Here is a 71,389-nt window from a genome sequence, read left to right as displayed (position 1 = left end):
TTGAATGGTCCTTTTGCTTTGCCCGTCTGATTCGGGATGAAAAGCAGTGGTCAAATTCAACTTCGTGCCCCGAGCCGTAACAAAACTATTCCAGTACTTGGATGTAAAATAGGAACCTCTGTCTGATACTATAGATACCGGCACACCATGCAACCTCACAATCTCTTTAATGAACAATTGTGCCAACTGATCAGCACCGAATGTCGTTTTAATTGGTAGGAAGTGAGCGGATTTAGTCAGCCTATCAACTATCACCCATATAGAATCATGCCCTCTTCGTGTTCGTGGAAGTCCTGAGACAAAATCCATGGTGATCTTCTCCCATTTCCATTCAGGTACCGGAAGAGGTTGTAATAACCCAGATGGATGTTGATGTTCCGCTTTAACTTGTTGACATACTAGACACTTGGAAACAAATTTAGCTATCTCCTTTTTCATGTTATACCACCAATAGCTTCTCTTCAAATTATAATACATCTTAGTACTTCCGGGGTGCATCGCATACGGTGAGCTATGAGCCTGTGCTAGAATTTCTCTCTTTAACTCAACGTCATCAGGTATACAAATTCGATTCCCAAACATGAGTGTGTCATCCTCTTTCAAAAGAAATTCAAACTTCTTGCCTTCCTTCACTCTGCCTTCCTTAATTTTATTTTTCATCTCTACCAAAAATGGATCTAATTGTTGCGCTTCTCGAATTCGATCAATTAGCATTGGTTTCACATCATAAATAGCCATCAATGTTCCAGAACTAGTCGCCTCTAATTTAACTTCTAATGACCTCAACTCATTAATAAGTGTGTTGTGAACACTCCACATACCGGCTAATCTTGCTAATGATTTCCGACTCAGTGCATCTGCCACAACATTTGCCTTTCCTGGATGATAGTTGATCGTGCAATCATAATCTTTGATTAGTTCTATCCATCTCCTCTGTCTCAAGTTGAGTTCTTTCTGAGTAAACAAATATTTCAAACTCTTGTGATCTGTATAAATCTCACACTTTGCTCCATATAAATAATGTCTCCAAAGTTTGAGAGCGAATACCACAGCTGCCAATTCAAGATCATGCGTCGGGTAATTCTTCTCATGGTTCCTTAGTTGCCTAGATGCATAAGCCACTACTCTGCCACATTGCATTAATACGCAGCCTAAGCCTTGATGAGATGCATCACTATAGATCACAAATCCCTCATCAGTGGACGGAATAATGAGCACTGGGGCAGTAGTCAATCTCTTCTTCAACTCCTGGAAACTTTGCTCACACTCATCTGTCCATTCAAACTTCACACTCTTCCGCGTTAACCGAGTCAGGGGAGCCGCAATAAGGGAGAATCCTTCCACAAATCTTTGATAATAACCAGCTAATCTTAGGAAACTCCTCACCTCTGTTACACTTGTAGGACGATTCCAATTCAAGATAGCTTCAATCTTCATGGGGTCCACTGATATACCATCACCTGAAATCACATGCTCGAGGAATCCCACTCGATCTAACCAAAACTCACATTTGCTAAACTTAGCATAAAGTTTTCTTTCTCTCAAAATTTGCAACACTACTCGGAGATGTTCTTCATGCTCATTCCGATTCCTCGAGTATACCAGTATATCATCGATGAAAACCACCACAAACTGATCAAGATATGGCTGGAAGACTCTATTCATTAAATCCATAAAAGCTGCTGGAGCATTTGTTAACCCGAAAGGCATTACAAGGAATTCATAATGTCCATACCGTGTGCAAAAAGCAGTCTTGGGCACATCAGAGTCCTTGATCTTCAGCTGGTGGTATCCCGATCTAAGATCGATCTTCGAGAAGACGGTAGCACCTCGGAGCTGGTCAAACAAATCATCTATCCTAGGTAAAGGATATTTATTGCGCACCGTAACTCGATTCAACTATCGATAATCTATGCACAATCTGAGCGAGCCCTCCTTCTTCTTCACAAACAAAACGTGAGCACCCCAAGGAGATACACTAGGCCTGATAAATCCCTTTTCTAACAATTCTTGCAGCTGAATTTTCAATTCCTTGAGTTCTGACGGGGCCATATGATACGGTGCACGGGAAATCGGCGCAGTACCGGGCTCTAGCTCGATAGTAAACTCAATCTCTCTATCAGGGGGAAGACCAGGTAAATTATCAGGAAAAACCTCTGGAAACTCGCAGACTACTGAAATTTCACTAAGTTTTGGTGAGTTGACCTCGGTAGCAACCACATGTGCCAAATATCCTTCACACCCCCTTTTCAAAAGTTTCGTCGCCTCGAGAAATGATATAACATTGAATGGAGCACCCAACTGATCTCCATGAAGCTTAAATTCAGGCTCATTTGGTATTCTAAAGATAACCTCCTTCTTGTAACACTCCATCGAAGCATGGTGGGAAGCAAGCCAATCCATCCCGAGAATAACATCAAAATCCCAAATGCTTAAGGGTATTAAATCTACTAGCATCTCCTTATCCCCTAAGTGTAGCCTACAACCGCGATACACTTCCCCAACCACTACGCTCTCCCCTGTCGGTGTAGCTATGGACATACGACTATCTAATAACTCTCGTGGTCTATCAGAATGCATGGCATATGACAATGAGATATATGAATGAGTGGACCCTGGGTCTATAAGTACATGAGCAGGTTTATTAAAGAGATTTAATGTACCCGTCACAACAGTAGGAGTAGCGTCTGCATCCCACTTCGTTAAGGTGAATACTCTACCTTGCGACATTGGTCTATTTGCCTGGCCCGCTGAGCTCACCATCGACCCGCCCCCTCGGCTTTGAACACTCTTATTGCTACTCATCTGCCCACGGCCTTTCATCGCCGATGGCCTATTGCCCACACTAGCGCTGCTAGACGCTGCTACTATAGGCTGCCTACAATTCCTCTATACATGTCCCTTCATGCCACATCTAAAACATGTAACCCCCTCACTCCTTAATTGTGGGCAATTGTTTCTTAAGTGATCACGACGTCCACAATGAAAACAACTCCCGGACTGCACTTGACAAACTCCGAAATGAAATCGACCACAATTCTGACAATTTTGATGCCTCGGGAGATTAGTTCCACCATAACTTCCACCACCCTGACTCCTCATGCCCTTATCTTCATGAGACCATTGCGGAAGCTGCTGATAAGTTGATTTCCCTCTATTGAAGCCTTGAATGAACCCGCCTCGTTTTGGGGGTCGGAAGGAACCCTCTACAAGTGAGCTACTAGGCCGAGTTCTATTTTGCTCCCTCTGATGAACTTCCTCTCGTAAGTCCTCCTCAGCGATAATGGCTTTATTATACATGTCTGCAAATAATGGGATCTCCAGAACGGAAACGCGCGACCTAATATTGAGGTTCAATCCATCCAAGAACCTACTGTATTTGGAAGTTTCATCACTTACTAATGTAGGGGCAAAACGTGACAACTTGGTAAATTTTACTTCATATTCAGCTATGCTGAGGTCCCCTTGCTTCAAATTCAAAAATTCCCGCTCCTTGGCGCGCCGAAACGAGGCTGGGAAATACTTGTTATAAAATGCTTGCGTAAACTCAGCCCAAGTGATAACGTGTGAGGAGTTCGGGTCCAGCCGTCTCTGAGTAGCCTCCCACCAGTACTGAGCATCCCCTTCTAGCATAAATGTCGCAAGTGCCACACGTTGGTTGTCTGAAACCTCCATGATTGCAAAAATTCTTTCCATTCCAGCTATCCAATTCTCCGCTTCTATAGGATCAGCACTTCCCGAAAAACTAGATGGACCATATTTCCTAAACCTTTCATACGGCGTCAATTGTTGCTCCATGTGAGACGTGGATGCACTCGGCTGTGCTGCTTGCCTCTGGAAGAAGGCCGTTTGTTGCTCAATTAGCTGCGCTTGCTGTTCAACTAGACGAGTCATGGCTACTAATGTCTGGTGGATTGGTGGATCTTGATCCCTAGGAGCTGCAGCAGCTTCCTGAGGAGCTTGAGACACTTGCTCCTCTGTCATCGGCTCAGGTGTACTCAGATCAGCTAAATTCTCGGCAGTACGGTATCTACGTCGACCCCGCCTTGCACGTTTGGGTCCCATTGCGAATTTTCCTAAACAGAACATAAGTTAACCAAGCATTTAACAAACACAATGATAAGATATATCCTGTCTTTGGGCCGCAACTAATAAAAAAGAACGGGGATCAGGCACACTAAGTCTACAGAATCCTATAACCTAGGCTCTGATACCAAAAATGTCACGACTCGAAACTTATTGCAGAGTTTCCCCTCTACTACTTAATATCCATTATCATATACGCAACTCATATATGTATAATCCGTTTTCCTAACTCCCAACACATTGAACCAACCCAGCAAACTCTATATAAACATATAACCACCTAACGAATTCAGATATATGCATAAAACTCTCAAAGATTACTCAGTTGCAACCATCTTATAATACAGACTGAACGAAAAGTTTTCATATATATATATATATATATTATACTTCTATAACACATCCAACCTTTAAACTAACTCGCATGCTCTACATGAATATATAATCAATCTAACGGATTCTAATGTACATTTATGATCTCAATAGTGTGTTCAGCTACAACCATACCACTAAACCAACTAAATAAAAGTTTCAGGTCGTAACAGGATTGTAACATTTACGAACACTTACTACCTATACTATGGGTTGGCCTACTTGCCAAAATCCTTTGCGCTGATCCCCGTTATCCAAAGTCCTCCTGTGCGGCTAGTCTAGCTCCTATCTCATCTGGAAAAATGTATGCAGGGGGCGAGCTGCAATTCAGTGAGTACTATATTCCAAAGTAAAATGAACCAATATGTTAACATCACATTAGCGGGGGCCGCCCATTAACCTCTGGCGGTAAGAGTTGACCTTCATTTATATTCCGCCGGTCCAGCGGCCGATCAGGCCCTTGTTTGTATTCCGCCGGGTCCAGCGGCCGATCAGGCCCCTATTTTTATTCCGCCGGGTCCAGCAGCCGATCACGTCCCTATTTATATTTCGCCGGGTTCAGCGGCCGATCAAGTCCCTATTTATATTTCGCCGGGTTCAGCGGCCGATCAAGTCCCTATTTATATTCCGCAGGGTTCGGCGGCCGATCAGGCCCCTTTTATAATCCGCCGGGTCTAGCGGTCCCATGGCTATAGTCCAACAATCACAAGCGTACTAAGCATACACATCAACTATGTTCCGCAATCATTCAGTCACCATCACCTCTATAACCATACATATATGTATATATTTATTATCATTTTACGATGGAAGAAAGTACTCACTAACACCCCTGAAATGACCACTTAATGAGTCGAGCCTTCCGGAGGTATAGTCTCCGTCTCCCCAGCCCCTATTCAATTCAAGCACAAAGGTTAGATAATATGCTGAATAAGAGTAAAAATTTACATCAGTTTAACTACCGTGTTACTTCATCGATGTAGCTATAATGTAAGACGTTCATAATAGACAATGTTCACTCCCTATCTTTTTCGATTTCTAGCTAACTCTCATAATAAGGAATGATGCAAAATGATATGCATATGTATTCCTAAATTTATATCAACTTAGGATACGTTGCAATTTATATCAAATGGATGACCAATTTGATCAGCCCAATTCAAGAAGAGTGCAAGGAATTCTAAGTACTTCTTTGGTTCCAAAATACAAATAAACAAGAGCTTAGTCAATCAATCCATCACATGATATCATTATAATGCAAGATAAATTCTCAACTCAGATCCCTTCTCTAATCCACAATTAGCTCAAGAGCAAAATATATGCATATATATACATATGTACACACACTTGTCTACATCGATGTGTATATATATCGATTTTCAGAAGGGCATAGCTGGGTGTATTAGAAACATCCTAACTCAACTAAGAAATTTGCCCCTTGCCTTACAACCGAATTTTTTTTCAGCTTATATAAGTGACCAACTCATTCCAAAACAACATGAGATTAACTTCAAATATATCCAATTCAACCTATATTAGCTAGGAAAGCTAACTAAATTCCCGTAAACTAACCTTTTGAAACATGATCAGCTAAGATGGATGCAAGAAAAGCCACAAACTATGTACAACATAGTAAATATGAATGTTTAAATCATAGATAATCAACTTACTAATCAATACTCCAACTTAGTCTTCTTCCTCTTCTTCTTCTCCAAGAATTTTCTCCACTTAGTTCAGTTCTCTCTCTCTCTCTTCTGGTTCATTTTCGCTTTCTTTTAGCTAGGGATAGAGCAAGGGAGGGTATGACTTAAATAAGGAAGAAAAGAAGAAAAATAAAGTGGTCAAAGATGGTCAAAGGCGGTGGGAAGAAAAGGGCTATTGAAGGGAGGCCACTTGGCCCATTCTACACTCATATCTCTATCTGATTTTCACTTTTTTCGTTTTTTTTTCATATAGATAAAGATTCCAGCCACAAGTGGTGGTATATTATATACATTTCAAGATCTAGCCACAAATTATGATATATTATATACATGTATGTTCTGTAACCATGCATGTGCATATGGATATGTATATGTGTGCCTATATATGTGCATTTGGCAAAGGCCGGTCTCACATACCTCTTTTATCGCGTGCCACCGGGAATATAAGTTTCACTACAATATAAATATGACGAGTCATGTTTGTTTCGGGGTGAAAACATATGTTCTTGATTTATTTTATTTCTTTTTATGGATATTTGTTTCATATAATTTGAATTGGGCCAATAAGTCATGTTATTATTGGACTTGACCCCATTAGAAATATCGAATCATTATCATATATGTTCGTAAAGGAATGTCTTTTAGCAGGAAGCCCACAAAGCTTTTCTTATTTTCTTTATATTTCACTACGAAATATATATGTTATTTCATTTAAGGCTTATTTTAAGAGAGTCGAACCAATTAACCTTAACGGGTCACTTCATTATGCTTCAAATTTTAATGGTTCTGCTATAAATGGTTGAAGATTTTGTCGCATTTAATTGCTTTATATGCATATTTGTTTCATTTAAATCAAATCAGACCGGTATTATATGCTTTTAATGGAGTCGTCTCGATAAGGCTTATCAAGTCAAGATTGTATCGGTTCGTGAATGAACGTCTTTTAGCTAGGACGCCAACAAGAATTAAATATCTTCGTTGTATTTCACAACAATCTATGCATATTTATTTTCGTTTTAGGCTTATCGACCGGTTATGGATCAATTTTGAGCGAGCCGACCCAACAAGCCTTAGTGGCTCACTAATGGGTTGGTACGATATGCCTCGACCTTTTAATGGTTTGGCTATCGGTGATGAAAGATTTTATTGTATTCAATTGCTTTTTATTTTTGTATATTTGCCTCATTTAAATCGAATCGAACCGATACAATATCCTTTTAATGGAGTCGACCCGATAAGGCTTATCGGGTCGGTTCGTGAACGGAATTCTTTTACCGGAGAGTCCACCAAGAACTTATAATTTTATTTATATTTCACTACAATATCCATTTCTATAATTTTTCATTTAAGGCTTATTGACCCAGTAGGGATCGATTGTAAGCGAGCTGACCCAATAAGCCATAACTTGTAAATAACGGATCAGTTCGTTTCGTGTTAATTTTAAACGGTTCGGTTATCAAAGGTTGAAGATTTTTTTATATTTTATTGGCTTTTATGTATATTTATTTCATTTAAATTGAATTGGTTCGATGAGTAATGTTTTGAATCGAGTCGACCCGATAAGGCATATTGGGTCATTATCAATGCGGCTTGTGAAGGAACTTCTTTTATGAAGCCCACAAGGATTTTATTATTTTATTCATATTTCACAACAACGTACATATATATAAATATATATATATATATATATATATATATTTTCATTCAAGGCTTATTGACCCGATAAGAATCTATTTTAAGCGACCCACACGATAAGCCTTAATGGGTCAATAACGAATCGATTCGTTATGCTTTGATTTTTTCACAGTTCGGCTATCATTGATTGAAGATTTCCGTTTACATTTAATTGTTTTACACGCAGATCCGTCTCATTTAAAACGAATAGGACTGACAAGACGTGTTTTTAACGAAGCCGACCCGATAAGCCTTATCGGGTCGGTTTGTGAACATACGTCATTTAGCGGGGAGTCCGCCAAGAATTTATAATTTTGACTATATTTCACTACAAAGTGCATGCATTTATTTTCATTTAAGGAATATCGACTAGATAATGATCGATTTTAGGCGAGTCGACCCGATAAGTCTTAACGGGTCACTAAGGGGTTGGCTCTTTATGTTTCAATTTTAAAACGGTTCGCCTATCAAAGATTAAAGATTATATTATATTTATTTGCCTTTTATGTATAGTTTCTTCATTTAATTCGAATCGGATTAATAAGGCATGTTTTTCAATGGAGTTGACCCAATAAGGCTTGTCGGGAAACTACTAAGTCGGATCGTGAAGGAATGTCTTTTAGTGGGGAGCCGTCTAAAAATTTATTATTTTCTTTATATTTCAGCTCAACGTAAATAAATTTATTTTCACTTAGAACTTATCGACCAGCTAATGATTGATTTTTATACGGCTTATCAAGTTATAATCGAGTCGGTTCGTGATGCTACCTCTTTTATCGCGTGCCACCGGGAATATAAGTTTCACTACAATATAAATATGACGAGTCATGTTTGTTTCGGGGTGAAAACATATGTTCTTGATTTATTTTATTTCTTTTTATGGATATTTGTTTCATATAATTTGAATTGGACCAATAAGTCATGTTATTAATGGACTTGACCCGATTAGACTTATCGAATCATTATCATATATGTTCGTAAAGGAATGTCTTTTAGCAGGAGGCCCACAAAGATTTTCTTATTTTCTTTATATTTGACTACGAAATATATATGTTATTCATTTAAGGCTTATTTTAAGAGAGTCGACCCAATTAACCTTAACGGGTCACTTCATTATGCTTCAAATTTTAATGGTTCTGCTATAAATGGTTGAAGATTTTGTCGCATTTAATTGCTTTATAAGCATATTTGTTTCATTTAAATCAAATCAGACCGGTATTATATGTTTTTAATGGAGTCGTCCCGATAAGGCTTATCAAGTCAAGATTGTATCGGTTCGTGAATGAACGTCTTTTAGCTAGGACGCCAACAAGAATTAAATATCTTCGTTGTATTTCACAACAATCTACGCATATTTATTTTCGTTTTAGGCTTATCGACCGGTTATGGATCAATTTTGAGCGAGCCGACCTAACAAGCCTTAGTGGCTCACTAATGGGTGGGTACGTTATGCCTCGACCTTTTAATGGTTTGGCTATCGGTGATGAAAGATTTTATTGAATTCAATTGCTTCTTTTTTTTTTTTGTATATTTGCCTCATTTAAATCGAATCGAACCGATACAACATCCTTTTAATGGAGTCGACCCGATAAGGCTTATCGGGTCGGTTCGTGAAGAAAAGTCTTTTACCGGAGAGTCTACCAAGAACTTATAATTTTATTTATATTTCACTACAATATCCATTTCCATAATTTTTCATTTAAGGCTTATCGATCCAGTAGGGATCGATCGTAAGCGAGCTGACCCAATATGCCATAACTTTTAAATAACGGATCAGTTCGTTTTGTGTTAATTTGAAACGATTCGGTTATCAAAGGTTGAAGATTTTATTATATTTTATTGGCTTTTATGTATATTTATTTCATTGAAATTGAATTGGTTGGATGAATAATGTTTTTAATCGAGTCGACCCGATAAGGCTTATGGGTCATTATCAATCCGGCTTGTGAAGGAACTTCTTTTATTATGAAGCCCACATGGATTTTATTATTTTATTCATATTTCACAACAACGTACATATATATATATATATATTTTTTCATTTAAGGCTTATTGTCCCGATAAAAATCTATTTTAAGCGATCCACACGATAAGCCTTAATGGGTCAATAACAAATCGATTCGTTATGCTTTGATTTTTTAACAGTTTGGCTATCAATGATTGAAGATTTCCGTTTACATTTAATTGTTTTATATGCAGATTTGTCTCATTTAAAACGAATAGGACTGATAAGACGTGTTTTTAACGAAGCCGACCCGATAAGCCTTATCGGGTCGGTTTGTGGACAAACGTCATTTAGCGGGGAGTCCGCCAAGAATTTATAATTTTGACTATATTTCACTACAAAGTGCATGCATTTATTTTCATTTAAGGAATATGGACTAGATAATGATCGATTTTAGGCAAGTCGACCCGATAAGTCTTAACGGGTCACTAAGGGGTTGGCTCTTTATGTTTCAATTTTAAAACGGTTCGCCTATCAAAGATTAAAGATTATGTTATATTTATTTGCCTTTTATGTATAGTTTCTTCATTTAATTCGAATCGGATTAATAAGTCATGTTTTTCAATGGAGTTGACCCAATAAGGCTTGTCGGGAAACTACTAAGTCGGATCGTGAAGGAATGTCTTTTAGTGGGGAGCGCTCTTAAAATTTATTATTTTCTTTATATTTCAGCTCAACGTAAATAAATTTATTTTCACTTAGAACTTATTGATGGGCTCATGATCGATTTTTATACGGCTTATCAAGTTATAATCGAGTCGGTTCCAGATGCTACCTCTTTTATCGCGTGCCACCGGGAATATAAGTTTCACTACAATATAAATATGACGAGTCATGTTTGTTTCGGGGTGAAAACATATGTTCTAGATTTATTTTATTTCTTTTTATGGATATTTGTTTCATATAATTTGAATTGGACCAATAAGTCATGTTATTAATGGACTTGACCCGATTAGACTTATCGAATCATTATCATATATGTTCGTAAAGGAATGTCTTTTAGCAGGAGGCCCACAAAGATTTTCTTATTTTCTTTATATTTGACTACGAAATATATATGCTATTTCATTTAAGGCTTATTTTAAGGGAGTCGACCCAATTAACCTTAACGGGTCAATTCATTATGCTTGAAATTTTAAAGGTTACGCTATAAATGGTTGAGGATTTTGTCGCATTTAATTGCTTTATAAGCATATTTGTTTCATTTAAATCAAATCAGACCGGTATTATATGTTTTTAATGGAGTCGTTCCGATAAGGCTTATCAAGTCAAGATTGTATCGGTTCGTGAATGAACGTCTTTTAGCTAGGACGCCAACAAGAATTAAATATCTTTGTTGTATTTCACAACAATCGACGCATATTTATTTTCGTTTTAGGCTTATTGACCGGTTATGGATCAATTTTGAGCGAACCGACCCAACAAGCCTAAGTGGCTCACTAATGGGTGGGTACGTTATGCCTAGACCTTTTAATGGTTTGGCTATCGGTGATGGAAGATTTTATTGTATTCAATTGCTTTTTTTTTGTATATTTGCCACATTTAAATCGAATCGAACCGATACAACATCCTTTTAATGGTGTCGACTCGATAAGGCTTATCGGGTCGGTTCGTGAAGGAAAGTCTTTTACCGGAGAGTCCACCAAGAACTTATAATTTTATTTATATTTCACTACAATATCCATTTCTATAATTTTTCATTTAAGGCTTATCGACCCAGTATGGATCGATTGTAAGCGAGCTGACCCAATAAGCCATAACTTGTAAATAACGAATCAGTTCGTTTCGTGTTAATTTTAAACGGTTCGGTTATCAAAGGTTGCAGATTTTATTATATTTTATTGGCTTTTATGTATATTTATTTCATTTAAATTGAATTGGTTCAATGAGTAATGTTTTTAATCGAGTCGACCCGATAAGGCTTATTGGATCATTATCAATCCGGCTTGTGAAGGAACTTCTTTTATTATGAAGCCCACAAGGATCTTATTATTTTATTCATATTTCACAACAACGTACATATATATATATATATTTTTTTTCATTCAAGGCTTATTGACCCGATAAGAATCTATTTTAAGCGACCCACACGATAAGCCTTAATGGGTCAATAACGAATCGATTCGTTATGCTTTGATTTTTTAACAGTTCGGCTATCAATGATTGAAGATTTCCGTTTACATTTAATTTTTTTACACGCAGATCCGTCTCATTTAAAACGAATAGGACTGACAAGACGTATTTTTAACGAAGCCGACCCGATAAGCCTTATCGGGTCGGTTTGTGAACAAACGTCATTTAGCGGGGAGTCCGCCAAGAATTTATAATTTTGACTATATTTCACTACAAAGTGCATGCATTTATTTTCATTTAAGGAATATCGACTAGATAATGATCGATTTTAGGCAAGTCGACCCGATAAGTCTTAACGGGTCACTAAGGGGTTGGCTTTTTATTTTTCAATTTTAAAACGGTTCGCCTATCAAGGATTAAAGATTATGTTATATTTATTTGCCTTTTATGTATAGTTTCTTCATTTAATTCGAATCGGATTAATAAGTCATGTTTTTCAATGGAGTTGACCCAAGAAGGCTTGTCGGGAAACTACTAAGTCGGATCGTGAAGGAATGTCTTTTAGTGGGGATTGCTCTAAAAATTTATTATTTTCTTTATATTTTAGCCCAACGTAAATAAATTTATTTTCACTTAGAACTTATCGACCAACTAATGATCGATTTTTATACGGCTTATCAAGTTATAATTGAGTCGGTTCGTGATGCTACCTCTTCTATCGCGTGCCACCGGGATTATAAGTTTCACTACAATATAAATATGACGAGTCATGTTTGTTTCGGGGTGAAAACATATGTTCTGGATTTATTTTATTTCTTTTTATGGATATTTGTTTCATATAATTTGAATTGGACCAATAAGTCATGTTATTAATGGACTTAACCCCATTAGACTTATTGAATCATTATCATATATGTTCGTAAAGGAATGTCTTTTAGCAGGAGGCCCACAAAGATTTTCTTATTTTCTTTATATTTGACTACGAAATATATATGTTATTCATTTAAGGCTTATTTTAAGAGAGTCGACCCAATTAACCTTAACGGGTCACTTCATTATGCTTCAAATTTTAATGGTTCGGCTATAAATGGTTGAAGATTTTGTCGCATTTAATTGCTTTATAAGCATATTTGTTTCATTTAAATCAAATCAGACCGGTATTATATGTTTTTAATGGAGTCGTCCCGATAAGGCTTATCAAGTCAAGATTGTATCGGTTCGTGAATGAACGTCTTTTAGCTAGGACGCCAACAAGAATTAAATATCTTCGTTGTATTTCACAACAATCTACGCATATTTATTTTCATTTTAGGCTTATCGACCGGTTATGGATCAATTTTGAGCGAGCCGACCCAACAAGCCTTAGTGGCTCACTAATGGGTTGGTACGATATGCCTCGACCTTTTAATGGTTTGGCTATCGGTGATAAAAGATTTTATTGTATTCAATTGCTTTCTTTTGTATATTTGCCTCATTTAAATCGAATCCAACCGATACAACATCCTTTTAATGGAGTCGACCCGATAAGGCTTATCGGGTCGGTTCGTGAAAGAAAGTCTTTTACCGGAGAGTCCACCAAGAAATTATAATTTTATTTATATTTCACTACAATATCCATTTCTATAATTTTTCATTTAAGGCTTATCGACCCAGTAGGGATCGATTGTAAGCGAGCTGACCCAATAAGCCGTAACTTGTAAATAACGGATCAGTTCGTTTCGTGTTTATTTTAAACGGTTCGGTTATCAAAGGTTGAATATTTTATTATATTTTATTTGCTTTTATGTATATTTATTTCATTTAAATCGAATTGGTTGGATGAGTAATGTTTTTAATCGAGTCGACCCGATAAGGCTTATGGGGTCGTTATCAATACGGCTTGTGAAGGAACTTCTTTTATTATGAAGCCCACATGGATTTTATTATTTTATTCATATTTCACAACAACGTACATATATATATATATATATATATATATATTTTCATTTAAGGCTTATTGACCCGATAAGTATCTATTTTAAGCGACCCACACGATAAGCCTTAATGGGTCAATAAGAAATCGATTCGTTATGCTTTGATTTTTTAACAGTTCGGCTATCAATGATTGAAGATTACCGTTTACATTTAATTGTTTTATATGCAGATCCGTCTCATTTAAAACGAATAGGACTGACAAGACGTGTTTTTAACGAAGCCGACCCGATAAGCCTTATCGGTTCGGTTTGTGGACAAACGTCATTTAGCTGGGAGTCCGCCAAGAATTTATAATTTTGACTATATTCCACTGCAAAGTGCATGCATTTATTTTCATTTAAGGAACATCGACTAGATAATGATCGATTTTAGGCAAGTCGACCCGATAAGTCTTAACGGGTCACTAAGGGGTTGGCTTTTTATGTTTCAATTTTAAAACGGTTCGCCTATCAAAGATTAAAGATTATATTATATTTATTTGCCTTTTATGTATAGTTTCTTCATTTAATTCGAATCGGATTAATAAGTCATGTTTTTCAGTGGAGTTGACCCAAGAAGGCTTGTCGGGAAACTACTAAGTCGGATCGTGAAGGAATGTCTTTTAGTGGGGATTGCTCTAAAAATTTATTATTTTCTTTATATTTTAGCCCAACGTAAATAAATTTATTTTGACTTAGAACTTATCGACCAGCTAATGATCGATTTTTATACGGCTTATCAAGTTATAATCGAGTCGGTTCGTGATGCTACCTCTTTTATCGCGTGCCACCGGGAATATAAGTTTCACTACAATATAAATATGACGAGTCATGTTTGTTTCGGGGTGAAAACATATGTTCTTGATTTATTTTATTTCTTTTTATGGATATTTGTTTCATATAATTTGAATTGGACTAATAAGTCATGTTATTAATGGACTTGACCCCATTAGACTTATCGAATCATTATCATATATGTTCGTAAAGGAATGTCTTTTAGCAGGAGGCCCACAAAGATTTTCTTATTTTCTTTATATTTGACTACGAAATAAATATGCTATTTCATTTAAGGCTTATTTTAAGAGAGTCGACCCAATTAAACTTAACGGTTCACTTCATTATGCTTCAAATTTTAATGGTTCTGCTATAAATGGTTGAAGATTTTGTCGCATTTAATTGCTTTATATGCATATTTGTTTCATTTAAATCAAATCAGACTGGTATTATATGTTTTTAATGGAGTCGTCCCGATAAGGCTTTTCAAGTCAAGATTGTATCGGTTCGGGAATGAACGTCTTTTAGCTAGGACGCCAACAAGAATTAAATATCTTCGTTGTATTTCACAACAATCTACGCATATTTATTTTCGTTTAAGGCTTATCGACCGGTTATGGATCAATTTTGAGCGAGCCGACCCAACAAGCCTTAATGGCTCACTAATGGGTGGGTACGTTATGCCTCGACCTTTTAATGGTTTAGCTATCGGTGATGAAAGATTTTATTGTATTCAATTGCTTTTTTTTATTGTATATTTGCCTCATTTAAATCGAATCGAACCGATACAACATCCTTTTAATGGAGTCGACCCGATAAGGCTTATCGGGTCGGTTCGTGAAGGAAAGTCTTTTATCGGAGAGTCCACCAAGAACTTATAATTTTATTTACATTTCACTACAATATCCATTTCTATAATTTTTCATTTAAGGCGGATCGACCCAGTAGGGATCGATGGTAAGCGAGCTGACCCAATAAGGCATAACTTGTAAATAACGGATCAGTTCGTTTCGTGTTAATTTTAAACGGTTCGGTTATCAATGGTTGAAGATTTTATTGTATTTTATTGGCTTTTATGTATATTTATTTCATTTAAATTGAATTGGTTCGATGAGTAATGTTTTTAATCGAGTCGACCCGATAAGGCTTATCGGGTCATTATCAATCCGGCTTGTGAAGGAACTTCTTTTATTATGAAGCCCACAAGGATTTTATTATTTTATTCATATTTCACAACAACGTACATATATATATTTTCACTTAAGGCTTATTGACCCGATAAGAATCTATTTTAAGCGACCCACACGATAAGCCATAATGGGTCAATGACGAATCGATTCGTTATGCTTTGATTTTTTAATAGTTCGGCTATCAATGATTGAAGATTTCCGTTTACATTTACTTGTTTTATATGCAGATCTGTCTCATTTAAAACGAACAGGACTGATAAGACGTGTTTTTAACGAAGCCGACCCGATAAGCCTTATCGGGTCGGTTTGTGAACAAACGTCATTTAGCGGGGAGTCCGCCAAGAATTTATAATTTTGACTATATTTCACTGCAAAGTGCATGCATTTATTTTCATTTAAGGAATATCGACTAGATAATGATCGATTTTAGGCAAGTCGACCCGATAAGTCTTAACGGGTCACTAAGGGGTTGGCTCTATATGTCACAATTTTAAAACGGTTCGCCTATCAAAGATTAAAGATTATATTATATTTATTTTCCTTTTATGTATAGTTTCTTCATTTAATTCGAATCGGATTAATAAGTCATGTTTTTCAATGGAGTTGACCCAATAAGGCTTGTCGGGAAACTACTAAGTCGGATCGTGAAGGAATGTCTTTTAGTGGGGAGCCCTCTAAAAATTTATTATTTTTTTTACATTTCAGCTCAACGTAAATAAATTTATTTTCACTTAGAACTTATCGACCGGCTAATGATCGATTTTTATACGGCTTATCAAGTTATAATCGAGTCGGTTCGTGATGCTACCTCTTCTATCGCGTGCCACCGGGAATATAAGTTTCACTACAATATAAATATGACGAGTCATGTATGTTTCGGGGTGAAAACATATGTTCTTGATTTATTTGATTTCTTTTTATGGATATGTGTTTCATATAATTTGAATTGGACCAATAAGTCATGTTATTAATGGACTTGACCCCATTAGACTTGTCGTATCATTATCATATATGTTCGTAAAGGAATGTCTTTTGGCAGGAAGCCCACAAAGATTTTCTTATTTTCTTTATATTTGACTACGAAATATCTATGCTATTTCATTTAAGGCTACTTTTAAGAGAGTCGACCCAATTAACCTTAACGGGTCACTTCATTATGCTTCAAATTTTAACGGTTCTGCTATAAATGGTTGAAGATTTTGTCGCATTTAATTGCTTTACATGCATATTTGTTTCATTTAAATCAAATCAGACCGGTATTATATGTTTTTAATGGAGTCGTCCCGATAAGGCTTATCAAGTCAAGATTGTATCGGTTCGTGAATGAACGTCTTTTAGCTAGGACGCCAACAAGAATCAAATATATTCTTTGTATTTCACAACAATCTACGCATATTTATTTTCGTTTTAGGCTTATCGACCGGTTATGGATCAATTTTGAGCGAGCCGACCCAACAAGCCTTAGTGGCTCACTGATGGGTGGGTACGTTATGCCTCGACCTTTTAATGGTTTGGCTATCGGTGATGAAAGACTTTATTGTATTCAATTGCTTTTTTATTTTATTTTTTTGTATATTTGCCTCATTTAAATCGAATCGAACCGATACAACATCCTTTTAATGGAGTCGACCCGATAAGGCTTATCGGGTCGGTTCGTGAAGGAAAGTCTTTTATCGGAGAGTCCACCAAGAACTTATAATTTTATTTACATTTCACTACAACATCCATTTCTATAATTTTTCATTTAAGGCCGATCGACCCAGTAGGGATCGATGGTAAACGAGCTGACCCAATAAGCCATAACTTGTAAATAGCGGATCAGTTCGTTTCGTGTAAATTTTAAACGGTTCGGTTATCAAAGGTTGAAGATTTTATTGTATTTTATTGGCTTTTATGTATATTTATTTCATTTAAATTGAATTGGTTCGATGAGTAATGTTTTTAATCGAGTCGACCCGATAAGGCTTATCGGGTCATTATCAATCCGGCTTGTGAAGGAACTTCTTTTATTATGAAGCCCACAAGGATTTTATTATTTTATTCATATTTCACAACAACGTACAGATATATATTTTCACTTAAGGCTTATTGACCCGATAAGAATCTATTTTAAGCGACCCACACGATAAGCCATAATGGGTCAATGACGAATCGATTCGTTATGCTTTGATTTTTTAACAGTTCGGCTATCAATGATTGAAGATTTCCGTTTACATTTAATTGTTTTATATGCAGATCTGTCTCATTTAAAACGAACAGGACTGATAAGACGTGTTTTTAACGAAGCCGACCCGATAAGCCTTATCGGGTCGGTTTGTGAACAAACCTCATTTAGCGGGGAGTCCGCCAAGAATTTATAATTTTGACTATATTTCACTACAAAGTGCATGCATTTATTTTCATTTAAGGAATATCGACTAGATAATGATCGATTTTAGGCAAGTCGACCCGATAAGTCTTAACGGGTCACTAAGGGGTTGGCTCTATATGTCACAATTTTAAAACGGTTCGCCTATCAAAGATTAAAGATTATATTATATTTATTTTCCTTTTATGTATAGTTTCTTCATTTAATTCGAATCGGATTAATAAGTCATGTTTTTCAATGGAGTTGACCCAATAAGGCTTGTCGGGAAACTACTAAGTCGGATCGTGAAGGAATGTCTTTTAGTGGGGAGCCCTCTAAAAATTTATTATTTTTTTTACATTTCAGCTAAACGTAAATAAATTTATTTTCACTTAGAACTTATCGACCAGCTAATGATCGATTTTTATACGGCTTATCAAGTTATAATCGAATCGGTTCGTGATGCTACCTCTTCTATCGCGTGCCACCGGGAATATAAGTTTCACTACAATATAATTATTGTATTCAATTGCTTTTTTTTTATTGTATATTTGCCTCATTTAAATCGAATCGAACCGATACAACATCCTTTTAATGGAGTCGACCCGATAAGGCTTATCGGGTCGGTTCGTGAAGGAAAGTCTTTTATCGGAGAGTCCACCAAGAACTTATAATTTTATTTACATTTCACTACAATATCCATTTCTATAATTTTTCATTTAAGGCGGATCGACCCAGTAGGGATCGATGGTAAGCGAGCTGACCCAATAAGCCATAACTTGTAAATAACGGATCAGTTCGTTTCGTGTCAATTTTAAACGGTTCGGTTATCAAAGGTTGAAGATTTTATTGTATTTTATTGGCTTTTATGTATATTTATTTCATTTAAATTGAATTGGTTCGATGAGTAATGTTTTTAATCGAGTCGACCCGATAAGGCTTATCGGGTCATTATCAATCCGGCTTGTGAAGGAACTTCTTTTATTATGAAGCCCACAAGGATTTTATTATTTTATTCATATTTCACAACAACGTACAAATATATATTTTCACTTAAGGCTTATTGACCCGATAAGAATCTATTTTAAGCGACCCACACGATAAGCTTTAATGGGTCAATAACGAATCGATTCGTTATGCTTTGATTTTTTAACAGTTCGGCTATCAATGATTGAAGATTTCCGTTTACATTTAATTGTTTTATATGCAGATCTGTCTCATTTAAAACGAACAGGACTGATAAGACGTGTTTTTAACGAAGCCGACCCGATAAGCCTTATCGGGTCGGTTTGTGAACAAACGTCATTTAGCGGGGAGTCCGCCAAGAATTTATAATTTTGACTATATTTCATTGCAAAGTGCATGCATTTATTTTCATTTAAGGAATATCGACTAGATAATGATCGATTTTAGGCAAGTCGACCCGATAAGTCTTAACGGGTCACTAAGGGGTTGGCTCTTTATGTTACAATTTTAAAATGGTTCGCCTATCAAAGATTAAAGATTATATTATATTTATTTTCCATTTATGTATAGTTTCTTCATTTAATTCGAATCGGATTAATAAGTCATGTTTTTCAATGGAGTTGACCCAATAAGGCTTGTCGGGAAACTACTAAGTCGGATCGTGAAGGAATGTCTTTTAGTGGGGAGCCCTCTAAAAATTTATTATTTTTTTTACATTTCAGCTAAACGTAAATAAATTTATTTTCACTTAGAACTTATCGACCTGCTAATGATCGATTTTTATACGGCTTATCAAGTTATAATCGAGTCGGTTCGTGATGCTACCTCTTCTATCGCGTGCCACCGGGAATATAAGTTTCACTACAATATAATTATTGTATTCAATTGCTTTTTTATTTTATTTTTTTGTATATTTGCCTCATTTAAATCGAATCGAACTGATACAACATCCTTTTAATGGAGTCGACCCGATAAGGCTTATCGGGTCGGTTCTTGAAGGAAAGTCTTTTATCGGAGAGTCCACCAAGAACTTATAATTTTATTTACATTTCACCACAATATCCATTTCTGTAATTTTTCATCTATGGCCGATCGACCCAGTAGGGATCGATGGTAAGCGAGCTGACCCAATAAGCCATAACTTGTAAATAACGGATCAGTTCGTTTCGTGTTAATTTTAAACGGTTCGGTTATCAAAGGTTGAAGATTTTATGTATATTTATTTCATTTAAATTGAATTGGTTCGATGAGTAATGTTTTTAATCGAGTCGACCCGATAAGGCTTATCGGGTCATTATCAATCCGGCTTGTGAAGGAACTTCTTTTATTATGAAGCCCACAAGGATTTTATTATTTTATTCATATTTCACAACAACGTACAAATATATATTTTCACTTAAGGCTTATTTACCCGATAAGAATCTATTTTAAGCGACCCACACGATAAGCCTTAATGGGTCAATAACGAATCGATTCGTTATGCTTTGATTTTTTAACAGTTCGGCTATCAATGATTGAAGATTTCCGTTTACATTTAATTGTTTTATATGTAGATCTGTCTCATTTAAAACGAACAGGACTGATAAGACGTGTTTTTAACGAAGCCGACCCGATAAGCCTTATCGGGTCGGTTTGTGAACAAACCTCATTTAGCGGGGAGTCCGCCAAGAATTTATAATTTTGACTATATTTCACTACAAAGTGCATGCATTTATTTTCATTTAAGGAATATCGACTAGATAATGATCGATTTTAGGCAAGTCGACCCGATAAGTCTTAACGGGTCACTAAGGGGTTGGCTCTTTATGTTACAATTTTAAAATGGTTCGCCTATCAAAGATTAAAGATTATATTATATTTATTTTCCATTTATGTATAGTTTCTTCATTTAATTCGAATCGGATTAATAAGTCATGTTTTTCAATGGAGTTGACCCAATAAGGCTTGTCGGGAAACTACTAAGTCGGATCGTGAAGGAATGTCTTTTAGTGGGGAGCCCTCTAAAAATTTATTATTTTTTTTACATTTCAGCTCCACGTAAATAAATTTATTTTCACTTAGAACTTATCGACCAGCTAATGATCGATTTTTATACGGCTTATCAAGTTATAATCGAGTCGGTTCGTGATGCTACCTCTTCTATCGCGTGCCACCGGGAATATAAGTTTCTCTACAATATAATTATTGTATTCAATTGCTTTTTTATTTTATTTTTTTGTATATTTGCCTCATTTAAATCGAATCGAACTGATACAACATCCTTTTAATGGAGTCGACCAGATAAGGCTTATCGGGTCGGTTCGTGAAGGAAAGTCTTTTGTCGGAGAGTCCACCAAGAACTTATAATTTTATTTACATTTCACTACAATATCCATTTCTGTAATTTTTCATCTATGGCCGATCGACCCAGTAGGGATCGATGGTAAGCGAGCTGACCCAATAAGCCATAACTTGTAAATAACGGATCAGTTCGTTTCGTGTTAATTTTAAACGGTTCGGTTATCAAAGGTTGAAGATTTTATTGTATTTTATTGGCTTTTATGTATATTTATTTCATTTAAATTGAATTGGTTCGATGAGTAATGTTTTTAATCGAGTCGACCCGATAAGGCTTATCGGGTCATTATCAATCCGGCTTGTGAAGGAACTTCTTTTATTATGAAGCCCACAAGGATTTTATTATTTTATTCATATTTCACAACAACGTACATATATATATTTTCACTTAAGGCTTATTGACCCGATAAGAATCTATTTTAAGCGACCCACACGATAAGCTTTAATGGGTCAATAACGAATCGATTCGTTATGCTTTGATTTTTTAACAGTTCGGCTATCAATGATTGAAGATTTCCGTTTACATTTAATTGTTTTATATGCAGATCTGTCTCATTTAAAACGAACAGGACTGATAAGACGTGTTTTTAACGAAGCCGACCCGATAAGCCTTATCGGGTCGGTTTGTGAACAAACCTCATTTAGCGGGGAGTCCGCCAAGAATTTATAATTTTGACTATATTTCACTACAAAGTGCATGCATTTATTTTCATTTAAGGAATATCGACTAGATAATGATCGATTTTAGGCAAGTCGACCCGATAAGTCTTAACGGGTCACTAAGGGGTTGGCTCTATATGTCACAATTTTAAAACGGTTCGCCTATCAAAGATTAAAGATTATATTATATTTATTTTCCTTTTATGTATAGTTTCTTCATTTAATTCAAATCGGATTAATAAGTCATGTTTTTCAATGGAGTTGACCCAATAAGGCTTGTCGGGAAACTACTAAGTCGGATCGTGAAGGAATGTCTTTTAGTGGGGAGCCCTCTAAAAATTTATTATTTTTTTTACATTTCAGCTCAACGTAAATAAATTTATTTTCACTTAGAACTTATCGACCGGCTAATGATCGATTTTTATACGGCTTATCAAGTTATAATCGAGTCGGTTCGTGATGCTACCTCTTCTATCGCGTGCCACCGGGACTATAAGTTTCACTACAATATAAATATGACGAGTCATGTATGTTTCGAGGCGAAAACATATGTTCTTGATTTATTTTATTTCTTTTTATGGATATGTGTTTCATATAATTTGAATTGGACCAATAAGTCATGTTATTAATGGACTTGACCACATTAGACTTATCGTATTATTATCATATATGTTCGTAAAGGAATGTCTTTTGGCAGGAAGCCCACAAAGATTTTCTTATTTTCTTTATATTTGACTACGAAATATCTATGCTATTTCATTTAAGGCTACTTTTAAGAGAGTCGACCCAATTAACCTTAACGGGTCACTTCATTATGCTTCAAATTTTAACGGTTCTGCTATAAATGGTTGAAGATTTTGTCGCATTTAATTGCTTTACATGCATATTTGTTTCATTTAAATCAAATCAGACCGGTATTATATGTTTTTAATGGAGTCGTCCCGATAAGGCTTATGAAGTCAAGATTGTATCGGTTCGTGAAGGAACGTCTTTTAGCTAGGACGCCAACAAGAATCAAATATATTCTTTGTATTTCACAACAATCTACGCATATTTATTTTCCTTTTAGGCTTATCGACCGGTTATGGATCAATTTTGAGCGAGCCGACCCAACAAGCCTTAGTGGCTCACTGATGGGTGGGTACGTTATGCCTCGACCTTTTAATGGTTTGGCTATCGGTGATGAAAGACTTTATTGTATTCAATTGCTTTTTTATTTTATTTTTTTTTGTATATTTGCCTCATTTAAATAGAATCGAACCGATACAACATCCTTTTAATGGAGTCGACCCGATAAGGCTTACCGGGTCGGTTCGTGCAGGAAAGTCTTTTATCGGAGAGTCCACCAAGAACTTATAATTTTATTTACATTTCACTACAATATCCATTTCTATAATTTTTCATCTAAGGCCGATCGACCCAGTAGGGATCGATGGTAAGCGAGCTGACCCAATAAGCCATAACTTGTAAATAACGGATCAGTTCGTTTCGTGTTAATTTTAAACGGTTCGGTTATCAAAGGTTGAAGATTTTATTGTATTTTATTGGCTTTTATGTATATTTATTTCATTTAAATTGAATTGGTTCGATGAGTAATGTTTTTAATCGAGTCGACCCGATAAGGCTTATCGGGTCATTATCATTCCTGCTTGTGAAGGAACTTCTTTTATTATGAAGCCCACAAGGATTTTATTATTTTATTCATATTTCACAACAACGTACATATATATATTTTCACTTAAGGCTTATTGACCCGATAAGAATCTATTTTAAGCGACCCACACGATAAGCCTTAATGGGTCAATAACGAATCGATTCGTTATGCTTTGATTTTTTAACTGTTCGGCTATCAATGATTGAAGATTTCCGTTTACATTTAATTGTTTTATATGCAGATCTGTCTCATTTAAAACGAACAGGACTGATAAGACGTGTTTTTAACGAAGCCGACCCGATAAGCCTTATCGGGTCGGTTTGTGAACAAACATCATTTAGCGGGGAGTCCGCCAAGAATTTATAATTTTGACTATATTTCACTACAAAGTGCATGCATTTATTTTCATTTAAGGAATATCGACTAGATAATGATCGATTTTAGGCAAGTCGACCCGATAAGTCTTAACGGGTCACTAAGGGGTTGGCTCTTTATGTTTCAATTTTAAAACGGTTCGCCTATCAAAGATTAAATATTATATTATATTTATTTTCCTTTTATGTATAGTTTCTTCATTTAATTCGAATCGGATTAATAAGTCATGTTTTTCAATGGAGTTAACCCAATAAGGCTTGTCGGGAAACTACTAAGTCGGATCGTGAAGGAATGTCTTTTAGTGGGGAGCCCTCTAAAAATTTATTATTTTTTTTACATTTCAGCTCAACGTAAATAAATTTATTTTCACTTAGAACTTATCGACCGGCTAATGATCGATTTTTATACGGCTTATCAAGTTATAATCGAGTCGGTTCGTGATGCTACCTCTTCTATCGCGTGCCACCGGGAATATAAGTTTCACTACAATATAAATATGACGAGTCATGTATGTTTCGAGGCGAAAACATATGTTCTTGATTTATTTTATTTCTTTTTATGGATATGTGTTTCATATAATTTGAATTGGACCAATAAGTCATGTTATTAATGGACTTGACCCCATTAGACTTATCGTATTATTATCATATATGTTCGTAAAGGAATGTCTTTTGGCAGGAAGCCCACAAAGATTTTCTTATTTTCTTTATATTTGACTACGAAATATCTATGCTATTTCATTTAAGGCTACTTTTAAGAGAGTCGACCCAATTAACCTTAACGGGTCACTTCATTATGCTTCAAATTTTAACGGTTCTGCTATAAATGGTTGAAGATTTTGTCGCATTTAATTGCTTTACATGCATATTTGTTTCATTTAAATCAAATCAGACCGGTATTATATGTTTTTAATGGAGTCGTCCCGATAAGGCTTATGAAGTCAAGATTGTATCGGTTCGTGAAGGAACGTCTTTTAGCTAGGACGCCAACAAGAATCAAATATATTCTTTGTATTTCCCTACAATCTATGCATATTTATTTTCCTTTTAGGCTTATCGACCGGTTATGGATCAATTTTGAGCGAGCCGACCCAACAAGCCTTAGTGGCTCACTGATGGGTGGGTACGTTATGCCTCGACCTTTTAATGGTTTGGCTATCGGTGATGAAAGACTTTATTGTATTCAATTGCTTTTTTATTTTATTTTTTTTGTATATTTGCCTCATTTAAATCGAATCGAACCGAGACAACATCCTTTTAATGGGGTCGACCCGATAAGGCTTATCGGGTCGGTTCGTGAAGGAAAGTCTTTTATCGGAGAGTCCACCAAGAACTTATAATTTTATTTACATTTCACTAAAATATCCATTTCTATAATTTTTCATCTAAGGCCGATCGACCCAGTAGGGATCGATGGTAAGCGAGCTGACCCAATAAGCCATAACTTGTAAATAACGGATCAGTTCGTTTCGTGTTAATTTTAAACGGTTCGGTTATCAAAGGTTGAAGATTTTATTGTATTTTATTGGCTTTTATGTATATTTATTTCATTTAAATTGAATTGGTTCGATGAGTAATGTTTTTAATCGAGTCGACCCGATAAGGCTTATCGGGTCATTATCATTCCGGCTTGTGAAGGAACTTCTTTTATTATGAAGCCCACAAGGATTTTATTATTTTATTCATATTTCACAACAACGTACATATATATATTTTCACTTAAGGCTTATTGACCCGATAAGAATCTATTTTAAGCGACCCACACGATAAGCCTTAATGGGTCAATAACGAATCGATTCGTTATGCTTTGATTTTTTAACAGTTCGGCTATCAAAGATTGAAGATTTCCGTTTACATTTAATTGTTTTATATGCAGATCTGTCTCATTTAAAACGAACAGGACTGATAAGACGTGTTTTTAACGAAGCCGACCCGATAAGCCTTATCGGGTCGGTTTGTGAACAAACGTCATTTAGCGGGGAGTCCGCCAAGAATTTATAATTTTGACTATATTTCACTACAAAGTGCATGCATTTATTTTCATTTAAGGAATATCGACTAGATAATGATCGATTTTAGGCAAGTCGACCCGATAAGTCTTAACGGGTCACTAAGGGGTTGGCTCTTTATGTTTCAATTTTAAAACGGTTCGCCTATCAAAGATTAAAGATTATATTATATTTATTTTCCTTTTATGTATAGTTTCTTCATTTAATTCGAATCGGATTAATAAGTCATGTTTTTCAATGGAGTTGACCCAATAAGGCTTGTCGGGAAACTACTAAGTCGGATCGTGAAGGAATGTCTTTTAGTGGGGAGCCCTCTAAAAATTTATTATTTTCTTTACATTTCTGCGCAACGTAAATAAATTTATTTTCACTTAGAACTTATCGACCAGCTAATGATCGATTTTTATACGGCTTATCAAGTTATAATCGAGTCGGTTCGTGATGCTACCTCTTCTATCGCGTGCCACCGGGAATATAAGTTTCACTACAATATAAATATGACGAGTCATGTATGTTTCGGGGCGAAAACATATGTTCTTGATTTATTTTATTTCTTTTTATGGATATGTGTTTCATATAATTTGAATTGGACCAATAAGTCATGTTATTAATGGACTTGACCCCATTAGACTTATCGTATCATTATCATATATGTTCGTAAAGGAATGTCTTTTGGCAGGAAGCCCACAAAGATTTTCTTGTTTTCTTTATATTTGACTACGAAATATCTATGCTATTTCATTTAAGGCTACTTTTAAGAGAGTCGACCCAATTAACCTTAACGGGTCACTTCATTATGCTTCAAATTTTAACGGTTCTGCTATAAATGGTTGAAGATTTTGTCGCATTTCATTGCTTTACATGCATATTTGTTTCATTTAAATCAAATCAGACCGGTATTATATGTTTTTAATGGAGTCGTCCCGATAAGGCTTATCAAGTCAAGATTGTATCGGTTCGTGAAGGAACGTCTTTTAGCTAGGACGCCAACAAGAATCAAATATATTCTTTGTATTTCACAACAATCTACGCATATTTATTTTCGTTTTAGGCTTATCGACCGGTTATGGATCAATTTTGAGCGAGCCGACCCAACAAGCCTTAGTGGCTCACTGATGGGTGGGTACGTTATGCCTCGACCTTTTAATGGTTTGGCTATCGGTGATGAAAGATTTTATTGTATTCAATTGCTTTTTTTTTTTGTATATTTGCCTCATTTAAATCGAATCGAACCGATACAACATCCTTTTAATGGAGTCGACCCGATAAGGCTTATCGGGTCGGTTCGTGAAGGAAAGTCTTTTACCGGAGAGTCCACCAAGAACTTATAATTTTATTTATATTTCACTACAATATCCATTTCTATAATTTTTCATTTAAGGCTTATCGACCCAGTAGGGATCGATTGTAAGTGAGCTAACCCAAAAAGCCTTAACTGGTAAATAACGGATCAATTCGTTTCGTGTTAATTTTAAACGGTTCGGTTATCAAAGGTTGAAGATTTTATTATATTTTATTGGCTTTTATGTATATTTATTTCATTTAAATTGAATTGGTTCGATGAGTAATGTTTTTAATCGAGTCGACCCGATAAGGCTTATTGGGTCATTATCAATCCAGCTTGTGAAGGAACTTCTTTTATTATGAAGCCCACAAGGATTTTATTATTTTATTCATATTTCACAACAACGTACATATATATATATTTTCATTTAAGGCTTATTGACCCGATAAGAATCTATTTTAAGCGAGTCGAACGATAAGCCTTAATGGGTCGATAACGGGTCGATTTGTTGTGCTTCGATTTTTTAGCGGTTCGGCTATCGGTGATTGAAGATTTTCTTTTACATTTAATTGCTTTATATGTAGATCTGTTTCATTTAAAACGAATTGGACTGATAAGCGTTATCGGGTCAGTTTATAAAGAAACGTCATTTAGCGGGGAGTCCGTCAAGAATTTATAATTTTGTTTAAATTTCACTACAAAGTGCATGCATATATTTTCATTTAAGGCTTATCGACCATATAAGGATCGATTTTAGGCGAGTCGACCCGATAAGTCTTAACGGGTTACTAACGGGTTGGTTCATTATGTTTCAATTTTTAAACGGAACGCCTATCAAAGATTGAAGATTTTATTGTATTTAATTTCTTTTTATGTATATTTGCTTCATTTAATTCGAATCGGATTGATAAGTCATGCTTTTTAATGGAGTCGACCCGATAAGGCTTGTCAAGAAACTACCGAGTCGGATCGTGAAAGAATGTCTTTTAGCGGGAAGCCCTCCGAAATTATATTATTTTCTTTATATTTCAGTTCAACGTACATAAATTTATTTTCATTTAAAACTTATTGACCAGTTAATGATCGATTTTTATAAGGCCTATCGGGTTATAATCGAGTCAGTTCGTGATGCTACTTCTTTTATCGAGGGCCACCAGGAATTTATGTTTCACTACAATATACATATGACGGGTCATGTTTGTTTCGGCTTAAAAACATATGTTCTTGATTTATTTTATTTCTTTCTATGGATATTTGTTTCATATAAATTGAATTGGACCAATAAGTTATGTTTTTAATGGACTTGACCCCATTAGACTTATCGAGTTACTATCAGGTCGGTTCGTAAAGGAAGGTCTTTTAGCAGGAAGCCCCCCAAGACTTTCTAATTTTCTTTATATTTCACTACGAAATATTTTTTTATCATTTAAGGCTTATTTTAAGCGAGTCGACCCAATTGACCTTAAGTGGTCCCTTCATATGCTTCGACTTTTAATGGTTCTGCTATAAATGATTGAGGATTTCGTCGCATTTAATTGCTTTATATGCATATTTGTTTCGTTAAAATCGAATCGGACCAATATGATATGTTTTTAATGGAGTCGTCCTGATAAGGCTAATCAAGTCATGATTGTATCGGTTCGTGAATGAACGTCTTTCAGTTGGGACGCCAAAAAGAATTTAATATCTTCTTTGTATTTCACTACAATCTACGTATATTTATTTTCGTTTTAGGCTTATCGACCGGATAATGATCAATTCTGAGCGAGCCAATCCAATAAGCCTTAATGGCTCACTAATGGGTGGGTACGTCATGCCTCGACCTTTTAATGGTTTGGCTATCGGTGATGGAAGATTTTATTGTATTCAATTGTTTTTTTTGGGTAAATTACAAAAAAAAAACCCAAGTTTTGTAAAATGTCTCAATTTTGTCCTAAATTTTGTTTTGTAACAAAAAAAACCATAAGTTTTCTAAAATGTCTCAAAAATAACCTTCGTTATAACTTCCGTCAATTTTTGCTGCTGATGGTAGGTCCCTTTAACAGTCCACGTAGGTCACACGTAGGCTAGTGGGTCCCTTTAACAGTCCACGTAGGTCACACGTAGGCAAAAATTAACGAAAGTTATAACGGAGGTCATTTTTGAGACATTTTAGAAAACTTATGGTTTTTTTTGTTACAAAACAACATTTAGGACAAAATTGAGACATTTTACAAAACTTGGGTTTTTTTTTTGTAATTTGCCCTTATTTTTGTATATTTGCCTCATTTAAATCAAATCGATACAACATGCTTTTAATGGAGTCGACCGGATAAAGCTTATCGGGTCGGTTCGTGAAGGGAAGTCTTTTACCAGAGAGTCCACCAAGAATTTATAATTTTATTTATATTTCACTACAATATACATTTCTATAACTTTTCATTTAAAGCTTATCGACCCGGTAGGGATCGATTGTAAGCAAACTAACCCAATAAGCCTTAACGGGTAACTAACGGGTCGGTGCGTTTCGTGTCAATTTTAAACGGTTCGGTTATCAAGGGTTGAAGATTTTATTATATTTTATTGCCTTTTATGTATATTTGTTTCATTTAAATTGAATTGGTTCGATGAGTAATGTTTCTAATGGAGTCGACCCGATAAGGCTTATCGAGTCACTATAAGGCCGGTTCATGAAGGAATGACTTTTATTATGGATCTCACAAGGATTTTATTATTTTATTTATATTTCACTACAACGTACATATATATTTTTTCATTTAAGGCTTATTGACCCGATAAGAATCTATTTTAAGCAAGTCGAACGATAAGCCTTAATGGGTCAGTAACGAGTCGATTCGTTATGCTTCAATTTTTTAATGGTTCGGCTATCAATGATTGAAGATTTTCTTTTACATTTAGTTGCTTTATATGCAGATTTGCTTCATTTAGAATGAATCGAACTGATAAGACGTGTTTTTAATGGAGTCGACCCGATAAGCGTTATCGGGTCGGTTTCTGAAGAAACGTCATTTAGCGGGGAGTCTGCCAAGAATTTATATTTTTGTTTATATTTCTCTACAAAGTGGAATCAATTATTTTCATTTGAGGCTTATTGACCATATAAGGATCGATTTTAGGCGAGTCAACCCGATAAGTCTTAACGGATCACTAAGGGGTTGGGTCATTATTTTTCAATTTTTAAACGATTTACCTATCAAAGATTGAAGATTTTATTGTACTTAATTTCTTTTTATGTATATTTGCTTCATTCAATTCGAATCGGATTGATAAGTCGTGTTTTTAATGGAGTCGACCCAATAAGGCTTATTGGGAAACTACCGAGTCGGATCGTGAATGAATATTTTTTAGCGGGGAGCCCTCTAAAATTTTATTATTTCCTTTATATTTCAGTTCAATGTACATAAATTTATTTTCATTTAAAACTTATCGACTAGTTAATAATCGATTTTTATACGGCTTATCGGGTTATAATCGAGCTGGTTCGTGATGCTACTTCTTTTACTGGGGGGTCCACCGAGAATTTATATTTCAGTACAAAATACATATGATGGGATATGTTTGTTTCGGGTTAAAAACATATGTTTTTGATGTGTTTTATTTCTTTTTATACTTATTTGTTTCATATAAATTGAATTGAACCGATAAGTCATGTTTTTGATGGACTTTATCCCATAAGGCTTACCGGGTCGCTATCAGGTCAGTTCATAAGCTAACGTCTTTTAGCAAGAAGCCCACCAAGATTTTCTTATTTTCTTTATATTTCACTACGAAATATTTATATTTTTTTTCATTTAAGGCTTATTTTAAGCGAGCCAACCCAATTAACCTTAACGGGTCACTTCATTATGCTTCAACTTTTAATGGTTCTACTATAAATTATTGAAGATTTTGTCGTATTTAATTGCTTTATATGCATATTTGTTTCATTTAAATCGAATCGGATCAGTATGATATGTTTTTAATGGAGTCGTTCCGATAAGGCCTATCAAGTCATGATTGTATCGGTTCATGAATGAACATCTTTTAGCTGGGACGCTAGCAAGAATTTAATATCTTCTTTGTATTTCACTCCAATCTACATATGTTTATTTTCGTTTTAGGCTTATCGACCGGATATGGATCAACTTTGAGCGAGCCGACCCAACAAACCATATTGGCTCACAAATGGGTGGGTACGTTATGCCTTGATCTTTTAATGGTTTGGCTATCTATGATGGAACATTTTATTGTATTCAATTGCTTTTTTTTGTATATTTGCCTCATTTAAATAGAATCGAACCGACAGAACATGCTTTTAATGGAGTCAACCCGATAAGACTTATCGGGTCGGTTTGTGAATGAAAGTCTTTTACCGGAGAGTCCACCAAGAATTTATAATTTTATTTATATTTCACTATAATATACATTTATATAATTTTTCATTTAAGGCTTATTGACCCGGTAGGGATCGATTGTAAGCGAGTTGACTCAATAAGCCTTAACGGGTAACTAACTGGTCGGTTCGTTTCGTGTCAATTTTAAACTGTTCGGTTATCAAAAGTTGAAGATTTTATTATATTTTATTGTCTTTGATGTATATTTGTTTCATTTAAATTAAATGTGCCGATGAGTAATCTTTTAAATGGAGTCAACCCGATGAGACTTATTGGGTCACTATAAGGCCAGTTCATGAAGGAATGACTTTTAGTAGGGAGCCCACAAGGATTTTATTATTTTATTTATATTTTCCCTACAATGTACATTTATATATTTTTTTCATTTAAGGCTTATTGACCCAATAAAAATCTATTTTAAGCGAGTCGAATAATATGTCTTAATGGGTCGGTAACGGGTCAGTTCGTTATGCTTTGATTTTTTAATGGTTTGGCTATCAATGATTGAAGTTTTTTTTTTACATTTAATTGTTTTATATGCATATTTGTTTCGTTTAAAACGAAATGTACTGATAATACATGTTTTTAATGGAGTTGACCCGATAAGGCTTATCGGGTCTATTTGTGTAGAAATGTCATTTAGCGTGGAGTCTGCCAAGAATTTATAATTTTATTTATATTTCACTACAAAATTCATACATTCATTTTCATTTAAGGATTATCGATCCGATAAGGAACGATTTGAGGCGAGTTTAATCACTAAGGGATCAGTTCATTATGTTTCAATTTTTAAACGGTTCGGCCGTCAAAGATTGAAGATTTTATTTGTATTTAATTGCTTTTTATGTTACTTCATTTAATTTGAATTGGACCGATAAGTCATGCTTTCAATGGAGTCAACCCAATAAGACTTACCTGGAAACTACCAAGTTGGATCGTGAAGGAACGTATTTTAGATGGGAGCCTACCAAAATTTTATTATTTTCTTTTATATTTCAGTGCAACGTACCTAAATTTATTTTCATTTAAAACTTACCGACCCGTTAAGAATATATTTCTATAAGGCTTATCGAGTTATAATCGGGCCAGTTCGTGATGGTACTTCTTTTACCGAGGAGTCCATCAGGAATTTATATTTCAATACAAAAATACATATAAACGAGCCATGTCTAACCCTAAGACTATGTGAAAATATTGTCCACTTATTTAGAGAATATCATCAACCTGAGTAGAGCAACAAAATATAAATAATTGAGGAAATCCATCCGTGGCCGAACCATACTTCGAAGCCTTCCATATCTTCTTGCCATTCCATGTGTAATCTTTTATTCTCCTTTACTCCAATGTTTGGACGTCCACCTTCTTGGAGATTTTGTTTCCATGCTAGCCATTCTTCCATTATATGTTCCCATGTATCTCCATTTAGTTAGTAGCCAAGCAATTGCAATTCTTGGAAATTGGTATCTTCTAAATCTTTTTAGTATGGAAACAATGTCATCTCCTCCATCTGCCATATTCGCACGTTCGGCGGATTAAATTGGGTTGTGCCGTGAGCTAATAGGCTCAACAATACTCGGGCCTTGGCATCTATCCATCGAATCGGTTCAATCGTGGGCTCCATTAAGTCCATTACACGTCAAAATTCACATTTACCGCGAAATGTGAAAAATAGGCGTAAAGAAATGCCCATTCATATTCTCATAAAACTGTACCGTAAACGCTCATATCCCATCAAACAAAGAGAACTGTTATTCACATCGAGCCCCATGAGCCGTGTGCCTTGGTGAATACAACTCACCAGTCGGCCCATATCCCGGTTCAGTTGAAGTCGGTTTGCGGATTTGGCAAACCAAAAACAAAAGGAACGTCTATGGTGTGTTTGGTTTTAGAGTTGAGTTTTGATTTTAATTGGGTTGTAATGATTGTATTGTTGAATTATGAGAAAAAGTGTGAAAAAGTAATTAGTAATTGAGAGAATTTAGTATTAAAAATTGAATTTAGTATAATGAAGGTATATGTGGATTTATGTATAGGTCTCACCTTTTTTTACTTTGAAAAGTTAATTTTTGTTGTGTAGTGGGTAGAGTTAAAATTAGAGTTAAAATTTTAAAAATCAATTGCGAAACCAAACGGAGTACTAATAATTGACGAGGTGTAAAAGAGTCGTGGAAATACCAATAAAAGTATTGGTTGAGTGGTAAGTAACTCACTCGTAATGAAGAAAATACAAGTTCAAATCCCGAAAAATGCACGAAGGGAGAATAATTTTTAATATTCGATCTTCCGATTGGATTGGTCGGAATAGTCAGATCTCATTGGATTTGGATATAAGGTACGCACCGAAAAAAAAAATCGTGGAAATTACGTTTTACGCCACCACGAGAAAACGCTCGTCGCACTCCACTGTCCCTATGTCGAAGCCCTATGCTCTTCGACAATCAGCAGCCCAGTAGTCCACTCCCTCCTCCTCCCTCCCTCTCTCTCTCTCCTGAGTGGGCCATCAATGGATCTTTTTGAGAGCTGATTGTGCGAATCTGTAAGCTAAAGCTTCTTCCAGTCCCTCTGGACCATCAATGGACCTTTTGGGTGCTGATTATGCGAATCTGTGAGCTAAAGCTTCTCCCGGAGTTTTCATGGGTATCGGAAGGTCGAACTACACTTTCCTAACCCAATCTCCAGACGATCAGCAGCTCCTTAACCGATACCAATCTCATCATCACGAGCCTCAGTCAGCCGACAGCATGGCGGGAAGGGTGGGCAGCGTGTTCCCTTCGGTCGGACTGCAGCGCCAGTCCAGCGACAGCAGCTACTGCGGGAGCTCGCTCTCCGGCGATGGCCATGTGCCGACCCTGTCGACCGTTGCTGGGATCGAGCTCGACACGCCGGGGCTCTCGCACGAGGATGTGAGTTTGAAGGCAGCTGATCGGAGTTCTGGAGGGTCTTCGTCGGGGAAGAGCTGGGCGCAGCAGACGGAGGAGAGCTATCAGCTGCAGCTGGCCTTGGCGCTGAGGCTCTCGTCGGAGGCAACCTGTGCGGACGATCCTTATTTCCTGGACCCAGTCTCAGATGATTTATCTGCTAGAGCTTCTTCATGGAGCTCGTTGGCGGCCATTTCGCATCGGTTTTGGGTATGGTTCTTCGTGCTATGGGTATCTGGTTTATGCTGATTGCAATCTCCAAAACTCAAATTGCGTAGTTTTTAGGATTGCATAGGTTAGGAATGACCACAGGGGGTAGAGAAATTAATCATGTTCTGTTATTAGATGATGTTGTCTCTTTTCAGGTGAACGGGTGCATGTCATACTCCGAAAAAGTCCCAGATGGTTTTTACCTCATTCACGGGATGGATCCTTACGTGTGGACAATGTGTATGGATCTACAAGAGAATGGCCGTGTTCCATCCCTCGAATCTCTTAAAGCCGTTGATCCTTGCATCGAGTCTTCGATTGGAGCTGTGTTGATTGATCGGCTTGGCGATCCTCTGTTAAAGGAGCTCCAAAATGAAGTCTTCAGGATATCTCAGAGCTGCATAACCAGAGAGGAGGTGGTAGATCAGCTTGCCAAGCTTGTCTTCAATCGCATGGGGTTAGTTCCTTAAAGTTATTGCTGTCTGGGAGTTGTCCCTTCAAGCAATTTGCATATAAACCAAATGATCTAACGCTATAATTTTGTTGGGGTTAAAGGGGTTCAGCTCTTAATGGAGAAGATGACCTGTATTCAAATTGGAGGAAGTGGAGTGGTATTTTAAAAGATCGCTTCGGATCTGTAGTCTTTCCAGTTGGAAGCCTATCAGTTGGTCTCTGCAGACATCGTGCTTTACTATTCAAAGTAAGGCTCTGACTAACACGATGAGTAAAATCTGTTTGTGAAACAGAGAGAACAGACATTACCAAAAGCATAAGTTGCCAACCTTATACTATGTGTTCCTGATTAGCTTGCGGCATCACACTGCCAGTTAAAGTTGCTCATTTACTTTTTCATTTATTTTTATGATTCTTGCTTCTGACATTTTGGCCTCCTTTAGCCTTTGGCTAAAGATTTAATCTGTTGCAGTTACAAGTCCTTACTACAAATTACAGTGAAAAAGTCTTACGCTTTGAGCAAATTCTGTGCAGGTTCTTGCTGACACCATTGAGTTACCATGTAGAATTGCTAAAGGATGTAAATACTGTCTAAGAGATGATGCATCTTCTTGCCTTGTCCAATTTGGACCTGACAGGTATGCTCTGTCAGCCTGTGATACTATCACATCAACATTTTGCAATAGAGTGAGAACTTTTGATAAGAATATGGTTGCGTAGTATTAGAGAGTATTTAAGAGGAATTATTTTGAGGCATGATTCTGCTTCAGTTACTTCATAACAGTGTACATTGACTGAGATAACAATTGGATATATTACATGCTTTATCGTGCCGTTGTCCTGTGTAAATTGTTTTTGCCTATTTAGATTATTCTCCGAATCTTGCACATGTCTTAATTTTATTTTGGGAACAGTCACAAATAAAATGGTGAAGACATCTCAGCAGTGGTTTGTATTGTGTCAGGGAGTATTTTGTTGATTTGATTGGGAAACCAGGTAATCTATGTGATCCTGATTCCCTGCTAAATGGCCCTTCATCCATCTGCATATCTTCACCGTTGCGCTTTCCACGACTCAAGTCCAGTGAATCTCTGATCAACGTTGGGTCACTGGCTGAACAGTATTTTTCAGACTCTCTGACGCTTAATCTTGTGTTCTCTGATGCTATGGCAGGTATTTTGGTCTTAGCTCCCTGATTCAATATGTAAATATCTGCATGTTGATGCTGATTTTCTGAATCTGCCGGGCTTTTCATATATTTATAATGGTTTTACTAAGTATTTACTGCTCAGAGGCTGTTCATGTGGTGAATTATCCTTATATTGATAATTATGAAGATGCTAATTTGACGTAGCTTAGCTTTAGTTCCTCAATGCCACTTAGAGTATATATTTCAGTCGTAGAGAGCAATCATTCACTGCAGGCTTGATCTTTAGTTTCTCTCTATTATTGTTCTGCCGATTGCTTATCGTGATTTTTTCTTGCATGGATGAAGAAATCCATTTGTCATTCTTAAGCAGTTTGTACCTGTAATAAAATATTTTCCTCATGCTTACTGGACAAGAAATATAATTGTTAAATGATTCTCTTGCTTATGATATAAAACATGATAAGAGTTGTATCTGACTTCTTGGACAAATTTTGGAAGATTCTTGAAAGACTGGGTTTATTTCTAAATATTGTTTAAACAATTACTTTTGGTTGAACTAGAAACAAATTAATTGTGATTACCATACCCAGAAAAAGAACACGTTAGTCCAGTTGTACATTTCTTTTTAATGTACAGTACAGAAAGTTCTCCGACTCCTTCCTGCAGCTCTTTTGAAGCAAAAGGACATATTACATCAGCTAACTTGCTATGATACTATCACGTTCAGTCTGGTTTGGAGCGCTACTATAGTAATGCTTATACAGTGCGAATACTTTCAAAATGCTTAAATGAAATAAGAGGTGCTTCTGATAATAGCGTGGTCCTGCTTACATACCCTTAGCTCATCAATGCAAGTGCAGTTAATCAAGCTCACCCTGCTACCTGCTTTAATATCCCATAATCCAATAAGAAAACATGGGAAATGGCAGCATTGTAAACAACTTGGGTGTCAGAAATATAAAACTCCTGACTTACCGCTGCATCTTGTAGAGGATATTAGCAGGGATCCAATCTGCCACGAGCATGATCAATCAGTTGGGAATGAAGGCGATCAACCAATATTAGCCTTGCCTATCCCAAGGGTGGAAACTGGAGAAGATCTGAGGTCTAATGAGGGAGGTCCATTAGTGCCCACCAGATCAAGTCAAGGGCTCTCCCATGATGTGGACGACTTCGACATTGCATGGGATGATCTTAAAATGGGAGAGAGAATTGGAGCAGGTGCTGTTTGTGTTTCTCCGTAGCTTCATTCATTCACAGTGCAAATAAGATATTTGGCTGCAGGGAGTGATATCTCCATGCATTCTTTTCATGCAGTAATATTATTTTTGGAAGAGTTTTATGAGGTTTGACTTAAATGCTTCTCAGGTTCTTTTGGAACTGTATGTCGTGCCATTTGGCAAGGCGTGGTGAGCAAACCATCTTGTTCTCTCTTTCCCACCACTGCTTATGGTAGAAACTCTGTGAAAGTCTTCTGCCCTCGCTCTATTATGTCTTATGCATACCTTGCCGTAGAAAAAGACAACGTACATGGCATGCAGTAGCACCATTTTTTTTTCCCAGTACCTCAGTAGCACCAGATTGTTTTCTCAAATAACTAAATGGCAGAAAAGCTGGTGAAGTACTACTTTACTTGTATAGAAATCGAAGAACCTTTTTATCATTTGGCGAAAGTCTTTGGATGTTCTCTTCAACACTTGAAATCTTTTCTTGAAAGTAAAGAGAACTTTAAAGGAAGGTCTGTTAAAATAGTAATAGCTTTTGACTGGCAGTCAAGAAGATAGCATGATACACAAATTAGTCCATTTCAATATATTCTCCAAAACAGATGATCCATTTAGAACCATATCTGGTCAAACTCCTTTCTGGATTATTTTTCAAAGTTATCTACCACTAACTACTTTAAGGGGATATCCCAGGATGTTGCTGTGAAGATTCTAGTGGAAGTAGATTTTCGTGCAGAGCAATATAAAGAGTTCTTGACAGAGTTTTTGAGGGAGGTATATGCTCATAAAATGTGATGAACTGATTATTTGCAACCTTGGTTGGGTCATCTATACTGTTCATTTTCTCTCTTGGCACTGATCATATGGCATTTTCACCATATTCCTTTCCTGTTTATGCTTATTAGGTTGCTATAATGAAACGTTTGCGGCATCCCAATATAGTTCTCTTTATGGGTGCAATCACTCAGCCACCACAATTGTGCATAGTCACGGAGTATTTACCAAGGTTTTTGAAATTTTCATCTTGTAGTTTATTTGCAATCACCCATAGAAAACCCAATACTTTGATAACAAAAGATGCGATATCCTCCGATTGTTTGATTTTGGACCTATAAAGTGCAGAGGCAGCTTGTATAAGCTTTTGCATAGAACAGTGGACAGAGAGAAATTGGATGAAAGACGTAGATTGAATATGGCGTATGATGTGGTACGCATTTGAGTTATACGAATTTGCTCTCTTAATTAGTATTTTTATTTATTGTTTCCACTTACGTGCCTTTAACGTGTGAGTTGCTCTATCCAGGCAAAAGGAATGAATTACCTGCACAAACGTAACCCTCCTATTGTTCATCGAGATCTGAAATCTCCTAATCTATTGGTTGATAAGACGTATACAGTTAAGGTAATCTCCCAAGTTTTTGTCTATCGATACTTCTACGTTGTTTCTATGTGTGCTGGAGTTAATCATTTTCCTTGTGGTATAACTTTTGTTGTCTCTGAATTTCGAGGTTTCCAGGTTTCCTATTCTATTTTGACCTTCTGCTCCTGGATTTTTAATCAGGTTTGTGATTTTGGTCTGTCCCGGTCAAAGGCAAATACATATCTTTCATCAAAGACAGCTGCAGGAACAGTAAGTCCTACTGAACGGATTTAAGTACTCTGCTATTTCTATGTATCACATGAGACATCTGCTGAAAGAATGCTTTCTATGGTAATTGTTAGCCTGAGTGGATGGCTCCTGAAGTACTTCTTGATATGCCATCAAATGAAAAGTCCGATGTTTATAGCTTCGGAGTGATCTTATGGGAGCTTGCTACTCTGCAACAACCATGGAGTCACCTAAACCCAGCACAGGTCTGTTTATTGATTCAAAAGTGAATGAATGGTGCTGCCAGAAGAGTTGGTTTATCCGCGAAAAAATTTAATACACAAGCTGATATTTATCCCGCTTCATCAAACTGTTCTGTAGGTTATAGCAGCTGTTGGTTTAAAAGGGAAAAGACTTGATATTCCGCAAGATTTAAATCCTCGGGTGGCTTCTATTATTGAGGCTTGCTGGGCCAAGTAAGATTTTCCTTTCCCTGTTTATTGAAGCCATGAAAATTTCTCAATCTGAGTTATCGACCTCTTCCAACTTTCGATTGGGGGGTGGGGGCTGAGGGGGGCTTCCTCATATCTGGAGTAATTGCTGGATACTGCAGAGAACCCTGGAAGCGCCCTTCCTTCTCTACTATCACGGAGTTGCTGAAGCCATTGATCCTCACACCTCAGCCAAGTGTTGTGGACACTACACTCAATGGGCGAAACTCACAGTATGACTCGTCTCGGGGCTTCGACGGTTTCACGTAATATGGCCTTCCTATGTGACTTCAGATCCGGCAAAGGTACAGCAATTCTAATACCGCATTTCTCCAATCACCTACTCTAATTTTCTGAGTTCATCTTGTATATGTCTGCTCTAATCGATTTGGACTCCCATTTTTAGTTGCAACCATAAGATGCTGTGAACAACTTGTGCTAGCTGTTGTTACTCCTAAAAGATCTTTCCAATCGGTCACGCATTTCATCCTAAAACTTTACAATTGTATATTTTCCCTTATCAAAAAGTTATGAATGCAAAGGATAAATCAATTCACGAGCTGTTCGAAATGCGGCTACAAATCGGAAGTAGCTCCAAAGTAGCTATACAATTTTTTGCCTCTCAATATTTGTTTTCCATCAGACTAACATTATATATATAATGTAGATACGTAGTATCGTCTCATACAATCTACCTGCTTATCGGAGAAAATTTAAAGAAAATATATATTATTATATAAGATAAAGAAAATATTATCACTCAGCAAAGAAATTTTATTTAGATTTTTCAACAGCAAAATATAATTGGCCAAATTTGTCGTGCCAACCAAGCATGAGCTGGCATGCGAAGATTGTTACAGTAGATGCACTGACGTCAGCAGGGAGGTCATACAAGACAAAACTGACGTGGTGGGCCCAGGGCCGTATCAGAGCCCCCGGGTCCCATACCCCGTTCCTCGCCGCTGATTGGCCAAGTAACCCAAGTTGCTCTGCCTTCGCTCCTAAGCAAAAAGCGAAAGGCAGAGGACGAGGACGACCCAACACGATGATCCTGTCGTCGTCGTCTTCCCCAAACCACCAACAGTAACTGGAAAAAAAATTAAAAAAATCGCACGACAAAAATATCGTCTTCAGCTCAGACTCTCTCTCCTTTCCTGCGATGCCACAAAAATGGACGACATGTCATTACCAGAAAAGGCCGTAACTACCAGGAAGGTACCTGAGGTCGGTGCTCGCCTTCCCTCCCAATCCCACTCCCACCCTCTCTAAACTCCCCCCCGCCAGAGCCACCCGTCCGATGGCCCACGCTGCCACCCCCACAGCCGTCGATTCCCCATCCACCGCCTTAGTCCATTTTCCTCCACCTCCTTGTCGGCGCATCTCCCCTTATAAACTCCCGCCTCCCTCCATCGCCGACCATTTCCCCCACTCCCCCGACTGATATTTTCTTCAATGGACCCTGATGACTCCCGATGTCCTAAACCAGCCCCGGCTCACACTACTGCGATTAGAACGGCTCTCTCCTCCTCCTCTTCCTCCTCCTCCTCCTCGTCAGCTCATATGGAGTCTCTGGCGGGCGCCAGCGGGATCGGGTTCTCAGTTGTCCTACCTGAGGCAGAGCCTTTCTCCATGGCTTCCCAATCCCAGCCGCCTTCGCCTGGGTCTCTGTTCATGGAGAACGTTGGGTTCTCCGAGCTCCAGTCCTTCTCTCCCGATGAATTGTTCGAGCTGAAACCAGAACCCGTCAGCGAAATACCTCCTGCAGCTCCGAGCAGAGGAGGCGAAGTGGAGGGTCTCGGCCTTCCCCAACCTCTGGGGTGTCTGCAGGGGACCCCGATTCCTCCATTCCTTTCCAAGACCTTCGATTTGGTGGATGACCCGTTGCTGGACCCGGTCATATCGTGGGGATCGAGCGGCCAGAGCTTCGTGGTCTGGGACACTGTGGAGTTCGCCAGGGCGATACTCCCTCGGAATTTCAAGCACAATAACTTTTCCAGCTTTGTGCGCCAGCTGAATACTTATGTGGGTATTTTTGCTGTATCACAGGCTTAATTTGGTGGCTGCTGGTACCTGTTTCTTTTTTGTGTAAATTTAACATTTTTTTCTTGTCCTTCCATGTAATTCTTGGTTGATTTTTGTAGTATTATTTCCTTTTGTTAATCTTTGGCTTTGCTGTATTATTTATGTGGAATAAACTGTTGTAAATGTTGACGGAGCGAGCTGTATATTCATCCCAGTATAAATTGGAGGATTCCGTTGGTTCGAATTGTAACAAAGTGTTAATTAAAAGCTTTATTCGTTTTGCACATCTTTCTGGCTCTTTAATCACTTAAAAATTCAATTGTTTTATGGGCTTGTTTGCACTTGTTATCTGATGCACTTGCAGATCCTGTAATGGTTTTGGAGTATTTTTTATCCTTCTATCAACGAGGATATTATATTAGGATCTTCCCTTTCCTTGTAAGATGTAAACTTTAGGATCCTTGTTTTGTAAGTTGATAGACTGCTATTTAGCGTATGAGGCTGCATTTGTGATCTTCCCCAAGCTTGAAGAAAGAACACCTACCTCAAGTAGTTTTCTGGAATTGGAACAGGGTCTATTCTCTGCAGGTAGAATCATGTTTTGGTATAACATTTACGTCGATGGTTTTTTGAATTATGTAACTATACCTTTCAGCAGGTTCTATTGTTTCACTGATTGTCATGTTCTTTTCGGGCACTCTTTTTGGGCTAACACCTTTGTTGATGTGGGTATTGCAGCCCCTCTTGTTTTGCATTTCAGTATCTGCCTATTTATTCTTGAACCATTTCTTGGTCATGTATTCAGGGTTTCCGCAAGATCGACACTGATAAGTGGGAGTTCGCGAATGAATCCTTCCAGAGGGGGAAGAGGCATCTTCTCAAGAACATTCAGAGGCGTAGATCTCCACAGGGCCAGCAAGTTGGGAGCTTCGGTGGGTCTTCCAGTGAAGCTTCAAGGTCTGGAGTCGAAGTTGAGGTTGGCAAGTTAAGGAAGGAGAAGAGTGCGCTAATGCAGCAGGTGATCGAGCTTCGGCAGCAGCACAGTGGGACTGCTCAGCATGTGGAAACAGTGAATCAGAGGCTCCGAGCGGCAGAGCAAAAGCAGAAGCAGATGGTTTCTTTCCTGGGAAAGTTGTTTCAGAACCCCGATTTCATAGCTCGCCTACGGGAAAGGAAGGAGCGGAGAGAGATTGGGCCCCCGAGGATGAGGAGGAAGTTCATCGAGCACCATCAGCATGAAGGGATGGAGCCAGATCCTTCAACTGAGGAACAGCTAGTTGAGTATCAGCATGAACAGAGAAACATTGGTTCAGGTTCCATTTCTGGGTCTCTTGGTCTTAATCTGGTTTCTGTGGAACCCGCAGTTGTTACTGGTACAGGAGGTATGCTCCTTCAATTTGACACTGTCAGGCCTCAAGAACTGCAGATGTCTGGAGAATTATTGCCAGGACAGGGGTTTGCTGGTATGCCGGTGCCAGCTGGGCCCTCGAACCTGGGAGAAGGAGACCCTTTCTTCAAGGGAAAGAGCGTAGCTACAGGATCAGAACAAGTACTTATGCCTGAGTACTTTCTCTCTTTCCCGGATGAACTGGTCGACAAGAGAAACTTCCTGGAATTCCCGGAAGGAGTTGATGGAATTGCTAAGCAAGGGGAAGTGTGGAGCATGGGCTTCGATGTGGGTCCTGTTGGCCTTCCCAGCTCTAGCAGTGAGCTGTGGCCCAATCTCTCTTCCTCCGATGTGCCCGAATCGGGACTCGCAGGTTCATTGTCTGATATGTGGGATTTGGGGTCTGTGCAAATGCCTGGAGGAACAGACGTTGACAAGTGGCCCGCTCAGGAACCGACTTTCGATGAGCATGATAACAGTCCAGGAGAGAAGTAATAGGTCTAAGAAAAAGGATCCTAGAGGGTATCAGCAGTTCTATGCCCTCTTGGATTCTGTAGTCCTAGTAATAGATTTGATAGATGCATATATATGCCACACATATATATATATTGAATGATTAAATTAGATATGCTTTTGAATCAATATGGAAGTTCCATTCTTTGTTGATAGTTCAGCTTATTGTTTTCTCACTTTCAACCATGTGCATATATCAGTTTCATGTCAATTGAATTTGTCAGGCTGATTCTTCTCAGTTCTAGTCCATTTCCTGTCTTTCTACCAGATGAAAAGTTTTTGATTTCTATAAGCTAATTCACACTTTGAGCTGTGGGATTGCAGGTTCCTGGTTTCTGGGATGACATAATGGTCGGGTTGACGCTTCGTTTGAGCTGTCAGGTTCAGGTGCATCTCTCCGGGGAGTGTCTTATCTAGGAAACTGGTGAGGTACCTATCTTCGGTTGTGTTTGTTTACGACTTAATTAAATGAGTGCTTAAAAGTTAGCTACAAGTTAATTACATGGGAAAATGAGTAGGAGAGAAAGATGAAAGATAATGGTCTTATCTACTGAATAATTAAGTCAAAATCCACTTAATGAGTAAGCAAAATATTTTGACTTAATGAAATGAGTTATTTCTCACTTATTTGTGCTCTCTTCCCCTCACAAAATATTTTCTCATCCTTATCATTCCTATATATTTCTTTTTTAACTAATCAAGTGATTAATTTTTAAGCCCTTAATTTATCAAACACCACATTTTCATCACAATTTGTCTGGATTTGCCCCTTTGCTAATCGCTTATTCTTGTACTTTTATCTGCATAATCTCAAGAAACCAGTTTTGATTCTATAGAATATTATTGTCTTCGAACTTAAGTAGTAGTGCTGTTGGAACGATTTGGCAATTCTTGTTCTGGTGCCATTGGCTGCAAAACTGAAGTAAGCTCAACTGGATTTTGCAGATTTTCTTGATCATCGGGAGCATTCCCTACCATTTTAAATCGGAACATTTGTACTAGGATTGTAATTTGATTAGTTCGCAGTAGCACAGTGGCTAGAACAGCGATTTTCCCACCTAATGGTGTCGATTTTGAAACTCAGAAGTGTAATGCTGTGTAGGGTTTGATTTGGGTGATTCAAACCGAGATAGGGCCTCAATGGATGAGTTGTGCATTTTGAAACTACTGCCTGGCTGAAGCCGAAGCCACCTTAAAAATCAAATGGCTTTGTGCAATGCTACTGCAAAAATCGATGACCAATGTGAAAGAAATAAGTTGCATATCACTGGAGCAACTGAACTGAACTTTTGTTATCCAAAAAGATATCATGGTACAGAGTAATGTAGATTCCTCTATTGGAATTAATTCAGTCAACAAAACTAGGGAAGGGCCAAAATTTGAGACAGCAGAGAACAAGACATCGGCCTGGAAGTAAATATAGGCTATTCAGAATTTTCCTTCTGTTTCTTCGCTGCTGGTCCATTCCTGTCCCTATTCAATTTAGCTTCACGGCGCTCTCTCTTCACTCCTTTCGCTTCATTAGGCAAATTCATATCTCCCATCTGCAACATAGAGAAGCATAAGAGCACGATATAACGAACACCCAAATGAATACTCTCTACAAACAGAAGAAATTGCATTAGTCACCTTCTGATCAGGAACATAGATCTTTCCAATCTTCCCTTGAATTGCATCCTTACTAACATTCTTCTCCTGCCGAGACAGAAAGGGCTCAACCTCAGCATTTGGAAATCAAATCTCAAGGCCAAGAAATTAGAGGTGTAGAGTAATTCAGTCAAACGAACCTTCTTTTTAGGCTTATCGATGCTCGTTTTCATGGCTTCTTTCCTCAGACTGTCATTAGGAAGGCTATGCCTTCTTATCACCAAGTCCATGGAAGGCCCGACTTCTACTAGCTCCATCCTTGGAATGACAGTGCCTGATTTTTTAAGCCTCAAGGCGCAATGTGTAAAGAAAACCCGATTTGAGGACACAGCTGTGCAAACATAGGCTCGGTCTATTCCAGCAAGATTTAAGTTCTCCACGACCTGCATCGTAGCAGCACATCTCCTAAGGTTCTACTCATTCAATTGAAAATCGAAAAGCAAAGAAAAAGATCAATTGTCAAGAGAAAGACCTCTCCACGGAGCAAATCAAGCAAGACTTCCTTCAAATGCTTCAGTTCTTCCACGTTCTCAAACCCTTCTCCGACAAAAACAATAAATGGTTTTGAACCAATTATGGGAGCTATTTTCTTGTCGTAGCTGAACGATTCCATAGACTTGAAATTCTCTACTCCGACCTCGACAAGATCATAAATATGATAGTCATACATGCGCCCTATGACGAGATTATTGGGCCGCTTCTTCGTGTGAGAGCCAAACTGTGGAAGTAAGAGAAAAAGACCATACATTGTTGATCACAACGCAAAAAAGAAATGAACGAACTATTTTCGTCTCTTGATCGAAATAATCGAAGCAGAATTTCACTTCCCAATTTCTAGTAACATGAATTCCTCACAAGGAACCAACTAATCAGTACCCGAAAAAAAAAATTCAACTGAAATTCACCATATACAAGACAAAGCATGCTTGTATCTAACAAGTTCAGAACTAAAGCAATGCCCATTTAGAGCTATTGAGAAATCCCCAAGAACAGTCAAATGAAAGAGAGAGCGCGAACACAGACATGCTACTCACCACAAAGATGCTGCAGTCCGTCTTTTGAGAGAAGAACTCCAGGGAGGTCACGCCGCCGTTCTCGAAGGGCCTGATGTTGTCATTCTTGCGCGTGTACCTCACCGCACTATCCTTCTTCAGGTGATAGATTTCAGTCAGCACAGAGTTCAACACCCCGCTGGTCTTCGTGCCTTGCAGTATCAGCGTCTTCTTCCCCGTCTCGACCTGCCCAGGAAACATCCAACGCTCAGGTGAATGGAAATAAAGAGGGAAATCAAAAACCGAGGATTTGCAGAAGCTGAAGCTGCTTACGAGCTTGGGGGCTCGCTTCTCAAGCGCCCGCTTGATCTTCCCTTTCTTCGGGGTCTTTATTTTCATCATTTTGACTGCGACCAGCGCAAGGGTAGAAGCTTTTTGCTGGCGAGACGGTCGGAGAACGCCGACGAGGGTAAGTCGGTGGGGGGGAGGAGGCGGAAGCAGTGGAGGAACAACAATGAATGGGGAAGAACACCAACCTAACCTTGAGGAGAGAGGTTTATAAGAAAGAAAGGCCCACGGCGATGGGCTGGGCCTGTTCATATAGCGGCCACAGAGCCCGGTCCATGAGGACCGAACCAACTGGGCCTCGCCGACCGCCGCCGCCGCCTCTACCACCATCTCCACCATATCCTCTCCTCCTCCGATCGCTCCAACAGGGCCGAGGAAAAGAAAAAGGGCGAAATCAGTCACTTCTTCTGTATTAAAGATCAACCCTAATTTTTACCAAAAAAAAAAAAAGATCAACCCTAATAACGCTCGTCCTCTCGAGCTCGAGAGCTTTCAGTCTCTCTCCCCTCTCTCTCTCTCTCTCTCTCTCTGGTTTCTCCTCTTCTGTATCGGTTCAGTTTTCATTTTTGCAGTTTTGCTTTCTCTCTGTCTTTGTAAAATTTAGGGCTTTCCTATGGCTTTTGATTGATTGCAGTAGCAGCTCCCTATGTGATAGCAATCTTGATTTTGTTCCCTCTCCTCTCGTTTGTTTTTTGCTTGATTTGTAATGGAGAGGGTTAGGCTAGATCAGATTAGGGTCCTTCGTAAGTTGTAAATGGAGATGGACAGCTCGCGGAGATCCTTCGACAGATCGAGAGAGCCGGGGCTGAAGAAGCCGCGATTGGCGGCGGAGGAGCCCAACAGCCGGCCGTTTTCCCTCAGGCCGATCGGTTCCGGTCTGAACCAGGTCCAGTCGAGGTACGACAGGGACGCGGACAACAACGATGCGAGCCGCGGAGGAGGGTACCAGCCTCAGCCTCTCCCGCTGCACCAGCAGCACCAGGAGCTTGTGGAACAGTACAGGACTGCTCTATCTGAGCTCACGTTCAACTCGAAACCGATAATTACCAACCTGACTATTATTGCTGGGGAGAATTTGCACGCCGCCAAGGCCGTCGCCTCGACTATATGCGCTCATATTCTTGAGGTGAATGAAAAATCCAGTTTTACATCACGGCCTAGTAGTTGTCTTCTTTCTTCAATTGATTGCTTGAATTGAATGTATACGAAAGCAAACACCAAAGCAAAAGCTGCCCAACTTTTTCGTTCGGTTTTCCTTTCTTTTTTTTTTTTCCCTTTCCCCTCGTCTGCAGACGACGAGTAGCTGTCTATACACTGTCACGAATTGCAAATAGCTTAAAGAGTTGGATTTTGTAAACAAATGGGGAATAATAGATATGGGTTTTCGAGTAATCTTCTGTCTCTGTTAAATCTTCTTCCCTATGGTTCCATTTTTCATTTTTCAAGTCGAACCCTCAAACTAGTGGATGCATTAATCTCTGCTTCCAGTCTCGGTTTGATTCCACAGGCCACTGAATTGCAAGACCTTGCCATGGATATGGATCCCATTGTAAATATGGTTATGGTGATTGGTTGTTGAGATCTTCCATTGTGATTTAAATCCGTCCATGAACAGCAGCAGTCTTCAAATTGTTACCCGGAAATGCTAACTTCTAACTTAACCTTTTATATGTGTATGTATATAGATATGTACTCTGCTACAAAGAGTAGATAACAATTAATGAAGAGCTCTACAAGTGCTTATCTGGTGATGTGGTAAACCTCGGAGCTCAGCTGCCCTCCTTGAATATTGAAACTTGAAGTTATAACTCATTACTGAGAGGTGCTTCACTGTCTTGTCTGCTGAGATGTTAAGCACAGGGGATTCTGCTTGGGACGGACTTTATTTGTAATGATAGATAGATGCCACTTCTATATTATCTCCCTTTGAAATTCTTTTCTTGTGTTGGATGAGTATCTCCTTTCGAAGTTGGACTGAAGTACACTACAGTTACTAGTTAGCGGATAGGCTTCTCATCCAAGAAAGCGAAAAGGTAGAGGAAAGAAAGAGTTCATCAATTTGATCTGTTACTATTCTGAGATTGGTAGGAGGAATGTATAGTGATGCTCCAATCACATGAAGAAGCTGGTCAGTGGATGGTGTATTTATTTTTTCTTTTGACAGCTTGATGGAAAGTAACCTATCTCAGGGGGTTGCTTTTCTATCAATCAAACAAAAATTGACTGACTGATGTCTGCATATTTGAAGATATTCCTTAGATGTGGGTTGCATGCCTTTGATAGATCTGTATCCTTAATTGGCAAGTGGTGGCATTTTATTTTATTTTTATCAATCTTGATAATTGATTGAAGATTGGGATCTCTAGTTCTTCATGTGTGCGCTTGTAATCTTGGGTGTTCCATCCATCTTCATGGTATTAGATGCCACCTACTCTGTAGAAATGTAAATCTGGGAGGAAGTCACAGCACCAGCAACTATATTCTCTCAGTTTGGTCTATTTGTATCTCATGAATGTCATCTAGTTTCAATGAGTATTCCAGCTGTTCTTTCGGCTATTTAGCTTCATGGTCATATCATAAAGAATTTGGCCATTGCCTCTGACAACAAAAATCACTTGCAGGTTCCCAGTGACCAAAAGCTGCCGTCTCTTTATCTCTTAGACAGTATTGTGAAGAACATTGGGAGGGATTACATCAAGTACTTTGCTGCAAAATTGCCTGAGGTATGTGCTTTCTTGACTCTCAGTAGCAGTTAGTAGCATTTCAGCAAGATGATTCATGAGAATTGTCAGGATAAAAATGTCCTAATCCAGGCGTATGAGTAACTTTTTCCCTTCCATTTGTTATCTACAGTAATTTTAGTAGATATATCTATACCGAGACCGTATAACTTCATTATCTCTACTATTATATTGTTGAAATGGTGGTTCTCATTAAGGCTATTCTGACCACTCCATTTCCCCTGCTAGGTTTTCTGCAAAGCATATAGACAGGTTGACCCTCCAATTCATTCGAGCATGCGCCATCTTTTTGGAACCTGGAAAGGAGTCTTTCATCCTCAAACGCTTCAATTTATTGAAAAGGAACTTGGCTTTGGTTCTTCTGCCAATGGTTCTTCGGCTCCTGCAACATCCAGGTCTGATTCGCAGTCTCAACGCCCACCTCATAGCATTCATGTAAACCCCAAATATCTGGAAAGGCAACGGCTTCAGCAATCAGCGAGGGTAAGTTGGTGGTTCAGATAGTATATAATATAATGCGATATGTATCCTTTTTGAATTGGATCTATTCATATATTAAGTTGTTTCAAGTTTTCTGGACGAGGATGTTGGAACTTAAGTTGTTCATTGGCATCGCCAAGAATCATTGACTGCATTCGCAATGCTTTAGTTCCTCTGGTTATGATACTTCTGATTATATGTTTTTTGCATCTTTTCGCTTTTAAATTCAATGTCGAGGATGTGTGGATATCAATCTGTCTTATGGAATGATAATAAGGAGTAAGGGGTCTAATATAACTCATCGGTGTCAGGTTGCTGGAGTCTTATAACAAATTGGCATTGATGAGAGTTAGTTCTGTTGTCTCGAGACTTAGATCTTCCTTTTCTATATTGTAATTTTGGGCAAGACATACTGAACGCGGTCTTTTGTTCATTCTCTCCTCTGTTTGGGCTGTATCTTCACGATACCTATTTAATAAGTTATTTTTTCCAAAATATTCTCTAATTTTAAAAGACTACTATTAAAATCGTTGTTATTATATTTTGTGATGTAGCCCAAAGGTATAGCTAATGATATGGATGGGACGTTGGTCAATTCATCAGAGGATATAGAGAGGCTGGACAGACCGACTGGTGTTACCACTGGACGCACGTGGGCAGGTCCTCCTGTGAAAACACAAGTGAGGATTCACAACTTTCTTTTCTATTCCTTCTGTTTCCGATTTTATGGCACCTGAAATTTTTCCTGTTCATTCAGCGTTCTCAGAGAGACCCGCGTGTCGATCCTCTTCTAGACAAGAAGAATATTGGTGTAGTTTATGGAGACTTAGAGTATAGTTCTGACATTTCAAGAAATCCAGGACTAGGACCTGGTAGAACTGTTGGTAAGGCTACAGAGCAGAAGCCTTGGTATGGAGTTGGCAGTGGTGGCATTACCGATACAGTCTCCACCCAGAGAAATGGATTTCCTGCAAAGCAGAAGCTTCAGGGTTATCCACCACCCAAGTCTTCCAACATTGATTCAAAGCTTAGTAGAAGTGGTGGTGGAATGTCTACTAGCTGGAAGAACTCGGAAGAAGAAGAGTTCTTATGGGATTCTATGGGCTCTAGATTGACAGACCGTGATGCAGCAATTAATACATCAAGCATTGCAAGGAAAGATCACTGGGCTTCAGATGGATCAGAAAAACTGGTGAGCTTGTGTGAATGAGTAGGAATTGCATGCGAAAATTTTCAATTAATGTCACTAGAGGAGGCATGAGCTGAGGACTATAGGAAACTCCTGCTGTGAAGAGAGCCGAGTTTCATGCCTCCATGCATTTCTTTCATTCATTATTTACCACAGTTTGTAATCTGCATCTATTCATGGTACCACTTCTCATTGTGTAACTTCTTTTTAGGACTTTGAAAATAATCTCCCAAGAACACTCTCAAGGGAAGGGAGAAATCAAGTTGGGGCTCTTGGAACTCTGAGTCATTCAGGTCTCTCCGATGGCTACCCTGCCAAGATAAGTGGGCTTTCAACCAGTGGAAGCTCCCTTTCTAGGACAGGGATAGGATCACAAATGAGATCATCTTCTCATACTGGAACCAGTGGACAGCAGCGGATTCATTCTCTTGGACCCCCCTCCCCTTCTGCTCAGTCACCGATACGCCAGCATTCTCCTCCTGTTGACTTGGCACGACATCCTCAGACAGATCTGAGAACATCTCAATTTTCGAGCAAGTCAAGTTTGGGGCCGAGTAACCGGTATGGTGATGACTCTTTGCCCATTCCATCTAATGTTCAGTCGGGCAGTTTGAAGAGACATCAGCCCCACGAATCAAAGGCGGCTGCTGCTCCAGTGATTTCTTTTCAACCAACGCAACTTCCGCAGATTTCACAGCCAGTCCCTGCTCAAGGTCCTGGACATCAAGTAATCTCATCTGTTCAAGATTCTGCACCAGAGAATTCTCCCCCCCCATCTGTTACTTCTGGGCAATTGAGTGCTAGTACTAGCAGTTTGTTAGCTGCCCTTGCTAAGAGCGGGAGTATTAATGCAATGATTACTAGTCTACCTGGGCTGGGTTCTCATAACAAAGGGCTGGAGGCATCACAAGCGAGCTCTAGAGCTTTGCCTGGTGGGCACCAGTCAACTCAGTTGCCATTTCCCAAGCCAAAATCAGAATCATCACCTGTTTTGGCTACTTCTCATGACACCACGTCAACTGCAACAGACTCGTCCCAGGGGAAAATCACCAAAAATGAACCTGAAGAATGTCCTGATGTGACAAAGAACTCCTCGGATCCGATATCAAGTCTTCTCAGCTCCTTAGTTGCGAAAGGTCTGATATCTGCATCTAAGACGGAATCTCCAGCTCCTGTTCCTCCCCAAACATCTAAGCCGCTGCTGAACGAGAAGCAGGATGCTATTACTGCAACCCCCGAATTGGTTTCTTCAGCTTCACTTTCCACCGAGATCCCAGTCTCAGCAGCTGTTGAGGAGGCATCTGTTCCTGAACCTGTTGCTGAAACCTCAGATTCGCCTCAGCCTCCAGCAAAAACAGAGGAGATAAAGAACCTGATAGGATTCGAGTTGAAGCCAGATGTAATAAGGAAGTTCCATTCTTCTGTGATCGACCATCTCTTTGACGAACTTCCACACCAGTGTGGCATCTGTGGCTTGCGGCTACAGCTTAAGGAGACTCTTGATAGACATCTGGTTTGGCATGCTTCACAGAATCCCAAGCAAAAAGCTGCAGCTAATGCATCAAACAAATGGTACGCGCATTCAAGTGATTGGGTTGCTGGAAGAACAGGACCTCATATGTATGGGGCTGAGTCCATTAAAGTTGAGGAGGAGAAGTGCAGTGAGACGAGTGGGGTCGTTGGGCCAATGGTTCCTGCAGATGAAACTCAATGTGCATGTGTTCTGTGTGGGGAGTTGTTTGAGGATTTTTACGACCTTGGAAAGGATGAATGGATGTTCAAGGGAGCAGTGTACATGCCTATCCCATGTGGGACTCCCGAGGTTAGTGCTGAAACTGACAGCAACTTTCGAGCAGCTGTCCATGCGAACTGTCTATCCAGTAATTCAGTTGAGGACCTGGGATTCCGCATCCATGTGAAGAAGGTATGCCCCTTCTTTAACTACCTGCTTATTTGGATATGTCAAAAGCTTGCAGATGGCAGTGATCCCATGTTCTTAATTCATATGACTGGCTAATCTGTCTTCTTTATTAAAATCCTTAACCTTTTAGCTGATTTTTGGTAGGAAGAGGATGCTTAACTTTTGATGCCATTGATAGTGAGTGGAGATGCTATAAGGATTGGGATGCAGTTGCGAACTGTTCAAATCAACAGAGACTTCAGGTTTTTCTTTATGCACTCAGATCTAGAAGTGCCCAGAAAATAGTGCGGAGAAGATGCTCATTAATTTCCTGCTTCCCTTACTTTTCTCCTTCAATGTTCATATTTCAAAAGATGAACAGATAATAGATTTGAGATAGTTTGCGCCTCAGTTCTCTGTTGTCAATCTTGGCTTGCAATGTTGTTCCTCCTCTCTTTGCCTCATTCTCAACTTCTTTTTTTTAAAAATTTCTTAATGCAATCGTATATGCTTTAGGCAAGATGCAAAGAAAGCAACAAGGCCTTCAGTCATAATCGTTGAGTTTGGGGCTTTAATCCTCGTGTACTAAATGCCTTACAGTAGCATATAGCGGTTATCTGTACTTCCCGAACTACGAGCTTTCTTTCAGCTTATGGATGTACTAGTTACGACTTTTGCTTGTATGTTATAACTCCCTTTGGCAGAAACAGATATGAAGGATCCTGTAGAGAATCTCTGAGACTTACAGTGAATATTTGAAGGAGTTCCTTGCTTAATGTGAATGTTTCTCTACTACTCCTCGCCTCTGAAAGCATTTGTTCTTTTCTCCTATGGTTATGGAATGAACATGAGAACAAGGTGCCAAAATTTGATCGACAATTGGAATCCAAAAGGATTTGACGCGGAACTTACACTGATCTTGTCTCTAGAATCCGCCCTTTACTCCAGCTGCGTATAAATTAGACCGCAAAGGAGTAATCCATCCTCCTTTGATCATATGTGAGAATCAGGTTCTGAATATGATATCCGTCTATTGTCGGAATCAATTCCAAGTGACGATATATAGTCTGAATTCTGGTTACTTTAACATTACGTATTCCAAAATCCAAGTGACGATATTGTCTGAATTCTGTTTACTTTAACATTACGTATTCCAAATGAATTCATGATCAATCAAGACTAATCTAACTTCTCTTACGGTAACAGATGCACGGTAAATCGAACTAACCTACCTTCTCTACCATAATCGATGCATGAAGCAGTAGCAACTGATGCGAGTCTCGCTTGTCAAAATAGTATTTATTTATTACATATAGAAGTAGCTCGATTAGCCTCGTCATACTTACAAGAAAAGGAATCAGTTCAGAGCTCCATATATATTCATGTGAATTTCTCAAAGCACCCACATAATGGGAGAACATATATACATATAAGGAGGATTTGAGGTTCATAACTTCACATGTCCATATACAAACACAGAGATACAATACATCAGCCATTTGATTATATATATATATATATGCTTCACTTCTCGTCTCCTGCTGGGACTAATTTGCTTCCAGAAAGTGTACAATTACCATAGAACCTCAGTAACCTTAAACATGTCGACTATTTTACCTGACCATCTCATAGCACATATTCATAAATCACAGCAAACTAACTTTGACCGTTTCTATGTATTTTTCTTAATCCTCCCATATTTATGAAATATGTGTGTGTGTGTTCCTTCAACAAAAGGCCTGCAGACACATAATAGTCAAGTAGTTCTCTTAAGGCTTAGGCTTATGGTGCTGAGTGTAGATGTAATCCAAGTGAGCCTCAGCAGTCATCCTCCTCTTCATACACTCAGCATCCTCCTCCCCACACACTTCCAACTCCTCATCTGCTGTTCCCATCAACTGCATGCACATACATACATTTATTCATTCATGTAAACATCGAAGAAACCAACCAGAAACTAACCCAACAAATTTATTAACTGTCACATTTTTTTTTTTTTTGGGTGTGGAGAAATCTGCTCTTTACATTAGAGAAATCAGCAGATGGATCCGAATATGAAGCTGCTGCATGATGAGCGATGATCCCACTTTCATCCATAGCTCCACCTTCACCTATTCAACACAACTGGACGAGCTCAGCCAACCCCGATAAGATCGAAGCGAGAAAACAGGAGCATCTTCTTCAGTATAACGAACTGATTTGTACCTGAGAAGTTGGGTTTCAGCAGGCGAGCAGATGAGTGGGACACAACAAGGATGAGAAGAAGAAGCATCATCAGTGCTATCCCATGATTTTGCTTCATTGTCACTGTTCTGTCTTTATCCTCTTGTGCTCAGTATATATGTCTTGTCTGCCCACAGAGAGAGATAGAGAGAGAGAGAGAGAGAGAGCTTCAATGGAGGTTGGGAGAATGAAGATGGCCTTCTATATATACACACACACAGACACACACACTCCACATGCAATGCAGGGCAGGGCAGGGCAGGGCCGGGCAGAGAGTTAGGCTCATCATAACGTTGAAGCTTCGATCATTAAATCAGCCTTTCCAACAGCAAAGGGCAAGTCAGTTGCAGAGCTTTTGACCCTCGGCCCCACTTTAGTATCTCTATAGTCCAACTTTGTGCCAAACCATATATCCCGTGAACGTGGTTTCACAGCGTCATATACAAATAATACATTGACCCCGTGGTACTTAATACATTGCCGTCTACGTGCAATTCAACTGTTTTTCCATAGTGATTAGAATATAGTGTACCCCTCGGTACGATAATTCTCCCTAGATGAGAAGTATCGGACGATTCGTCACCGCAACTTGAAAACCAGTTATAACACGTAAAGTACCTCCCGAATCCATGATGTCCATGCGATGATTCTCTACTTCTCTCCCTTCTGATCAACCATCAAACTAAAGGGAATTTCTTACTATTAGTAGTAGTAAATAATTAAAGATGCATTTACTGGCAGGCGTCAACAAGTCAACCACGAGTCAGGATGGACAGCCGTGGCCGACAGCTGTTTCCCATATTTGGTATTGTACTGTATTGATGATCTTCTCCCACTTCGCCTACAATTTCCGGACACCCTCTGCTCGCTTTACCACCATTCACCCAATGGGAATGCGCCATATATATGTGCTTGTAATATATATATATATATATATACATATATATATATATATAGCAGTTTTATTTATTCTCTACAAACACGTATTGATTCCTCAACCAGCGCATTAAACTATCCCGTTCACATTTGACTTTCTCTTCTTATGCCCCTGAATTATTTACTCCTAATATTATGTCCTTATTTCAGGGGGGGGGGGGGGGGGGGGGGGGGGGGGGGGGAACTCGATTCATCGAAACCGGACGTTTACGTCCACGACACATGCTTAAAATTTGATTTCGACAATTTGTAGGCCGGCACTGTGTGACTTGTACATTTATTATTATTATGAGATGTAGAAGAACCAATTTATCAACGGATCCTTTTCATTATTTCCAGCTCCTGTGGTGACCAAAAAAGAAAAAAAGAAAGGAGAGAAAGAGATTAAAAAAAAAAAAAAGGAAAATCGAGAGACAACCATATAGAAATTTGTGTTAATATGACAAACCGACCGACGAATCATATGAGAGGCCTGGGAACAATTGTGTCCCCTTCTGTCGATTTCCGATGGAGGAGACAGTCACATGAAGGAACTAATATCAAGTAGATAATTTAAATCATGAAGATTTGAGCTTATAAAAAAAATAATATCATTGAATTTTTGGTTAGCACGTGAAAATATGCTTCCTGTCTCTAATTTTTGTCCCTATTTATTCACGTCACAGTTCATTTGTTTGTGCTTATAATGGCATGCAGCCCTGACCTCTGATCGAATCTAGATCCAGCGTTGAGATTCTACCCATATACACCAACTCATTAATTCCCATTACGTATTATAAATCTGATCAAAGGGATCGAGAACCATTATTTTGGTATTGCCCTGTGATTTTTCGTGCCAACTCCAATAATTTGTTGCGTCGATATATTATTATTCATTAAAAAATAATATTAAAATAGAAAAGAAAAAGGTATGTTTGTGTACAAATGTTTTCGTTCATTCTTCTAAAAAGGCGAACAATTTTCGTCACGACATTGTTGTCTGAACTGATTAAAGTAAACATTCCAAAAGAAACCCCTAATAATTAGGTCCAAAGTAAACTAGCTAGTCTTCTATATATCAATATCATGCACATATAGGTCTTCCATTAAATAATTGATTAAAAAGATGGATACAGAAATTTATGATGATTCATATATAGTCAACTATTTTCGCGTTGAAATTATCCGTTTGGTTGAACCCCACCTCTGAGGACGACCCTTATATATTCACGAAATTAAATTAATTACCCATATCAATTGTTATACTGTTCTCAATTCATGCAATATTCTTGGTCTATCAAAAATTAACAGCTCGTACTATAAGGATAAATATGCCACTGTCTTGAATTTGGGATATATATATTATATAGCTCCCATATGGGATGATAATTAAGATGTGCTTTTGGTCTTCTTCTAATATCTTTTCCCATCGACCCACTAACTAAATTGCTATTTTACTTTATTATTTTGCTCGCCAATTGATTAAGAGAGACCCACTAAGTCGAATATTTAATTTAATCGTGCACATGATATATACACCATATAATATATGCATTCATGCCTTATCACATTAATTGTCAGCCCCGATATAATGAGCAGCTTCCACATATGTATCAGTTGCATGAATCTTCCCACACTCTAAATATTATAGCATATATCATATATACATACACGGCACATGCCAAATTCTAATCAAAAGATGTAAACGTCCGTGTCAATCACGTGTGTGTTCAAGAATTATTCCGGATATTACGGATTTTAGGAGTGTTCAAATAAAGTGATAACGTGTAAAGCGAAAATAATCTGCCTAGTTCGTCTCTTTGGACGTGAAATGAATCTTCTAGTAGATTTATTCCTCGATGCCAATCTTAACGTTGATGATGGTTTTCAAAAAGGGCAAGAGAATGTAATACCAATTACGGCAGCTATAATCGATAGATGCAGAGCCCGTTTAATGTCGCTATCTAGCTTAGACTTATATAGCACTGTCTCTATATATGTCTATCTCTAGAGATTAATCAAGTTTGAAAAAATAACAAATGTCAATGTTCCACCATGAGAAAATTATTTATATTGGTTAATCCATGAGACATGGACACAGACTCGTGATGAGATAAGACTCTTCTTCCATCCACTCGTGCTATGACCTCCCACTACAGCTATAAAAAGTCTTCTTTTCTCATTACCATGTTAAAAAGAAAAAAAGAAAAAAAAAAAAGGACAAAGCAAAAACTTCTTTTTTTATATATAATTCTCCTTGAAGAATAATATTATATAAATCCTTTTTATATATATTGATTGATATTGATCATCATTTTTCCTCGATTTTCTTTTTTGGCCAACATGTCCCCTCATATTGAAAGCATGCAATTTGAATGTCACTCCTACGTATGCACTTATGTGTTATGCAATTTGATCCTAGCGATATAAGAGGTTGCCCATCCTAGAATTAACAAATTTGTCTGAATAAAAAAAAATGCAAAGAATTAAGCGCGTGGGGATATTTCCATCTTTTCGATACGCATGGAATCTATATATCCGATAAAATATTAGAAATGTAAATTAAAAATGTAGATTTTCACCCAAAAAAATTATGAATGTAGATATATAGACCGAGCTCCTATGAGTCTTTTCATGCGATTAATTGAACTGGGCCATTATGATTATCAAAGCTTAATTAGCTAGGTCGTCATGTAAACCTCATCGACCATGTAACATATATTGAAATCCATAAAAGAAAAATGTAATATACACTGAAAAGGGACAGGGGAACGCGACATAAATTACAACAGTTGATACCAATTATACGATGATCGATCGCATGAGCAAGTGATGACGGTGCTTGACTTATCTAAACCTAGAAAGTACTATTCTACTTTGAAATTTTATAATATGTTCACACCTCTTTCTAGACGCGCGCGCCCATATATATATATATATACACACACATATAGGAGATGCTACAGCGAATGGTACCCAAAAACAACCACCGTGATTATTTTATTTTTTACCATCGAATTCCCTTAATTAAAATCTTGGCACGTACAAGTGTCCAATATTTTTTATTTTAAGATTCACCTATGATATTTTAATTATCTATGATTTCGACCACGCATTTTCTCGTCGACATTCGCTCTCATCCGCGAACAAGCCGAATCCGGTTCGAGATTAAACTAAATCGAATCGCACTGGTTCAGCCAAATTAAAAATAATTTAATTACTTGAAAAAATAAAAACACTAAAGAATAAAAAAAATGTCGTCTTCCACATGTTCTCCTCTAATCCAACAAACGAGCAGAAGAATCCCTCGAGGTGAGTCGACGATCGTCAATGCCCCAAGGCCGCCTGCCTGCCCTTCCCGGCTCTGCCTCCAGCTCTGAGCCTGACTCCTCCCCCTTCCCTCCCGGCAATCTATCAGGAAAGCTCCGAGTGCGACTCCTCGCTTCCTCCCCGGCTCTGCCTCCATATCCGAGCCCAACTAGGCTCGTTCATAGAGACAGCAACCAACGCTATTGAAGAATTTCTCTATGACCCGTTATTGCTTTAAATTAAGAAGTACTTTCTCAATGAATTATTACAAACATTACCATTAAAACGCCCATCACATTTACGAACTGATCGAAGAACAAGCATGACTGAATTGCCATACAAAACGCACAATTTTCTGCACATTAATTAAATTCAATCGAATCATCAAGCTTTCACACTTGGAATCAACTCTAACAAAAAGTAAAATAACATGTGGGAATCGATTTGAACAGATATCAACACTAGCAATAATCTCACTTTCTCATTGACTCAGCAGAAAGAGAGATGAATAAGTCAAGCTAAAGTCGTCTGCTCAGCCCATAAACGAGAATCAGCTCAAAGAAAGCACAAAATCAAATGCCTCAGTGAAGCAATCCAGGGAAATCAGAAGCCCGGGACTCAAATCATTGAGCCCCGTCCACATCAAACGTACGGATCCGATATTCCCTCGGTAATCTATCCCGCAGATCATTACCGGCAAAACTAAACCCTAATGCGCAAATTTGATCTAAAACCACAGAATTGAAGCCCGACTCCGAGTCCCTCTCGAATCGGATTCGGTTCGTCCATGGACGAGACCGAACCTCGACGAGAAGATACGTGGCCGAAATCATAGATGGTTAAAATATTAGGAGTGAATTTTAAAGTTAAAAAAATGTTAGACATTTATACGCCAGGATTTTAGGCAAGAAGATCCGACGGTCAATAAAAAAAAAAAAACCGTTCTGGTTGTGTTTTTTAGTATCAGCCGTACATATACAGAGAGGAATTTTCAATTCAACCAATTTTGAGGTGGAAAGAATGAATGTTGGGACGACATTCCATAATTTAGCAATAAGCAGACCATCATCGAGAGATAAACTGCCAAAAAGCAAGCAAGAAGCCAAAATAGATTTCAAAGGAAATTAATAATAATTAGGAATCCTCAAAATTAAATTCTGGCCGCAACACTGCAATAGGACGTCTCTATATATATAGATACGAAATGACACCAACAATCCTCCAAGGGCGTGGTCGTTTTAGGTTTTGAATAAAATGCGTACAAAAGCCAGACAACAGAATGCTATAGTCAAAATGTGATGGGGACTACGTACCATCATCAGTCTATTTCTAAGATTATCATATCGTAATCATCAATCAGTTAATGGACCAAGTTCTGATTTCTCTTACTGTATGCATGTGATGTGGTATTGAATGGACCCTGACCGATCGAGCAAATAGTGCACGTACATCAATCATTTTGCTTCAAAAATATATCTATGATCAGAAGAGGGGTTAATTACACCAATGGTTTAAAAAAAATTTGGTCCAAAAAGCCTTTTATGCCACTTGTTAGTATAAGAAGTTTCAAAATCATTCCTATGTAGTGCATTTTGTCATCCCGCGGTTGACGCCGTCATCGGACGCTCACGTAAGTGTCAAAACTTGTCCAACCTGGCCCGAGCACTAGAATTTTCCAGATTTTCAAAATTAAAACAAAATAAATGAAATTTAAAAATATATTTCTCTCCCTCCTTCTCTCCCTTCTGCGTCCCCTCAAGAAAACTAACAAATCAATATCTCAAAGATTGAAGCTGTCAACAGAAAAGCCATAAAAGTCTGAAACTTTACCAATAAATCCGTAGACCTTCGACATGGTTAAGGCCCCAAAAACCCTGGGAGATCAAATCTGCACTGACCCAAACCCACAAACCCTCCGAGGAGAGCATAAAACAGTAACCCGGCATCGGTTGAGGCCAAAACGGCGGCAGCACACGACTCCTGAGGCTCATCGGAGCCTAGCCCTCACCTCTCATCGGCCGCTCATGGACTCCTTCGAAGTTCGTCAAGTCCCTCTCAGCTTCTTCTCCTCTCTTTCTTCCTTCTTTTTTTTTTTTTTTTTTAGTTAAAGGCGATTGAGTCGAGTGTGGGGGTGGCCCCGTCGGCGACCTCCCTCCCCGTCCGAGCTCGCCGGTGGGGGTGGGGGCTCCCCTGCCATCGACCAAGTAGAAAATTAATCATCATGAACTGAAAGACGATCGTTAGACCTGCCTAATGGGATTGAGGTAATCCATCTTGGGCTGGCTCAGGTTTCCATTGTCCAGGCCCTTTCGCCAGATCCTTGGCAATGGGCTTTACTTTTACCTAAATTGGGCCTGGGGCCATATCAACGCATATACACAAACTGGATCTAAATCTTTCTGGGCCTCTACCAGTTTTTCTTTTTCTTGTTGCCCTTTTAGAATAAGCAGTTCAAGAGGCTACGTGCTCCATTAAAATTATAAACCTATCAGCATTTTCAACGAATATACTAACTCATTAGTCTGGGTAGTGAAACAAATCGAACGATTTCGATGAAATATTTATATATAGCCATGATATCGACCAAATATATCAATATTATTTAATTTTTTATTTATAAGCCTCAACATTGATATCATGAATTTGGCGGCAGCCACACCGGTAATATATAGTGAATCGCGAGTAGATTTTTATATGTAATTAAGGACGTTGACGGCCTCCTAAACTAGAAGCTTCTATCATATATCCTTTTTTTCTTATACTAAACACGATGAGAATTCTTATAGGAGGGAAAGCTCGTGGCTTGCTTTGTCAAACCACGGCGTAGTAATTCCTTTTGCCTCCATTTTCTCTGTACATATATCGACTTATATGTATTTATATATGTCAACTTGTTGAAAGCTGACAAAGACAGGATAAAATTTGAGAGGTGTTGGTTGTTTTGTTTTTTGGCCAGAGAGGTTTTGGATGGTTGGTTGGTTGGTTGGTTGGTTGGATTTTATCTCTATGGGAATTAGTTTTATAGTAATGTCAACCAAGTTGCACCTTCTATTAAAGGAAAAGTGGTGCCGATTACTCCATTATATAGATGCATGTGTGTGCGCGCGTATATATATATATATATGTGTGTGTGCGTGTGTGTGTATATATATATATGCAGGTATGCATGTGAGTTTATTTATGTTGGATTTGTAAAAGGTCAATGCTTGTCGGTATTGATGCTCGAAAGTTCGTTAAGCTCATTCAATCTTTATGACATTTATTGCGGAGAAACCCGATCCAATTAGATTTCTTAAACGGATGCAAAGAGATCTATCTTGTTGGCTTGGGGAAATTTTGGTAAGCGGATATGTGTCTCAGCAGAAGGGGCTCTCACCTGTTGAAGACCATGACCATGCCGATAAACACTTCTTTAGAATGCTCAAATTGTAAATGAAAAGAAATTTCCGTACGCATGATTATATATATATGTGTGTGTGATTGTGTCGATCTAAGGTCCCGTTTAGTACACAAAAATGGAATGTTAATTTTTTTATTGCACATCATTTTCTTATTAGTATTTTTTACATTAGTTAAAAATGACAGTCCCTCATTATCATTTTTTTCATTTATTTCGATGGAATGTGCATTCCCTCAATTAAGAAAGGAAATGGTCATTCCTTCATTTCATGCTATATATTGTAAATCATCATATATGTTCTTTTAATTTATATATCTAAGAATGTATATTGCATGATATCTTGGTAAATAAGTTTAATATTATAATTATATTCCTTCATTTTGTAATGATCATTAAAAAAAATCTCATTTTTTGACTCAATACTATTATATTTCCCTATATATAATCCATGCCTTTCCATTTTATTTCATTGTCGCATACCAAATTGACCTAATTATATATATATAAAGCTAGTCAATGACTGAGAGATAGCCTAACTCCAACAAACAATCTTAAATTCTAGAAGATTGGAATTAGCTAGTCGATGTGAAAGATTGTATTTAGTGGTATTCTCGTTTTAGCTGGGAATATAAGAGAAAAAATTTATAACTAGTCTTACATGAATATATGAGATCAAGCCTTTGATGAAAATATCCTCATTTTCCTTTAGAGTAAATTATGAGATGATAATATAGGTTAAAAAAATGCTATCAATAGGAAGTGGTTTGCCCCATCAATATCATTAAAACTTTAAAACCCGATTCACTCTTTGATTCTACCTTGCACGGTTATAAATTATAAACAACTGAAGTAATTTACTCGTAAATTAACACAACAGATTAAAAATGAATCCATCTGTGCATTTTTAAATCGTGAAAAATATTCCCTCAAGCAGTTGTAAATTTCAAGCATCAAAGGTGCTTGGTATTTTTTTTTTCATTTGCGTCATTTGATATTTAGAAGTCCTGTAATTCACGACTAATTCAAGTCATGAGTTGAGTTGGCTACTAAGGAGTAAAACTCTCACAATTGTGAATTTTATCAATTATCATGACTCATATCACTCCTAAAATTTAAGAGATTATCGAGGAACGGATCCCTCGGTAAATTGGGTCTCGGTAAATTTACCGAGGGATTTGTCCCTCAGTATTTCCAATATATATATATATATATATATATTGATAGATTACCATCCCTCGGTAACTCAGTGTTTTTGCTTAAAAAAAATATACCGACTACCCTCTCTCTCCCCTTTCCCTTCCCACATCTCTCGTATTTTTCTTGCATTTTTTAAGTCTCCACCTTGAGACATTCCAACCCCCCATATGCCCGTCTCTCATGCCATCTCCTTAACCATTGAGTTACAAGCATTGTTTTTATCTTTTCTCTACACTTAATTATACTTGTATTACTTGTCTTTATATTTTCATTTTTAAAAAACCAAAAACTTGTGATATTAACAAATTTGCATTGATAATATATACGTTTAATAATAAATTTAACATTATTTATCTATATAATGCATGTGATATTTAATTGAAAATAACCATATAGTTTATTTGACCGATCTAAATAGATTTTAATGTAACATAATCAAGAATTTTATGGACTTTCCCTTACCAGTTCGAACATGCTTTCGACTACTATCCATTTTGAGGTTTTATTTCTAATACTATTTATTTCATTCATTCTTTTTTTAAAAAAAAAAATTCATGTACAATATTAAAATGATAAGTAACTACAAAATACATCTATGTATGACTCACGCACTGAGCATAAACATAGTCTTAATTATAATGTTTACGCACTCCGAGCATAAATATTATATTTATATACTAATATCTATATATATTTTTTCAAAAACTCAAAATTTTAAATATTGAAATTAAATTAATTTCATATTTACTATAAAATATTAAACACTTTCGATCCTAAATTAAATTAATTTTATATTTAACTTACAATATAATATTCTCTTCAAGAAATATAGTTTATATATGATATATATCTTTACAATTATTATTGTAAAATAAATATTAATTTTCTAATTTGATTTTTTTTAACTTTTCATTAGAGAAATTTGTACGTTTTAATTTACCGAGGGAAAAATCCCTCGGCTATTTAAGAAAACAATTTTTAAATTTTTACCAAGGGATTTTTACCTCGATAATCCCTTGGATTTTTTTTATTTTTTCATTTTACCTAGGAAATTACCGAGGGATTTTTCTCTCAATAATTACTGAGGGAAAAAACCCTCGGAAATCCCTTGGTAAATTTTCCGAGGGATTTCTAAAGGAATTTTACCGATGGACACAATCCCTCGGCAATTCTTTCGGTGCTCCTGGTATTTTTAGTAGTGTATTCAAGTTTTGTTTGGCTACAAAGGGGTGGAGGAATGATGAAGGATAGGGAGGGGAAGGATAAGGCGATAAATGGAGGGGAAAGGAACATTAATGAATCGCATGTTTAGTTTGGGTAGAAAAAATGAATTGTGCGTGGTAAGGGTGGAGTAGTCCACCACTTGTTTGGTTTTTTATTAAATTTTTTTATATTTACTATGTATCATAATATATTTGAAAGATTAATGAATTTCGACTAATTCAAGTTAAAGACAGGATGGCTTATTGAGTGGTAAAGGGATATAAGATATTGTTCAAAGAGAACAAACACTAATCATTTGAATCAACTCTCATTGGTGCTTCATTAAAAAAAAAATTAAATGATGGGAATGGGAAAGATAATTTTAGTACTAATACTCTTTTTCCCATAAGTGCACATTTAATTTTAACTTCTTATAAAATATATCAGTCTCTCTACATAATTAAAATATTCTAAAATTCGCATCCCTCCCGTTTCACCAAATTCGTGGATTGTAGATTTGTGAAGTTGGATGGAATTTGGAGGGTTTCCAATACTTCCTAATCTTCCTATCCTTCCAAAATAAAAAAAAACCAAATATGAAATTTCATATCCCAATCGACCTCACCCCATTCCTCTAAATCGCTCCTAATTCCACAAAAGAAAATTATAAATGGAATTCGAACAAAACCCTGTTATTTAAATTTCTTTAGGGACGAAGGTGCATGGTTGCAGTCTGCAACAGATCATCTTAAAAAACACTTCATGCAGCAATTAAATTATATATATGTGCATTGCATCCATGTATATATTTTTATCTTTCCTGGATCCTTAGATATGTCTTTGGAATTAGCGCCCAGCCACCTACCTCTGCCTCCCTCTGACAATATTTTCTTGATTATAAATACTCAACCTGGAAATTCTAAAATTATGCTTACGGGCCACACTATACATATTTAAATTAAACAAATTTTAAATACACATCATTATATGAACTTTTCGTACTCTATCTCAACGAGCGCAGCTTCATGCATACCATCTATACACCCCCTTCTGAAAAACAAAATAAACAGTCCATTTCTCAGGCCTGGCGAAACGAGGAATGGCGCTTCTTCGTCAAACAACGCTAATCCTAGCAGTAACCTTTCTTCTCGGTGCCGCCGCTGCTGTGGAAACGGAGCTTCTCAGAGGCTTCACGGCCACGCCAAGCCGCTCGGATTCTGTATTCCAGCCCATACTCCGCGATCCCACCGGGAACTTCTCCATGGGGTTCCTGCGGATCAATGGATCCGGGCTTGCCTTGGCGGTGGTCCATGTAGCATCATCCGAGCCGCTCTGGTCTGCAGACCTAGCCGACCCAGCTAGGTTGTCGGACCGCACAGAGCTCTCCTTCAATGGCAGCCTCGTGATTTCAGACCCGTCCACGGGTGTATTATGGTCAACCCGCACGGACGGGGACCGGGTAGTGCTCCTCAACAGCTCGGACCTCCAAATGCAGAAGACCGATCCTCCAGCCGTTCTCTGGCAGAGTTTCCACTTTCCCACAAATACCATCGTTCAGAACCAGAACTTCACTTCTAATATGTCCCTCGTCTCATCGAACGGTCTCTACACAATGAGCCTAGGCGACAACTTTATCGGCCTCTATGCGAATTTCGAGCGTGGCAAGGAGCAGATGTACTGGAAGCACGGGGCATTGGAGGCTAGGGCCACGATCGTCGAGGGCGCGGGCCCGATTTACGCTCAAGTCAACTCGGACGGGTACCTAGCAATGTACCAGAATAGTAGTACGGCCGTGGATATTGAGACCTTCAGCAGCTTCCAGAAGGCTGTTGACTCTTTTGTTCTGGTACGTTTAGAACCGGACGGGAACCTGAAAGGGTACTACTGGAACGGGTCAGAATGGGTGATGGACTATCGGGCGATATCCGACTTCTGCGAGTTGCCCAGCCCCTGCGGTTCGTACGGTTTGTGCGCGAGGGACAATGATAGTTGCACCTGTCTGGACAACCACACCGAGCCTCATTCGGGTGGGTGTGGGTACGGGTCAGGCGACCTATGCGAGGCGCGAACGTACAATGTGCACTTTCGGGTCTTAAGGAGGAGCGGGGTGGAGCTGCCGTACAAGGAGCTGATGGGGTACCAAACAGTGTCATCTTTGGAGCAGTGCGAGAGCATTTGTGAGAGCAACTGTCGCTGCTGGGGTGCAGTCTACAATAATGCGTCAGGGTCATGCTACGTCCTGGATTACCCGGTGCAGACCCTCATGAGCGTGGACGATGAGACTAAGCTCGGGTACTTCAAGGTGATCAGCGAGACAGGACACCGAGGAAAGGGCTACAGGATCGGTTTTGGGGTTGGAGTCTCGATGTGGGTCATGCTTGGATTGGTCGTTGTCGGGGCGATATTCGGGTTTGGATACTACCGGCGCTGGAGGAGGAGGAGAGGGGTGAGTGCATACTTGGAGGAGGCGAACAAGGTATCCCCCGGCCCGTATAAGGATCTCGGGTCGGCCAGTTTCCGGTCCATTGAGATGAGCAGTGGATAATCACAACTACTTGCAACCATCTATGTAGTCCACACCCGATCTTACTCGGCGAACTTCACGAGTCTGACTACTTGGTGTATCGGTCCAATACAAGCGCATCGATGGGCTCGACCTAGCAGCTAGGCGAGCCTATTATTTGTCGTTTATTGGACAGAAGAGACGAGGTCAAGTTGTGTGTTTTGACGTAAGAGATGACAACATTGGTTTTGGTTGGCAGACATTATAGATATAGTGGAAATTGACCGGCACTTATATTATGTTTGTCCATTGGCGTTGAGCAGTGCAATGCAGCCAACAAAGCTAATGTCTTTTATTTTTTTTGGCTGAATAACAAAGCTTATGCGTGATGGTGAGAGGGGGTGGATCAGATCAGATGGCGGGTCAAACTTTGTCGAAGATAATCTTCAATCGAATCTCTAACCTTTTTCTCTCTTTGGACAAGGTGGGACCCACCCAACCGTGCTGACTTCCCTTTGAGTGATGTCTTGTCATTTTCTCGAGATTAATGTCCAGTCACGTGCTGGAAATATTGCAGGACTGGGATGGATCCATCCACTTCTTGGATGCTCTTCATGGAAGACTAGTGGCCATGGTGATCAGAAGTCCATATATGTCGGCTCAATCGATCACTCTATATGAAGGAGTCTCGATGCTTTGGTTTGACTATCGAACGATTATGCCGTTTAAGATTTGGTTTTATGCACATCAAATGCATAAAACCGTGAAAGCCGAGGTAGCTAGGTCTCCAAAGGGTATAAACATGTGTATATGGAGGGTAAAGAAAGTTTTCCGTCATCTCTTTCGTAATTTGAGTAAAAATCAATTAGATTGCAGTAAATGAGCGGACAGTTAATTATGCGAGTAATATATGATGGTTATTACCAATCATAGTAACTTTATTGGTTTTTTTTTTGTCACATGCATCATTGTGAAATAAGATCGTTATAATTTTTTTCCCCAATGGTGAGGTCGCCCTCTTCTAGTCTTCCGTTGATTATTAAAACAAAATGGACAATTAAACAAATAGTCAGTCCAAAATCAGAAAGCAAACAAAGCTGATACGATCTTACCACAAACCACTTGCTCTTTTTGTTTTTTTCCCATTTAAGGAGTAGTTTTTGTGTTAGGTAATTCCAATATGTCATATACGTTGTATTCAATGATATAATCTCAAATGATTCCATACTCTAAGGATCAATTTGACGAGGAAGTTATCAGCATTCCTCGCGATTGAACAGATCGCGCAATGTTCATTTGCATGATTGAGAGGGAGAGAGAGCTTAGAAGCAGAACGGATGGAGAATTTAGACTTAAGAGGGCTGATTGGGATAAATAAGGATATAATTTTTTTTCATCAGAGATAAATTTAAAGAAATTTTATTAAAATATATACATATATATATATATATTTTACTTACAACGTCCAAATTTTAAGGGCTGATTTCCCCTCACCCCCTCGTTCCTTTTCTGCCCACAAGGGAAATATTAAAGTGTGACGACGTCGGGAGATGTTTGACGTAAGGGGTGACGTTTTCTCCAACATTATATATGTTATTTTCCACGGCCATATTATATATTTATATATACGCAACAACACAAATATTATTATAAATATCAATAATCAATAATATTATATTAATCTTATCCTTATATTTATAAAAAGCTGCATGAAGACGTGCGCCCGTGTCCACTTGCCCCTCAGTTGGGTGCTGCTATTTGATCTATCCATATTTCTTTATGTCGGAAAGAGATTCGTCTCATCGATCAACTATATCTTTTAACTATCCTGTGTGCGGATGTGTGTGAGCCTTTCGAATATATGCACGTATTGAGGAGGAAAGAGAGACATTTTGTGACGGTCCGATAGAGAATATATTTCCGTACACTTTTCATTCAGACATTGTATAGACTAGAAACATGTATATTAATTAAGTCACGCATATTTTATTGACGGGAGAACAAACTAGTCGTTCTATGCCAGTTATAAGGAGCGAGCTATGGTGTCGAAAACATGCGTAAATTTCTAATTTTTACTACAAAATGTCGTAGGTTTGTGGTTGTTTGTTTGTCTTCGAAGTAGCTACGGACTGCGGGACTAGGCCTAGATCTCGTGGAAGTAGTAACATTTGTGATCTTATATTGCATGGACTGATGGGGCTATGCATATGTTCCTCAACTTTGAAGTTTGCGGATAAAACTATTTGGGCTAAATGAGGCCCAGTCCTATGAGTTGGGCACAAGGACAACCCAGAGCCTACATAGGGCTCCCATGTTGGATTCCATTTCTCGTTAGTGATTGTAATAATTGTAATGAAGTTTGGGCTTGAACTCAACACAACACTCTTCCATGCCCCCATCACATTAGCATGACTCGAAGTGATGGTAAGACGTATTAGTACTTTCAGTTCAAGTGTCTAGTACTTTTAGCACTCGTGATCATTACAAGTGTTTATTACTTTTATTTATTAGTATTTAAATTCAAATGTCCAGCAGTTGGTAAAATTCATCACGAATAGTAAAAGTATCAAATACTTAAACTGAAATACTAAACACTTGAACATATATATCAAGTGTGTCACCAAAACTCAAAGTCATATTAGAATTTTCGTTTTATGTATATATTCATCGTCCTCGTTTAGGTGACATTTGATTATTGGAATATGACATGCATCCCGTACGTGGATCGATATAATTTCATATTTTGTATGGTAACTTTGTTTAAAACTTATTGATAATTCTATATTCTCTTATCCACTGTACGAATTCTATGCAAACTAATAGATCAACTTTTTATAGTGGAATTCGTGTTATAAAAACTTGATCAGATGGCGCGCACATATATATTATCAAAAATATATATATATATATACTCACGCATAAGACTATTTATTAAAGATACCGGATAATTTTCTCCAAACTGCTGGGAACATAAGGCTAGTTAGAATGTATCGCTTGGCATTAATTCCATATATTCCAAAGATGGCACCCTTTGATGTTGTTGGGCTTAAAAGGAATCTATAACTCGCAATGATTTATGGGGCAAGTGGGGACTCGGATTAACAGGAAAAGAATAATCTTAGTTGGCTCTTTAATTTCTGTGAGTTGTGATAGTTTGGTACCCATCTTGTCCCTTTATCCAATAGACTATATTATATATATATGTAGATACATGGACAAATTAAATCTTTTTAGTTGCAGCTGCTAAGTAATTCTCAGACTAATCATCATCATCATCATCATCATTCTAATTAAGGGAGAGAAGAGTAATATAATATAGCAATAGAAAAGATTATCATTAAAAACAAAAAACAAAAGATTATCATCAAAAAGTTGTATATTCTCTATTAGTACGTGTGATTGTTAGAAAAACGAGATCTCAAAATTAATGTCAAACATACCGCGCCATGTCAGTTCTTTATATATTTAAATTAGTTCATTATTATAACCGTGTCATATGACAAATTAGATTGCCGAAACTTATCGGAGCCACAAGGAAGTTTTCAAACTG

The 71,389-nt window shown here is 38.0% G+C and overlaps 6 protein-coding genes and 1 long non-coding RNA gene across 9 annotated transcripts; 4 read left to right on the top strand and 3 right to left on the bottom strand.

Moving 5' to 3' along the window:
- Window positions 1-34,242: 34,242 nt before the first annotated feature.
- On the top strand, window positions 34,243-40,435 carry LOC116206840 (serine/threonine-protein kinase CTR1). The gene is made up of 15 exons (XM_031539656.1): window positions 34,243-34,962; window positions 35,118-35,419; window positions 35,518-35,662; window positions 35,950-36,053; window positions 36,380-36,588; window positions 37,556-37,786; window positions 37,934-37,974; window positions 38,485-38,565; window positions 38,697-38,797; window positions 38,914-38,998; window positions 39,095-39,193; window positions 39,353-39,421; window positions 39,514-39,645; window positions 39,761-39,855; window positions 39,993-40,435. The coding sequence occupies exons 1-15, from the start codon at window positions 34,468-34,470 to the stop codon at window positions 40,138-40,140; spliced, it is 2,337 nt and encodes a 778-aa protein (XP_031395516.1). The 5' UTR covers window positions 34,243-34,467; the 3' UTR covers window positions 40,141-40,435.
- A 229-nt stretch (window positions 40,436-40,664) lies between these two features.
- LOC116206841 (heat stress transcription factor A-3) lies at window positions 40,665-44,996 on the top strand. Of its 3 annotated transcripts, XM_031539659.1 has the most exons (4): window positions 40,665-41,892; window positions 42,698-43,801; window positions 44,117-44,216; window positions 44,738-44,996. In XM_031539659.1, the coding sequence occupies exons 1-2, from the start codon at window positions 41,323-41,325 to the stop codon at window positions 43,772-43,774; spliced, it is 1,647 nt and encodes a 548-aa protein (XP_031395519.1). In that variant the 5' UTR covers window positions 40,665-41,322; the 3' UTR covers window positions 43,775-43,801; window positions 44,117-44,216; window positions 44,738-44,996. The 3 variants fall into 3 exon arrangements, with proteins under 3 accessions (XP_031395519.1, XP_031395517.1, XP_031395518.1); XM_031539657.1 differs by having other exon boundaries at window positions 42,698-44,216; window positions 44,738-44,959; XM_031539658.1 differs by having other exon boundaries at window positions 42,698-44,221; window positions 44,738-44,959.
- A 49-nt stretch (window positions 44,997-45,045) lies between these two features.
- Window positions 45,046-46,974, bottom strand: LOC116206842 (ribosome production factor 2 homolog). The gene is made up of 6 exons (XM_031539660.1): window positions 46,765-46,974; window positions 46,474-46,677; window positions 45,912-46,157; window positions 45,580-45,822; window positions 45,422-45,487; window positions 45,046-45,336 (listed from the first exon to the last, which is right to left on the bottom strand). The coding sequence occupies exons 1-6, from the start codon at window positions 46,831-46,833 to the stop codon at window positions 45,217-45,219; spliced, it is 948 nt and encodes a 315-aa protein (XP_031395520.1). The 5' UTR covers window positions 46,834-46,974; the 3' UTR covers window positions 45,046-45,216.
- A 196-nt stretch (window positions 46,975-47,170) lies between these two features.
- Window positions 47,171-53,865, top strand: LOC116206839 (flocculation protein FLO11). Its single transcript, XM_031539655.1, has 7 exons — window positions 47,171-47,905; window positions 49,401-49,502; window positions 49,749-50,003; window positions 50,555-50,680; window positions 50,758-51,192; window positions 51,401-53,113; window positions 53,255-53,865. The coding sequence occupies exons 1-7, from the start codon at window positions 47,534-47,536 to the stop codon at window positions 53,267-53,269; spliced, it is 3,018 nt and encodes a 1,005-aa protein (XP_031395515.1). The 5' UTR covers window positions 47,171-47,533; the 3' UTR covers window positions 53,270-53,865.
- Window positions 53,866-54,431: 566 nt separating this feature from the next.
- Window positions 54,432-55,508, bottom strand: LOC116206843 (putative phytosulfokines 6). Its single transcript, XM_031539661.1, has 3 exons — window positions 55,295-55,508; window positions 55,115-55,200; window positions 54,432-54,987 (listed from the first exon to the last, which is right to left on the bottom strand). Exons 1-3 carry the CDS (start codon window positions 55,389-55,391, stop codon window positions 54,859-54,861), a joined length of 312 nt encoding a protein of 103 aa, XP_031395521.1. The 5' UTR covers window positions 55,392-55,508; the 3' UTR covers window positions 54,432-54,858.
- A 3,862-nt stretch (window positions 55,509-59,370) lies between these two features.
- Window positions 59,371-62,070, bottom strand: LOC116206837. The gene is made up of 2 exons (XR_004156808.1): window positions 61,367-62,070; window positions 59,371-59,891 (listed from the first exon to the last, which is right to left on the bottom strand). It is a non-coding gene; the product is annotated as an uncharacterized LOC116206837 (long non-coding RNA).
- Window positions 62,071-66,155: 4,085 nt separating this feature from the next.
- Window positions 66,156-68,309, top strand: LOC116208897 (PAN domain-containing protein At5g03700). The gene has a single exon (XM_031542467.1). The coding sequence runs from the start codon at window positions 66,436-66,438 to the stop codon at window positions 67,879-67,881; it is 1,446 nt and encodes a 481-aa protein (XP_031398327.1). The 5' UTR covers window positions 66,156-66,435; the 3' UTR covers window positions 67,882-68,309.
- The last annotated feature ends 3,080 nt before the right edge of the window (window positions 68,310-71,389 follow it).

The sequence above is a fragment of the Punica granatum genome, chromosome 5 (genome assembly GCF_007655135.1).
Source record: "Punica granatum isolate Tunisia-2019 chromosome 5, ASM765513v2, whole genome shotgun sequence".
Classification (NCBI taxonomy): domain Eukaryota; kingdom Viridiplantae; phylum Streptophyta; class Magnoliopsida; order Myrtales; family Lythraceae; genus Punica; species Punica granatum.
Note: the sequence above shows the minus strand (reverse complement) of the source record. Positions and strands in the feature narration are given on the sequence as shown.

Excerpts from the sequence above, each read along its gene's own strand:
- LOC116206840 (XM_031539656.1), top strand. The coding sequence starts at position 34,468 with ATGGGTATCGGAAGGTCGAACTACACTTTCCTAACCCAATCTCCAGAC. Across the intron at positions 35,420-35,517 it reads CTTGTCTTCAATCGCATGGG|GGGTTCAGCTCTTAATGGAG; the intron begins GTTAGTTCCTTA and ends TTGGGGTTAAAG. Across the intron at positions 35,663-35,949 it reads ATCGTGCTTTACTATTCAAA|GTTCTTGCTGACACCATTGA; the intron begins GTAAGGCTCTGA and ends AATTCTGTGCAG.
- LOC116206841 (XM_031539659.1), top strand. The coding sequence starts at position 41,323 with ATGGACCCTGATGACTCCCGATGTCCTAAACCAGCCCCGGCTCACACT. Across the intron at positions 41,893-42,697 it reads TGCGCCAGCTGAATACTTAT|GGTTTCCGCAAGATCGACAC; the intron begins GTGGGTATTTTT and ends TCATGTATTCAG.
- LOC116206842 (XM_031539660.1), bottom strand. The coding sequence starts at position 46,833 with ATGATGAAAATAAAGACCCCGAAGAAAGGGAAGATCAAGCGGGCGCTT. Across the intron at positions 45,823-45,911 it reads TTGATTTGCTCCGTGGAGAG|GTCGTGGAGAACTTAAATCT; the intron begins GTCTTTCTCTTG and ends GCTACGATGCAG. Across the intron at positions 45,337-45,421 it reads TCTATGTTCCTGATCAGAAG|ATGGGAGATATGAATTTGCC; the intron begins GTGACTAATGCA and ends TCTATGTTGCAG.
- LOC116206839 (XM_031539655.1), top strand. The coding sequence starts at position 47,534 with ATGGAGATGGACAGCTCGCGGAGATCCTTCGACAGATCGAGAGAGCCG. Across the intron at positions 49,503-49,748 it reads TTGCTGCAAAATTGCCTGAG|GTTTTCTGCAAAGCATATAG; the intron begins GTATGTGCTTTC and ends TTCCCCTGCTAG. Across the intron at positions 51,193-51,400 it reads CAGATGGATCAGAAAAACTG|GACTTTGAAAATAATCTCCC; the intron begins GTGAGCTTGTGT and ends ACTTCTTTTTAG.
- LOC116206843 (XM_031539661.1), bottom strand. The coding sequence starts at position 55,391 with ATGAAGCAAAATCATGGGATAGCACTGATGATGCTTCTTCTTCTCATC. Across the intron at positions 55,201-55,294 it reads GCTGAAACCCAACTTCTCAG|GTGAAGGTGGAGCTATGGAT; the intron begins GTACAAATCAGT and ends TGTGTTGAATAG. Across the intron at positions 54,988-55,114 it reads CATCTGCTGATTTCTCTAAT|TTGATGGGAACAGCAGATGA; the intron begins GTAAAGAGCAGA and ends ATGTGCATGCAG.
- LOC116208897 (XM_031542467.1), top strand. The coding sequence starts at position 66,436 with ATGGCGCTTCTTCGTCAAACAACGCTAATCCTAGCAGTAACCTTTCTT.